Source organism: Protopterus annectens, chromosome 11.part0, assembly GCF_019279795.1.
Source record: "Protopterus annectens isolate FY-2018-M chromosome 11.part0, PAN1.0, whole genome shotgun sequence".
NCBI lineage: Eukaryota > Metazoa > Chordata > Ceratodontiformes > Protopteridae > Protopterus > Protopterus annectens.
In genome coordinates, this window is record NC_056745.1 from 889,753,545 (window position 1) to 889,825,633 (window position 72,089).

Genomic DNA, 72,089 nt, shown 5'->3' on the forward strand with positions numbered 1-72,089 from the left:
CCTCAACGGATGCTGGAAACTATCGCCCCATAAGCCTGACTAGCTTGGTCTGCAAAGCTATGGAAAGGATCATCATGGACCTCATAAATAAAGATTTTGGGGACCTACAGACACTGCATCCTACCCAGTTTGGCTTTGTTAAGGGCAGATCCTGCCTCTTAAACCTGGTCAATTTCTTTGAAACAGTCACCAAGGCCATTGATGAGGGGAAAGTGGTCCACACAGCCTACCTGGACCTCGCAAAAGCCTACAATACAATACCCCACTCGGGCATTATAGATAAGCTCACCAGCTTAAATATAAACCCCTATGTCACTAGATGGGTTGCAAACTGGCTCAAGGACAGAACCCACATGGTTAGAATTGCTGGAGCCATGTCAGACTCCAAACCAGTTACAAGTGGCATCCCACAAGGCTCAGTCCTGGGACCTCACTTGTTCAGTATAAATTTCTCTGAGGTACAGGCCAACACGGAAGGACTGTGGCTGACCAAGTTCACAGATGACTGCAAACTGGGTGCCATAATCGACTCTCCAGCTGACACAAGCATCCTCCACAAGGGCCTCATAGAAACAGACAACTGGTGCCAGAGCCATGGCCTCAAGCTAAGCATAAAAAGTGTATAGTCATCCCTTTGGCAAAAACAAAGTGCCCACAAATTACCACATAGGTGGTAATCCATTAAGTGCAGAAGAAGTAATTAGGGACCTGGGGACCCAAGTTGATAGCAATCTCTCATTTGACAACCACGTGGCCAAAGTGGTTAGAAAAACATTTTATATAGCCCACCTAATCATGAAGGGATTTACATCTAGATCAGGGAGGTCATCGTGCCTCTTTACTCATCCCTCATCAGGCCCATAATTGAGTGCAATGCCCTTTTGGGATGTACCTTACCAGACACCTGCAGCAACTGGAAAGACCCCAAAAGTACCTCACCAAGAGGATCAAAGGGCTCAAACAGATGCCATATGCTGCCCGGTTAAAGAAACTTCAGCTCTACTCAGTGGCATACCACCTGCTCAGAGGTGATCTGTGCCTGACGTATAAAGCCATGTCCAACCTGGAATTAATGGACATGCTGCACCTCAGAAAATCCAAATCCCATCGAGCTACGTGCTCGAGAGACTTGAACCTCAGCACTGAAATAAATAGGACATGCTGGAGGGACAGATTCATAACCCAGAGGCTCCCTTCACTCTGGAATAAAATCCCAGTCCAGGTTAGGCAGAGTCCCTCACTGACTCTCTTCAAGAGGAATATTGATGCATGGATGGGAGATCGTAGGTTTACCCCGGATATCACTTCTGTGTCACTGTTAGACAGAGGCACAGTATACTAACCTCGAAAAAGGGCATAGCAAAATTAATTTAAAATGGGTGGCAAAATCCAAACACACTCTGGCTAGGCTTATAAATGCCGTAGGGCAGATAGCCTAGTATGAACCTATGAACCTATGTACAAGATGAAAACGGAATACATACCAAATAGATACCATCCCAGCAAGTGCATGTATGTATATGAACACTATTGTTATATTCTTATATAAACACTATAATATTCAAATTTTTAAACATATTCACTCACTTTATTAACTTTTGTTGTATACACTTAAAAGTATCTAAATTATGTGCGCCCTTTGTCTCAAAATGGGTCATAATGAAATGAAGTCATTCAATCCAGGTGACATTGTTGCAGTCAACATAAATTTCCATTTATATTCTAATAGTTCCACCTTTAATTTTACATCACCTCCTCTTTCATTAACCAACACCCTATCTATGACAAAAAATAAAATCTCTTAAAGTTGGTACAAACTATACTATGTGAATATAGAGCATTGTGGGAATCATTATTTTTGATAGCCCTGAGGTGTTCACCTATCTGATCTTTCAATCTTTGGATAGTCTTACCAATGTAAAATGCATTACAGTTGGTACAAGTTGCTAAATAAACCACTCTTTGAGTGTTACAATTCACCTTACCTGGTAATGGGATAGTCCTACTAAAGACCTGTACACTTACATAAGGTGCATCATTTATAAATCTACAATACCTACAAATCCCACATCTATTCATTTTCAATATTGTATTTCTGGGAATATGTTGTTCTAAAAATTCTTTAATATTTCTTCCCCTGGAGTACACTATTTTGGGAACACACCCAAACATATTTTTGAGTTCCCAACTAAAGCAAACATCCTATGTTATATGTACTAGTTCCTCTATCCCTTTTATCTGATTGTTGTATTTTAAAACTAATGCCCTTGAATCATTGAAGTTTTTTCCTTTTGATGTCCTCAAAATTTCTGTATTAGTCACCCTAAGTATAGGTGGAAACAATGTGTCTGTCTTGTTTAATACCTCTTCGCGTGTTTTGGTCAACAGTTTGAGGGGATAACCTCTTTCCAAAAACATCCCAACCAATATATATATAATTATTTTACCAGAACTTTATTATCACTAATTAGTCTGGACAACCTTACCATTTGCCCCTTCACTATACCTCTACATTGGTGAATGGGGTGACAACTTTGGTAATGTAATAGGGAATTACTATATGTTTCCTTCCTGTAAATTTTACTCTCAACACGTTCACCATTTTTGGTTAAGGGTATGTCCAGAAAATCTATTGCTTTGTTTGTTGTTCCATTTACTAGTGAATTTGAAAAACTTAGTTGTGGCATTAAGGTATTCAATAAAGGACATAGCTTCTTCTTCACCTCCTTTCCACAGAATCAGGACATCGTCCAGAAATCGATTATATGATAACATTTTTTCTTTGTGTATGGAATTCAGGATGAATTCTTCTTCCCAATGGAGCAAAACTAAATTGGCAAAACTGGGGGCACACTTTGCCCCCATTGCCACACCTGAAATTTGATGGAAAATCTCCCCTTCAAAAATCAAATAGTTGTTCTTTAGTAAATCTCCATACAGGATACTAAAAAGTTCACTTTATCATTACTTAAACTTTTGCTCTTTACTAAACTTTCGGTGAAATAATTTATTCCTTCATCTTAAGGTATAACTGTAAATGAGTTGACTACATCAATAGTTAAGAAAGACCATTCAGTGTCTCCTTTTTGTAAATTACTAAGCCTTTGCAAACAATGCCAAGAATCCTTTAGAATATGTTGAGCCCCAGCCACCACCTGCTGTGTATTTTTGTCCACATATGCTGCCATAGGCTCAGTTTTAGATCCCTTAAATGACACTATGGCTCTAAAAGGTAGATCATACAAATCTTTATGGATTTTGGGAATTCCAAACACAGCAGGGATGACTGGGTAATCAATCTTAAGATAATTATAATCATCACAATTTATTGCTCCCTGATGTAATGCATCCAACAAAAACAAATCTATCCTACAGTAGGCTATATTTACCTCATTTTGAGAAACTCGAAGATAAGTGGTGGGGTCATCCAGAATGTCCTGCATTTTCACTATATAATCAAATCTGGACATTATAACAGCCCCACCCCCACCCTTATCTGGTTTCATAATTCTTAATTCACTATTGCCTGCCATTTCTGTTAAGGCTTCCCTTTCACTTGTATTTAAGTTGTCTACATAGTGAACTTTGCAATTCATTTTGATAACATTCAGTATCCCTCCAATACACATTTCCTCAAATAACGCAACTTCACTGTTGTATGGTGGAATAAATGTACTTTTTTTAGTTAAACCACCTGTTGTTATGTCATTTCTCGATACATTACTTGTTTCTATTTGATCTTTAAAAAATGCAGCCAAATTTAACTGTCTAGCATACAATATAATACTAGAATAAACATCAACTATGTTAAAATTATGTTCAGGAACAAAAGAAAAGCCTTTACTCAATAAATCGTGATGTGCTTCTTTTATATCCATGGCACTGTAGTTGTACACATTAAAACCAGATTTCTTAAAAACTTTTAAAGTGGGCAAACCATTTGCAGGTACAAACAGTGAATCATCAGAAACATACACCAAACTATTGTCAATAGTGGATATTTCCGCAATATTGTCCATGATTAATATCTCTTCTTGTTGTAATTGTTGTTGGACCATTGTCCCTTCTTTTTTGATACTTGTTCCTCCACTGTTGTGGTTGATCCTGCTGTCGCCCAGCATAATACTGGTTTCTTTCCAACCCTTTCCTCCTGTTCTGTAGGCGTTCCGACCTCCTCAACTTTGGGGGTTGATCTAAAAAATCATGCTGTTCTAAATCAACATCGTCATTCTCAAATACACTTTCATTGTGTTCATCATTCATGTAAACACTTGTACTTTCATTGTATCTGGCTTTTACTCCCCACCTTTTATTACCGGGGGGGTAGGCCGTGTTAATTTTGTATTCGTGCATATCTCTAGATAATTTTTTTATCTTAATTTTAACACTTTTGTCTACATATATATCCAAATTTGTCAATACAGTTTGGTAACTTTTCACATATTGAAAAACAGTATATCATTTACAATACTCTCATTTAAAGAGACAACTTCTTTTTCAAGTGCCAATAACTTACTTTGATTGTTTTTAATAATAATGTCCATTGTTTGAAACCCCATTTTATCGTACAAGTCCACAAGTTCTTTATATGCTTGTGTGCCTTCATCTATCCTATTTGGTATCTTCCATAATCTGAGTCCTTTAGGTACTTGCTTCAGTGCCATGGATCTAGTTAAAAAAGCATTGTCGAGTTGTAGGCCTCTATATTTCCGACACATGCCCTCGAAACTGTCCAACTATTTTTTGAGAGTTAGCGTAGTCCTTCCCTCCTCATTCAGGGCTGAGAAGTCCACTTCTGGTAGGCAAAGCCATTGTTTAATATCTCTTTTATTTTGTCGACTGCCAACATCATCATTTATTTCAACGTTACCAGCAATATTGTTGTTGACGTTGTTCACCGCTTCGAGGGCTGGCGGTGAGTGTAGTGTGAACAGTTCAACCTGTGAATCGGTTAGCGTCACTTGCGGATTACATAAAAATTCTTGTCCTTCAGCAATGCCGTCAACTGCTTAACTGAAGCAGTCAATTCTGCTACGGCAGCTTCCATTGAAAGTACAAACTTTTAAGGTTCTATAAGAAAATTCAATAAAAGAATAATAAATAAAACGTTCCAAGGGACGTTGTTTCCACCTATACTTAGGGTGAATAATACAGAAATTTTGAGGACATCAATAGGAAAAAACTTCAATGATTCAAGAGCATTAGTTTTAAAATACAACAATCAGATAAAAAGGATAGAGGAACTAGTACATATAGCATGGGATGTTTGCTTTAGTTGGGAACTCAAAAATATGTTTGGGTGTGTTCCCAAAATAGTGTACTCCAGGGGAAGAAATATTAAAGAATTTTTAGAACAACATATTCCCAGAAATACAATACTGAAAATGAATAGATGTGGGATTTGTAGGTATTGTAGATTTATAAATGATGGACCTTATGTAAGTGTGCAGGGCTTTAATAGGACTATCCCATGCCCAGGTAAGGTGAATTGTAGCACTCAAAGAGTGGTTTATTTAGCAACGTGTACCAACTGTTATGCATTTTACATGGGTAGGACTATCCGAAGATTGAAAGATCAGATAGGTGAACACCTCAGGGCTATCAAGAATCATGATTCCCACAATGCTCTATATTCACATAGTATAGTTTGTACCAACTTATTTTTTGTCATAGATAGAGTGTTAGTTAATGAAAGAAGAGGTGATGTAAAATTAAAGGTGGAACTATTAGAATATAAATGGCAAGTTATGTTGAATGCAACAATGCCACCTGGATTGAATGACTTCATTTTATTACGACCCATTTTGAGACAAAGGGCACATCATTTAGATACTTTTAAGTGTATACAACAAAAGTTAATAAAGTGAGTGAATATGTTTAAATATGTGAATATTATAGTGCTTATATAAGAATATAACAATAGTGTTCATATACATACATGCACTTGCGGGGAGGGTATCTATTTGGTATGTATTCTATTTTCATCTTGTACATGTTTTACTTATCAATGAAGGGACAGTATCTTTTTAAGATGATTGTGTCTTAAATGTGTAATTGGATGATCAATGTGTGTATAAATATGGTTTGCTGATTATCTACCACTCACTCTGATGAAGCCATGTTTTAATGGTGAAAGCACTTAGTGTGTGGAGTAATATTGAACGCTTCGGAAGTACTCTGGTGGTCGTGGTTCATTTTTTGTTTTAACAAATAAATTATCTTTAAGGCATTATGAATAGAGGGGTGTTTCAAAGTATCCCTTTTGGTAGGTAAGTCACTTTATCTTGATTATTGTTTGATAATACAGTAGAGCTGGCCTATGCTATGAGCTGCTAACATTCTACTTCCTATAATCATGGGTTTGAGTACCACAGTGTCCATTTGTATGTTATGTAACTCTAAACAAGTCATTTAACTAGACCAGCACTCCTGGATTAACTTAAAAATGGGCAGTTGTTTGCTGCCTTATCTGGCTAACGAATGAATAAACAATAAAGAAGATTTTATATGATTATAATTTAAAAATGATGCAACCAAACATCCGGATGCTTATCAAGTAGAAAAACTACTATTGGTATTAAAAAATAGCCAGAGCAGTACACAGCTTTGTCTGTGTATTATCTCATTTACAAGGCTCAGAGTGATAGGTTTCACTGGTATTACACAGTTGCTTTTTTTCAGGCTAAAAACTTTTTTGACTTAAACATTCACTGCAGTGTAAAGATTTATTAAATCTTAAGAAGTTAATAGTAAAAGGTGATTGTGCTTTAGCCTGAGAAAGATGCAAACATTTGATTCAACACCCCGTAAATTCTAAAGTACCTGATCAATTTTAACTTTTAATGTGCATTATTAAGGTGTGGTATAGAATTCTGTCTAATCAGCCAATATACTCAAAACTATTTTTCTATGTGAACTTATTAACTTCATCAAACCAACATATGTGTGCTGTCCCTCTGGCAAATGCATAAGCCATGAGACAACTCCACTCTGCCAAAAGGGAAATACATTTATCTGTGTCCACAGTCCACAACACACACATGCAAAAAGCAAATACTGTTGTTGGAACTAGGCAGCTGCCATCTATCAGCATTACTGCAAACATCTGTTCCTTCTATTTTTCAGTCTCATGCAATAACTTGAAAATGAATTGTCACAAATCCACCTATTAGTTTGATGTTAAAAGGCATATTATGACTGATCTTTAGTGCCCTGATCTCACTTTGCTGGAATTGGAAATAGCACCATGAGCAAGCAGTGCCACCTTCACTTGAATAGTTGTTATTTACACATTAGTGGATGTAGGAACAGCTACAGTGTGCCACTACTACAGGTGAACCTCAACAAGAGTTCTCTTCACATGCTTGCTTTTTGTGTTTGCTGCAGCTGCCAATTAAAAAAATCCACAACACTTTTAAAAAAATGAATAAATGAATATAACCAAACCTGCCCTAGGACAGAAACATTTACTAGGGCACAACATTTCAATAATTTCGCAGCCCAGGCATATACTCCAATGCAGTACCACCCCTATTTGTAATTTGATACCTATTTATTCCGATTTTTGTTAAGGCAGAATAGTTTTGCAGTGTGTAAGTTGCTGTCTATATATTTAGTAATTGCAAAACGATTGATTCTCATAAATGTATACTGCAGATAATCTGTTTATCACCATATTCATTAAACTCCTTTTTGTACTCACAGTCCGCTATTGACACTCATGATACAATCTTTTCAGTACTATTCCTAAACAGGTCCAAAAACATTAAAGTTCTGAAGCTGTATAACTGGTAACATGTCTTCCATGTGTTCAGTACAGTGGTAAATGAAGAGTATAGGATGCTTCCTTAATAGCATGAAACATACCCTATTAGTACTACTAGAATGACTTTAACCATTACCTCCAGGCAGGCTCCGAGTCAAGCAAATGGAGTACTGCAACAGTCATCCTTCTGCAAAAGTGTGGGGCATCTACTGACCCAAGTAACCATAGAGCTACAAGTCTGAATAGTTTTGCATGCATAGCCATGGAAAGAATTATCATGGAAATGAAAATGTTATAGGAAACCTTCAGACACATAATCCAACCCAGTTTAGTTTTGTCAAAGGAAGGCCATGCCTTTTGGAAAACAGTGCATACTGCCTGCCCTGACCTAGCCAAAGCATTCAATACAATAACACACTTGGGCATTGTAGACAAACTAAAAAAAAATAGTTATAAACCTATATATCACCCATTTGGGTAGCCAGCTGGCTCACTAATAGGACCCAAGAAGTTACTATAGAGGAATCTACCAAGAGGCAAGTCACTAGCAGAGTCCATCAAGACTTGATGCTGGGACTGCTCCTTTTTTGCATCTACTTCTCTGAAGTCAAGGCCAAAATCAAAGATGCCTGACTAACCATGTTTACAGATGATTGAAACTAGGCACAGTCAAAGAATTCCCCAAAAGACACAAATACCCTTCAAGAAGGCCTGACACAGATTAATAACTGGTTCCAGAGCCACAGTTTAAAACTTAATGCCAAGAAATGTATAATAGTATCCTTTGGGAAGATGGCCTCCTTTGGAATTACCACATTGATAGTACACCCCTAAGAGTAGACCCAGTGATCAGGGATATGGAAATGCATGTAAACTGTAACCTGACCTTTAAACAGCATGTGTCTACAATAGTAAGGCAATCATTCTATGTTCTGTAACTTATACATGATGGTATGGCATCTAGGTCCAAGGATGAATTTGCTCCTCTGTACTTGGTCCTCATCAGACCAATCCTTGAGTACAATGCACAGTTAGGTATGCATCTGACCAGGTATATGCAACAACTGGAGCTTCCACAAGGTTTCTCACCTGAAACATAACCTGAACATAAACAACAAATTCTACAGGAACCTACTCAAAGCCTATCTCTGTACTCAGTCTCCTAGAGACTGCTGAGCGGTGATCTATGCCTGTCCTAAAAAGCATCCTCTGATCCCCATCTGACCGACCTTTTTGCACATTCACAAAACAAGTAGCATCAGATTGACCAAATCTTGGGACACAAACTTCATCTGCAACATACATTGGACATGTTCAAAAGACAGGCATGTGTCACAGAGACTACATCTTTTCCAGAACAGGCTTTTCATCCAAGTGAAGCAAAGTTCTTCCCTAACCAGTTCAGGCATGACTAGGAACAGAAGCAGAATGGTTTCTATCTTACATCAACAGTATCACTAATTTTTTAAAATTGACATACAAATATTCATGTGATCTTTACTGACTTTCTAAATGTCACTCTATTTAAGGATGTCTCAAAAGGGAGGTTTGGCTTGAAGATTTATAGAAAATTTGCCTTTTCCAACTGTTCCTTAGAATATAATAGCTGCTACCCTTTTCATGCTAAGCAAAACATCAATAAGGACCAACTAGTGAGGGCATCTAGAATTTGCTCAAATTTTGATAACTTCAGGACTGAATTGGATTTTATAACTTCTATGTTTTTGGAGAGACGATACCCCACTAGCTTGTTGGTGAAAATATCTAATGAGATTTTAAATTGTTGGGACACAAAATTCAAATCACTGTTAGGGTCAGATGAGAACATGTCCCCCTTTTATTACAACTCAAACCATTATTTGGCTAGAAACCCCTACTCAAACTCCTCGGTGACCACCTTTGGCCCCTTGTCAAAGAAAGTAAAAATGATTATCAAGCAAAATTGTAATACTTTTAAAGTGGATGAGAATATTAACAAAATCTTGGGGGGAGTCCCCACACTTTGTTTATAAAACTGGTCATAATTAAAAAAAAAAACATTTTGAGCACCAGCCCTTTCCAAACAACCATAAGGTACACAAAGGTACCAGGAGATGTACTGCATGTACCCAATGCCAATATGAGTTGGAGCAAGAATATATTATAGTAGGTGATCCACCATACACCATTTATTTAGGGGATGGACAGTGTGGCTCTAAGGGGGATGTCTATACTGTTGTTTGTAAAGATTGTTTAAGTTTCTATGTTGGAAAAACTGAAAGACAGTTCCAAAAAAGGATCTACGAACATATTTACTCTATTTCCAAAGGGAATATTAGCAATTATTTATTTAAATCCACTTTAGACTGCCCACCTTTTCTAAATTTCATTTTGACATGCTGGAATCAGTTCATAACAATAACCAAGGTGGTTCTTGGGAAACTAGACTAGAACTCAAGGAACCTATATTGCAGTTAAAACTTAATGCCTCGGTGTACCAAGGATTGAACAACCACATTTCTATTGCCCCTGTACTTAAAGTTAGAGCAGCTAACTTGTGATTCTTTTTAGTATTTTCACAGCCACTATTTAGAGGTTTTATTATCTTTATTAGCATGGTAGTTTTGTTTTATTTCACACACCTGATAAGCTATTACTGGATTTTATTTTATGTTCCGTATGCATTTTGTGGAAGTGTTTTTTAAAAACGTATTTGCCAAATGATTGTAATTTGTAATTAACTTCCCTTAATTGGTTATAGCATTTAAATAGTTTGAGTACAGTTCATGATTGGTTCTCAAGCAGTCCCTATGTATTTTTTTTTTTTTGCATTTTTTGGCATTGCTTCTTAGTACTGCTGGATTGGCGGATTGGCTTTTGGTTATGGGATTTTTACCGGTTCAACAATACGAACATAATATCTATATATATATATATATATATATATATATATATATATATATATATATATATATATATACAGAAATGTGTGATTTTGAAAAACAAAAGCTTTGAGTCAAAGGACTGAAAGCCTGTAATTTTTAGTTTTTGATGAGGACTAGGGACCTGATATATCCCATCACTGTTGTACAGACTGGGTTTAATAGTGCTCTGATATCTCCCTCCAATTCATATGCACATTGGCACACACACACACACACACACACACACACACACACACACACACACACACACACACACACACACACACACACACACACTCACTCACATGCACACACACTCACTGACTGAAACTTGAATTCACATGAACTATTATATTGTCAGTTAAATGGATTTGGGTAACTGTAGCATGAATACTTATGCTCCTGTCTTTGTTATATTATCCTTCACTGTTTTACAGATGCTGGTGCTGGTGTCAGAAGATAAATTGTGTCCAATTTAACCAGTTCACCATAGGAAATGACTTCTCAAAGCACTTTCACTGCAGTGATAGTCAGTGGGTTTGTGGATCTATTTTTTAGATGGCTATGAGGTCATATCATGCATTCTGACACATTCAGCAGGAAGGTACTTCAGATATCTTTATAGATACCTTTGTTGAACACTGTATCATGTTACTGCTATAGTCCAAACATTGAATTTATAGTTTACTTTTCCAAAAAAGAATTAAATTTGGGCAAGTGGAATTGCAAAACCCATTTTAGATTGCAGACTTTTGTGAGCTCCTCCAAATGTAAGAGATTTAAAGTACTTTTCCCCAGACAAAAACTTAGCAATTACAGTAGCTGGTTTTATATGCAAAGCCCCACTGCATTTTGTTAATACAGAAGCAAAACTCAGCAAGATAGTGGATGAACTGCATGGAATACAATGTGGGTGGGCTGAAGGCCAACACTGAAATACAATAAGTATAGCAAGAACTCAGTAAGGTACAGATAGTTCCCAAAAATGTTTGTTTTCCTACTCACCAGTGATTGAGAAAATTAAAGCAGAACTGTATTCTAGAAAATATAGGCATTAAGATGCCAAAAGCAGGGTCAGAAGAGATAACATGATCTACCAGAAGGGTTAGAGGGCCAGGATGCATCTAGTTTCCAGACTGTCAGTTTATGCCTTTGCAAGATTACCATCCTGATAAATCTACAGACAGATAGGGTACATAGACCTGAAATAGTGGCCCTATTTATTTATTTAAAACTTGTTTTCCTGGTTAGAGAACTGATTGCAAGTGAGCAATTTCAGTCTCAGCTCAGAAATATAAAGAAAATCAGAAATACATTTAGTGTGAGACACTCTTTTTTTTTGGCCTAGAGCCATCAGATCTTTTACATCTACCTGAGCTGCCACCAACTACCACAGTTTAACACCTCATTCAAAGAATGGCATACTCAGGAGTGCAGCCTGCCACCAACTACCACAGTTTAACACCTCATTCAAAGAATGGCATACTCAGGAGTGCAGCACCCCCCCCCCCCCACCATGCTACACTGCTGTATTAGTATCAGTATTCTGGTATGAGAATAGAACTTGATTAAATGTACCACAAACAATTCCAATATATGCTCTGGAAACCAAAGCAAGAAAGTTCATTTGGCAAACTTTTGAAACTAACATCTCCATCCATTATCTGAAAGGGGAGAGATATATCTTCTCAGATTATGAGTCTGCACTCCGCTTTTATTGTGAAGAGATGAGGGATGTGACATTGTGGTCAACCCTTCCATGTGCTAAACCTCAAGTACTCCCACAGACAGGAGACCAGCAAACTAGACCAAAGCTTCAATCTCAAGACAGGATCTATCTAATGCAGCACTAATTCTATCAGCAGACAAACAAGTTGAGTCCAAACTAACAGAGCATAAGAGAAGGCAAATAAAACCCAGTACACAGATTAAAGAAATTAATTTTCAGAAAAGAATGATTCGAGAGGCGGTACTAGTTAACAGACTGGGCTTAGGCATGGGTTTTTCCCTCTTAATTCATTGAAGGTGAGACTTCAAGGTGGGCTGAACCTATTCTTATGGCAGTGAACCAGGACTGCAGGACAGTGACCGGGATACAAGAGAGAGAGAGAGAGATCAATGAGTAGCCTGATCAGAGAATGGAAATGAAGAAAAAAAAAGATTTGATATCACCAGATTAAAAAATATAGAGTTTTACAGAATAATATAAGCACTATACCAAAATCGAGTCAGATAATGTAAAGGCCATTCAGGCAGATTTTGCATCTGTGTACTTTACAACCAAGACGGCCATGCTTATTTAGAGTTTTTCTCTGTGTTTTTTCTGTTCTCTATCAGTCTCCTTAACACTCCTGCCTACTATTCTTGCATAATTCAATATCTCAAATATTACTAATTGATAACTCATTTCTTACTGTGCCATATGAATCCATCAGCATGGAAGTTTCCTGATGTCTGCAACTCCTGGACATAATTAGAAGGTGATATGTGACTGCAGTTGGTTATGACAGTCTCAAATGGAAGATAAGAGCTCTTTCTTATAATATGACCTGGGGAAGCTCTTCATATTCATTTGTCAAACACTAGGCTACACTGGCTAGGGTTTGTAGACCAGTGGTGCTTTGAGAATGTCACTGTCACAGGCTGCCAAACATCTGAGCACAGGATCCCATATTTAAATATAGGCATAGTACTAATGTGACAAGTAGTGTTATTCTGCTCTACAGCTTTAGTAGCACTATTCGTAGGGTATGTGCCAAACATGATGGACATCTTAATGAAGGCAGGTTAGCACAGCCAAATAAGTGCATGTCCATCTGTAGTGTAGTGCCACATAGCTGTACTATGTGCTCATATGGCACAAGAACGGCTGCATAGTAGTCACCAGATGTGGCAACATAGTAGTCACCATATATACCACTGTGAGTGTGTATAACAAAGTGCCACCATTGTTCATCAGATAAACAATTAAGAAATGGGATGCTTAGAAAAAGGGGAAAGGGGAGAACAGCAGGCAGAGGAAAACTCACATGGGTAGCCATGATGTATGATAGCTAAGGAAAGTTTTTTTTTCCACAAAAGCACTCTTTTGTAGATTTTACAAAAGAAGTGAAGCTTGACAAGGTAATTAAAGAAAGATACAGATGGATAGAAGGAGAACAGATGTAACAGGGGAACAGATAAACAAAGGACATGGACTCAGACAGACAGGAGCACAATACTTACAAAAAGTAGGGAGGAGATTAGATGGACACCGATGTACAGAGGGCAGATAAATGGTGATCAGGAGAGTTGTACAACACATGCATACACTATTTGAATGGCACATAAGGGGGGAGAGACACAAGGATGAGGATAGGGTAAGATCCTGGCTTGGCTGGATGCCAGGACAGCTCACAAAGCAGTGAATTCAAGCATCTATCACCTAAGTGGTAGATGTTATGGGCAAGTTGCTCCCTCTGTGGCCTAATGGGTGGGGACTGCCAGTCACTCAACTCCACAAGATCCACCAGAAAACACCCGGGCTTCACCCTCTAATCAGACCACTCTACCTGTGGGAAAATTCTGTGATACCCACACACAGCCATGGATTATAGCTGAAGTATACTGGTCACATGCTTTCTAGTCACCGAGGAGTGCATAGCTAGTGCCCCCAGATTTGAGTATTATATTCCTCATCAGCAGCCATTCACAGACAGTGACATAATCTGGCTTAAGTATAATACCCACAATGCAAACAGGCTCTTGCTAGTGAGATATGAAATGCCAGCACCATTTTATGCCGCACCGCTTAGCACCATTAAACTGAGAAATTAAGTAATTTCAGAAAAGAGTCTGCAGACTTGCAGCTTCACAGAGTTAAAGAAGGAACTTTGCCTGGTAAAGTACATCAGCAGGAACAAGAAGCCCTGTAATGGATGTCAGTGGCAGTGAAGCAGATGGCATGCTGTATGTATAATTGGCATCCCATGACACTGATATGGTTCTATACCATCTCACTGCGGCATTGGTGGGCAGATTGTGTAGACTGTAGTGCTCTGGAAAGACATAACACAAGGAATATGTGGTCCCTGTAGCCTGTGCTATGGCATTTATACTGTAAGAAAATAGGGGAGGGGTGGTCACCATTGATGCAAGGTACACCCCATCACTGTGTTTATGGCAGTCCCTGGTTTTCCATTTTCCATGTGCCAGTTATGTGAATAATGGTAACTATTCATATGGTATATGAACACAGTGTAAATAATTCCCTGGGCAATGCAATCCACCTACCAGTGCAGGGCATGGAATAAGCCTTTCCCTGTTGATTTACCAAAGGCTTCTGGGCCAGGCGGGGCCTTGATGGCAGTATGTGTGGAATCTATGACTCCCTGAACTACAGAAGAGTGGGAGCACCATGTGGGAATGAATTGTAAAATGTTCACATGGCGCTGGTCATCTCCTGCAGTCCTGGGGAATCAGATATGTTTCTCTATATGTTATAACATAATATCAATAAAATGGTTTAGGATTCAAAAGGCTGTGATATCCTTATAAGGTCCCTATAGCTAATGTTGTTAAAGTTATGCATACTTTATTATCCTCAGGCATGGACATACCATCCACCCTCTTCAATTTCTTTTGTGGGTGACACAGTTCAGTTAGATCCCTCACAGTTTCTCTGTAAATGAAATGGTCCACAAGCTGGTGATTTATGAACTAGTGGAATGTCAGGGAGTATTTGCACCTCCTCCACTGGCATGGATGGCTACAACACTCAGCACTGTGGTTAGTGGCGTCACCAATAACACTTGTTGTTGAACTTCTGCTACTGCTAATCATAATATCACTATCCTTATAAACACCATAAATCTTGGTATTGAATATCAACATGCAGAGTGGTACAGTGCATCCATGTTATATGTACTGTTTGTAAACCGGTCTGACATCTTGGGTGTTGTCATTTGCATATTCTGTGTGGTGTATTTCAAAGTCAAAATCAAAATCAAAGTAAACTTTATTGTCGTTCATAAATCACAAATGTGCAAAAACTAAATGAAATTCCGTGTCTCTGGACTCAATGTGCGGACAACATATAGACTATTTTCACAGACATTTTCACATATAACACCTAGCTGTTACATCATGGACATGCAGGTAGACAGATTAATATTGCACATGATAAGAAACACATTTTAACACTTTTCAAAGTGACCACTTACTTGCATGAGACTTTAGCATTGCACAGGTACTTAGTTAAGATGTTGCATTGATCCTTGCACAGAAATTGAGTATTGCACTGTGAACATTAGAGAATTGCATGGTGTTCCTCATTTCTATATATTTTTAAATTTATCAGGTTGTGATATATAACATTATATTTTGCCCATGGAGCTACCATACAATCTAAGTCTTAAAATATGTCTTAGAATCACCCAAAACTTGTTCATTACCCCCACCCACAATAATTTGGACTGCACCATGCACTAGATGTTTAGGACTCCCAGCTACAATTTAACAAATTAGAAAATGCTGGTTATTATGTGCTTGGTTCATTGCTAGAAAATATCAACTGGACTAGTCCACCTGCCCCGTTAGCAGATAAAAAGCAAACAAAAAATAAATAAACAATCCTTATTTGTTACAGTTTTAATAAAATTACTTGACTAATGCCTACTTTATGTTTGTTGTTCATGTAGGTTTTATTTATTATGCTTTAGTTTGATCAGCTAATATCATACTAAAAATGCATCTTCTTTGGGTAACACTATAGCTTATTCTATTGGCCTTCACTTTGACTAGAATATCTGCCCCCTCCACGTATTCTCTCATGAGTTCTACATGCACTTATTCATTCAGAGATTCATTTACAGCTAACCACTCAATAACACACTATCACGCTGCAGCTCACATTCATATGCAGTAATCTAGAAATAAAGAATTGCACTTTAAGATTCCATTCATAAATAAGTCCCTTTTCATTCAGAAAGTGACAGCAAAATAGTTAATGACAACAATGAATGCCTAAAAATGAATTATTTTTCCAGCAAATAAGGATAGTGCTTTTATTTTGGGATTTTTGCATAACTTTTTGCACCTTTAGTAGTAAAGATAATTAGTAGCTAAGTCACTTTTTCAGTAGATAATAGAAATATTTTTTTTTTTTTGAAAGAACTAGGTGATTAGAGGAGAAGTGGATCTATCCATCTTTCTAGCTGTGTAGCTATCTGTCTGCCTATCTATCTATCTATCTATCTATCTATCTATCTATCTATCTATCTATCTATCTATCTATCTATCTATCTATCTAATCTTTCTGAACCATGAGGTGGAAACAAACATTGTAACTGAATAATAGCTATTTAATTTCGGTAAGTATCAGTTACAAATTTAAATAATGTTTTTTTTTTTTTTTTTGGAGATGGAATCTGCTTAATGGGGGACGATGTTAGTCTCCCACCAGTAATGGGTGACCTGAGCTTCTTCATGGCATCCTTGGCTATAAGCTTAATAAGAAACTATGTAGCTTGAACCTGAGTATGTGTGTGTGTGTGTGTGTGTGGGGGGGGGGGCGGTATTATTGCATTTATGAAATGGGCACCTCAATTTCTATATACATTAAAGTTTCAGCACCATATTCATAGTACAAGATTCATAAATACAACATTGCTGAATGACTAACATTGAATACATTTTCATGGGCTATAAAATAGTATCCTGCAATGTGGATACTGACAGCTGTTCAGCATGCATTGAAATAGCAAACATACCATGAACGAGGAAACTGTGCACCATATAGCAGCAGGACATGGAAAGGGAGACCACTGGACACAGTACCATAACCAGAGTTACAAGTATAAGACAGGTAAAATGCAGTGACCCCAGCAGAACTGTCATATCTACTGCATGTAAAACTGCAACCTGTACATATGCATCAACAGCCATATAATGCCACTGTATAACCAGTCTGTAAAGATAAGACTGATGTAAGATGATGGTAATGACACGTGCAAAAAATATAGGTAAATATGTACAGAAATATAATCCTGTCCACAAGATCATTAAGCAACTGACATATGGACATCTATATAGCTTAAAAGTTAATAAACTATATACAAGTAAAAGTAAGAGTGGTTTGGCCTCCCATGTGTCTTTTGGGAAGAATGTCAGTGATTTAAGCTGCAACATTCCATCTTCTGTGTAGGCAATAGATAGTGCAACCTTGTGCAGTCATACCAGCTTTGATGTGCAGTAACACAGGTGGGCTCATTTTGGGCTGCATACCTGGAGACATAAGTCGTGATAGATGCATGGGGGCAGGATATGATTTGTTGGGACATCTGATGTATGGCATGCTGAGGCAGAGCCATTCTCTCAATGTAGTCCACTAAAAAATTCAGTAGAATATAATAGCCCCAGTGATGCAAATAAACCTGCCACTATCTAGTGCCTATATACCCCCATAACATTTAACAAGTTCTAGATGTCATACCGCATCACTGCAATGGCCATCCTAAATTCTTACATGGATGCACATCTAATTGACATGATATCATCTCAAACAAAGTATGCCAAACTTTGCAGTGAAATTTGGTGAATAGGGTGTCATAACACATAACAACTTGCATATCATACCATAGTACAGATATGCTGAACATATTGCTTAAATCAGCTGTATACAAAATATCAGCATCGATCTACATCTGTTGTGACACAAACAGTTCCATCTATGTACATATTACAGATGTTATCTGTATATATTTACACCCTTTTACGATGACCTCAAATGGTGTGCACCCATGACAGTACAGACCAATGACATCATGATATAACCTCCATAGTTCTCAATTTCTTTACGCAAGAATTCTGAACAAAGCCAAAATAATGGGGAACAAAGACCTAAAATTGTGAATAATTTTTAATTAGTACTGCAATTCGCATAAAAAGTGAATAGGACAACAAACTTTGCATGAACATCTATTTTCTGGACAATGAGAAGTATGTAACTTCAATGTCTGGCATTATTGACTATCTGTAATCATCAGTAATTTACCAGAAAATCAAAAATTACAAGAGAGAGGACAAAAATATAAGTGAAAATCAGTGACATTCTGCAAAAATGAGGGACGGTTGAGAGGTGTGATAACATCTCACATACACAGCACATCCTGTTGCACAAAGACATATAATGACAGATATCCATGGTGACAGTAATGTGAAAGCAAATTAGACATGCAACATAGCATTGAAGTAGCCACTATGATGAACACATCACTCACTCTATGGTATATGCAGTGGTTACATCAGGAGACATGGTGCTGTGCATATCATTGCGAGCGACTCTTTTGACTAGTGCTGTAAAAATTTGTTTCTCTACTTAACAAGCCTAAACTTTATGTCACGGTTTTAAAAAAACAGTTGTGCCAATGAACTTGCTGGTACCAAGATGGTGAATACAAAATGCCAAATGAAAGCTAGTTGAGTTAGAAAAGTGAGTAACCTGAGTACAAAATGATGTTCACTGTGAAAAGTCTGACTGTTTGCCAGTCTGTCTGTTACTTATATTGCTTCCTAAAAGGTAGGATTGCTGGTTGCTTTTGTGAAAAGGGAATTGCTGATACTGTCTCTGCTATTTTGCTATAGAAAATTAAATCTGCTGGAGTTTGTTGGAACTGTGTGAGGCTTTCTTGGATCCTGCTGGAATTTTCCAAAGTTATGTTAAGTTGGACTTTATCTATTTTCTGCTGCTCCTGAACTGACCAGAGTACCAAAGACACAGTAGAAACTATAGCTATTGTTTTATGTCAACTTGCTTCAGCATGAAGGTAAATAATTTGTTTATGTTACTGCTAAGACTGAAATGAGTTTTGTAGTCGGGTACTACAACAATCTGTAAAGTGTAAAATTGTTTGTTTAATACTAGAATCAAGAAATCTAAACAGCAAAACAGTAGCAGTTTCATCTAATGCCTATGCCATACCCCACTCCAATGCCCATCAATATTAGCTTGAGCAAAAAAAAAAAAAAAACAAGCTTGTTTCCAATAACCTAAACCTACCAACACCTTTCAACTACAGGTTAAGAATCAGCAAAAAATTCCTTTTTGCCAATCAGGTGATCCTTAGCTAATGACTACACTATCTCCACCCACCCTAGTTACACTTTTGCTTTGTTTGTTTGTGTCTTTCGGCTTTTCCCGGTTAGGGGTCGCCACAGCGGAACTCCGGTCTGCTAATGATTGGCAGTAGAGTTTTACGTGCTGGCTTGCCAGGCCTAACGCACAACCTTCAATGAAGGAATGCCCATTCATGCATGTCGCCACACAGAAGACGCTCTGAGAATTGAACGGGCAACGTCTAACTTTGAGGTGACAATGCTACCGCATTACCAATAACTTTTTTCTGAAAACACTGCACAAAGTCGTACTTTGCATTTATTTCATGAGTAAAGTAACTCATTTTATTTTGTGTTCTTGTTTGTTGCACAAGAGTAGAAACCTTTTTAGTTCTGAATAGAAAAGATTGCATATCTGGTACTCATCATGCAGCTGTATGATGCATACTTCTCCTCCTCCCAGAAGGCTTTCTCATTCACATGCTAGTGTGTGAGGCAGGCTCCTCCTCCTCCTCTTCTCAGAAGGCTTCCTTATTCACATGCCAATGTATGAGGCATGCTCCTCCTCCTACTCCCAGAAGGCTTCCTCATTCACATGCCAATGCGCTGCATTATAAGGCACAAAAGAAATGATGTAGAACCTGTACTGTCTTTATATGCTGATATGTAACCATGACATGTTTACCTTCCCCATGGTACTGTTGAGCATCAGCACTCCTGCTGCATCAGTTTCTACAGTATGTCTGAATATCTCTGGTGCAGATCATTCTACCTATGGTGACACCACTCAGCAGTTTGAAGTATGCCAATATCCTGGTAAAAATGCATCCCTGTGCAGATCCAATGTCACCATGGAATATCCACTGGGCAATGGCACTTTACCAAAATCACTTGTTACAAGAGCAGGACATGAGTTCTAAACAAATATGGTTTCTAGGCTTCTCACACTGAGGCATGGACATGTCTTATTTTAATCATACCTTTCTTCAGTATGGTAAATCATACACATATGTGGAACTGTGTGGACACATGGACATCAATCAGCTAACATAGTTGCAATTAGCATAGTACAGTGTACTTCATCAGGCAGTGCTTCCTTCTACAATTGTGCATGACATGGTTCCTGTTTCTCTCGATACCACTATGCAAAACACACACATTATGAGTGGCTGTATTCTGCACAACTGTATTCATGTTGTCAGCTGTCAGTGGTGTGTGTTCTGGTGTATAACTGCAGTTTATAGGTGATGTGATTCATGAGACTTTTGTTGAACTGAAACCCACTGGGTATGCATGCATACCACATAGCATTTAAACACATTTGCATAACAGTGGATGAATTCATTGAACTTCATGCAGCATAAACAACCATGACGAATGGCATAGAAATTCATATGGTTGAGACCATATGATCGAGTTTTTGAAAACCTGAAGCTTTTGAATGGAGATTGCGGTACATTGCAGATCAGGAGATTTGCCCTTTTCCTCACTGTAGGGTGATCTTGCAGTAGATATATATATATATATATATATATATATATATATATATATATATATATATATAAATTTGGATACTTGATCATATGGTCTCTACCATGTGAATTTCCAGTTTCTGAAAACTCGATCATCTGACATAGACCTATTCCTTCATATATCTTAGTATATATAGCCACAGCTGTTTTCACTAACTAAAATTTAGAATCATCCATGCTTGTATGTATTTATGCCATACTGCGTAAAAGGTTATGCATAGCACTGTGCACTCTGCCTGTCACTGCATACCTGTATGTCCGACAGTAATGGGGCCATATTGTGAAAGTTAGTTAGTGTATAATTGCCCAAAATAGCTGTATGCCATTGTATATATTTCATTGTGCTAAGTGAAACATTACTGACATACTGCACATTGCATCATGTTTATATAATGCTGTTTTATTATTAGATTTTGTTTTACTATGGAGTCATATTTGGCTTAATGGTTAAGGTCTTTGCCTCCCATTCACAAGCTACAATGTTTGAACCTGATCTCTGGCCAGTGCCTGTGTAGAGTTTGTATGTTCTCCTGTATCTGTTCCTCCCACCTCTCTCGCAAAAAAAAAAAAAAAAAAAAAAACATGATGGGTGTTTCCTACCACAAACTCAGTCAGTAAAGGAGGTGTGTGCAGCAGCACAGACTCTTGATGGTGCCTGTTGGGGGAAGAGTTGTATAGACCAACTGCCTTGGGCATCAGCTGTCGTATGCAGTATCCTGTAGATAGGAGACCAGTTATCAAGTTATCACAGACTGTGCACTGTGGCTGTGTTAGCCACTCAACGATGTAAAATTTGGCTCTAAATGATTTGTCCACGTTGATTAACATCACCAAAAAGAACATGGGTATTTGCTGGTGATAGGCAGGTTGAGGACCCGGCTTAATCCAGGAACCCATGATTATGGTTTGAGGGGTTTATATGCCCCTCTTGGCCAGTATGCTTACCATAAAGCCCAGCATTCCTGGGTCAACAAGCTACTGGCTGGTGCCCAGTTCCCCAGTTTAACTGGGATAGCTCTGCAATAGTGAAAGCTGGAAATAAAACCCATCAACCTGCCAAACATGAACTAAGAATTGCTATACTCAATATAGGTGAAAGGATGCAGCTTAGAAGTGGATAACAAGATGGTAACGAGGAGGCTGAAGTGGACATCCTCTGTATCCAGAAGGCAAGATGGAAGGACAGTGAAGCAAGCCACTTGGATAGAGAGCCAGAATCTACTACTCAGGGGAGGACTTGTGGTCAAGGTGAGGCTTCAGAAGATAGTGAGGGATGTCATCAGAAATAGTGATAGACTCATAACAATCAGTGTCCAGTGTAAGGATAGGACACTATTCATAATCTCAGCCTATGCCTCACAGTGAGGTTATGATAGTGAGGAAAACAGTGCTTTCAGGTAGCGGTTGCAGAACCTACTATATAAAGCAGGACAACAGGAGTTATTGCTGTTAGTGGTGGACCTGAATGCACATATCAGGCAGACAGAACAGGATATGAGGACTACAGAATAAGAGGACTGCCTTGGTCTGTATGGGTGGGGTATATAAAAAACAGGCTGTGAACAAATATACAGGAACAAAAAAACTTTTTGAGAAAACCACTTTATGACACAACGGCAAAGCTTTCAGGTAAAAACCCTTCTTTATGCACTGAAGAAGGGTTTTTACCTGAAAGCTTTGTCGTTGTGTCATTAAGTGTTTTTTTTTCAAAAGTTTTTTTGTTCCTGTATGGGTGGGGTAACAGGAATAAAGAAGGAGAGGCCATTCTATACTTCTCTCTCTCTCTGACAAATGGCTTGATGATGGCCAACACATGGTTAAGCAAGAGAGACACAAGATCGCATGCAATACCAGCCAAATTCAACTCAGACTTCATCCTAGCGAGGAAAGGGCATTGGGTTAGAATCTGTAATTGAAATCAACGCTACCACTGATTGCCATAATCATGTGTACACAGTGGTCAGAGAAGGCTCTAAGATCAGCAGGGATCAGGTTGAAGAGCTGGTAGTTGACTGGAATGAACACACAAGAGATCAAGAAAGTACTCAGGACTGTAGTAATTCAGGAAGAAGATGAAATAGATAAGAGTTGAAAAAGAATGGCATTACCCAAAACAGCATATGTGAGGACTATAAAACAAATACGCAGCTAAGCCAGATATGACAATAAGGAAAATAATAAAAGCTGGTGGTAGAATGCAAAAGTTCAGGAAGCCATCAAAAAAAAGAAGGAATGCTGGAGAAAAAGGACCAGGCTAAGAAGGAATACTGGTTGGCTAACAAAGCTGGTAAGAGAATCATTGCAATAGCAAAGAACAAGGCATCAGAGGCACTCTACCAAATTATGGAAACTAACTCAGCAATGGCAAAGACAGAAAGATAATGAAGATAAAGAAGGTAGTCATCAGACACCCTTCATAAGGTATGCTGGCAAAAAACATGCTCACCAGCACACAAAACATTAAAGGCAGATGGAAGGAGTACTTTCAACAGCTTCTGAATGAAGAAAACCTCACAAAAGCTGTAGTTTCCCAGACACAACCTATGATGAAAAATAAGAGGAGCCTACCCTAGAAGAAATAAGAGCAGCACTAATAAAAATGAAGTCATGAAAAGCAGCAGGCTCAGATGAGGTCCCCGTAGATACGATCAAGATGTTAGGTGAAGCAGGGGACAAATGGCTCCAGATGGTACTCATAGCAGTATGGACAGGAAGGTGTATTCCAGATGGCTAGAGAATAAACATTCAAGTGTCAGTGTACAAGAACTAAGGGGATATTCAAAACTGTGGGCAGTACAGAAGTATGAAGCTCTAGTCATATTGCATGAAAATTCTGGAGAGGGTGATTAAGAAATGAATACACAAAGAAGTGGCTAAAGTGTGATTCTCAAACATTCTGGAAATATATCACTGATTGATAAGTATATTTCTTGGCATTTTAACCTTTCAGAGTTCTGCAGTGTTTTAATTTTACCTGACTGAATTATTTTATATATTTTCTGGCATTGCTTTCTGTTTCTCATCTGTCCTGAAACTGCTGCCCCCCTATTCCTGTGGTGAAGTTTATAAAACTGGTAGCATTTGTGTTATCTGATTGCTTCAAGGCTTGCTGATTTAAAAATAGTTTCTGTTTGTAAATTCCTGCATACACTGTTGGAAACTCCTGGTGTTCTGGCTGAAGTGTGATTCTCAAACAATCTGGAAATATATCGCTGATTGATAAATATATTTCTTGGCATTTTAACCTTTCAGAGTTCTGCATTGTCTTAATTTTGCTTGACTGAATTATTTTATATATTTTCTGGCATTGCTTTCTGTTTCTCATCTGTCCTGAAACTGCTGCCCCCCTATTCCTGTGGTGAAGTTTATAAAACTGGTAGCATTTGTGTTATCTGATTGCTTCAAGGCTTGCTGATTTAAAAATAGTTTCTGTTTGTAAATTCCTGCATACACTGTTGGAAACTCCTGGTGTTCTGGCTGAAGTGTGATTCTCAAACAATCTGGAAATATATTGCTGATTGATAAATATATTTCTTGGCATTTCAACCTTTCAGAGTTCTGCATTGTCTTAATTTTGCCTGATTGAATTATTTTATATATTTTCTGGCATTGTTTTCTGTTTCTCATCTGTCCTGAAACTGTTTTCCCCTCCCCCACACTATTCTTATGGTGTTGTTATAGTTAGTGGCTTTGCAGTTGCTCGCCCCTACTGTAAATTTGATCTGGGACACCCCTCCCAGTCTGGTGCTCACTCTACTTAATACAGAGAGAACATGTGAGAAGGCCAACTCACTTAGGTTCTTAACCTTGAATTTTTCTTCTGCTCTTTTTTCCTCTCTCCTTGCACTTTACTAAATAAAAATTGCACTTTGTTTTGCTTTTGCATCTTCTTAAAAGTACTCAATTGTATTTATTCTGCTTCATTTATTATTGCTTGGTAGTAGTCTGATTAAATTGTAACTGTTATTCTAAGCATTTTGGTTGAAGCACTTGGGCTCCAGACCAGTTGTTTTACATTAAAAAGGTTTGTGGTCTGCACTGTTGTGGCAGGACAGGTAGCTTACATCCTTCTAAGTTGGGAATTGCTGATTGAAGGCTTAGTGTATGTTATTCTAAAAGTGTATTAGTTCTGGTTAAAGCACTTGGGCTTCAGGCCAGTTATTTTTCATTAAGAAGGTTTGTGGTCTGCACTCTTGTGGGAGGAGAGGCTGGATTCTGCCCTTCTGAGCTGGGAATTTCTGGTTAAAGGCTTATTGTGCCTGCTTATTTGAACTGTTTCTTTCTGAAATCGGTGCACCTTGTTTGCTGTAGCATAGACTAGATTCAGGCATCATGAATCTAGCTTTGTTTGTATAACTTGAGCACTAATGCAGGCCATCTTTTTTGGAGAAGGTTCCCCTGCACTCTAGTGGCAGGAGTGTGCAGTTAGAACGTGTTTGATTGAAAACTGCTGAAACAAGGCTCAGTTTTGAGCTTTTTTACTGGTTAATTGGGTAATTTGATTAAATCAGTTTGCTTGTTTTTTTATTGTTATATAATAAAATTGCACTTTATTCATCTGCTTTTACTGTATTTGTGTTTCTTCCTACTTTATTACTTTATTTTGCTTCTTGTTCTTAAAAGTACGTAATTGCATTTATTCTGCTGCATTTATTACTGCTTGTTAGTAGACTGGTTAAATTGTAACTGTTATTCTAAGCCTTTGGTTGAAGGACTTGGGCTTCAGACCAGTTGTTTTACATTAACAAGGGTTGTGGTCTGCACTGTTGTGCCAGACAGGTAGCTTGCATCCTTCTAAGTTGGGAGTTGCTGATTGAAGGCTTAGTGTCTGTTATTCTAAAAGTGTATTAGTTCTGGTTTAAGCACTTGGGCTTTGGGCCAGTTATTTTACATTAAGAAGGTATGGTCTGCACTCTTGGGGGAGGAGAGGGTAGATTCTGCCCTTCTGAGCTGGGAATTTCTGGTTAAAGGCTTATTGTGCCTGCTTATTTGAACCGTTTCTTTCTGAAATTGGTACGCCTTGTTTGCTGTAGCATAGACTAAATTCAGACCTGCTGAATCAAGCTTTGTTTGTATAACTGTAGCACTAATCCAGACCATCGTTTTTGGTGAAGGTTCCCCTGCACCCTAGTGGCAGGAGTGTGCAGTTAGAACTTGTCTGATCAAAGACTGCTCGAACGGGGCTCAGTTTTTAGCTTTTTATTGGTTAATTGGTTAATTTATTTAAATCATATTGCTCATTTGCTACTTTTATATTAAAAAAAATACACTTTATGCATCGCTGTTTAGCTAAGGTTTAACTATTCCTGGCAACATAAAGTCTGCTCTTCAAAATTTCCCTTAGAACTAGCCAGTTTTTTAGTTTTAGCACTTAAATCTGTTTCTTTGAGCTCAACACTTGTTCAGAACTTCTTGTAAGCACTAAATAAGCTACAAATTACTACAGCACTCAACTTTCCTCACTTGTCTAGAGGAAAACAGTTTGTAGTACTTAATAAATAAGCACCTTTCCAGGCATGTCTAAGAGTCAGCTCCCACTGTTTTCTCCTGTCTACCTGATGAACCTGGGCACTTTGGGGCAATGCAGCAATTGCCTCATGTACACAGACAACCCTCTACTCTGACCACTCAACACTACAACCTGTGAGAGATGCACTTATATAACCAAACTGGTAGCAAAGCTCTCTTCAACCAAGACTGGACTAGACAGTCACGAGGAGAAGGTAAACACTTGTACCACACCACACTCATCACATAGTCCTTCAAAACCTACTCCACCAAAACAGACACATAGAAACACAAAACACACACCTACATTTGTGAAGGCTCTCAATAAAAATCTGCTCAAGCAACAGAGACCTCCAAAGCAGAAATGCAAGCAACATTCACCCCCCAACACAACCCAAGTGACACATAGCCCACAAATTCAGTGTGCCAGTCAACCACAGCCCATAAGGCATAACAATGTACACAAAATTCTAGTCAAAGGTGACTCTATAGTCAGGCACACTGATGTTTCACTCACCAGGTTAAACAAGGAGAAAATTACTGTCAGCTGCCTGTCAGGTGCCAGGATCCACCACATAACGCACGCACTCAGGTTACTCCTCAACAAGTAAAAATATGACTCTGTCATTGTCCATGTTGGTGTGAATGACCTGAGACATACCTCCCTGGACCTCATGAAAAGAGACATGGAGGAGTCCTCCAATCTTGTGGCCCAGGCTGGTATGACCCTAGCCCTGAGTAGCATCCTGCCATCACCCAGAATGATACCACAGTACAAGGACAAAATGATTGACTTCAACAATTGTCTAAGCTTCTGGTGTCATTCTAAGGAGAAAAGGACCAAAATGCTGCAAGGAAATAGCAAAGGAAACCACGATTGTTGAGAAAAACACCTTTATAAACAGCAGCAAAGCTTTCGGGTAGATACCCTTCTTCAATACTAATACAAAAATTCAAAAAACAAATAGGTTTAAATACATGGTGATATTGGTTTTGATTTATTTCATTTTTTTACTGTTCCTTGTCCAGTAATTCCACAACTCTATGGCCTCCCAAAAATACATAAGTCAGCATGTGACCCACCTATGAGACCTATAGTGTCTGGTGGTGGTTGGTTAACTGAGCCCATTTCTATTTACTTACAGAAACAGCTACAACCATTTTTACTACAATGTAATAATGTTTTGAAAGACACTACAGATTTCATTGTTAAGTTACGATGTTGGTACAATGATTTGAACACTATTCCTTTAAACTAAGGAGATTTTTTATTTGTAACCTTGGATATTTCATCTTTGTTTATGGTCATACTAAACGAATATGGTATTGAATCTATCAGATAATTTCTGACTTCATGGGCTTCTCTAACAGCAAGATACATAGATAACATTTGTTCTCTATTGGATGTAGTTTTATCTAATAATATCTTTTTGTTTGATAAACAACTATATTTGCAGCTTACTGGTTTAGCCATGGGCACATCAGTAGCTAATACTTATGACAACTTGGTTTTACATCAGTGGGAGAAGACATACATCTGTAGTAAGATTAATTCCCTGAATGACAATGTATGCTTTTACCAGTGTTTTGTAGATGATTGTTTTTTGATTTGGAAAGGGTCTTCTTCTCAATTAATTGAGTATATAGATTATTTGAATACTACTATAGGCTTTCTGAAATTTAAAATGGATTTCTCGGATAGTATAGTGACTTTTTTTGGACGTTAAAGTACAATTATCTGAAGGGTCTTTTCATACTAGTGTCCACAAAAAGGAAGTATATGCTGGCAGATATATACACAATACTAGCATGCACGCCCCCCATGTGTTTATAGTAACAGCCCAAATCAACAGGCTCAGCAGACTAAATACCGATGAGTCATGTTTTATTTCACAACTTGATGAAATGATGAAAGATTTTTTGAATAGTGATTATGACTCAAAATTATTGTTAGATCTGAAGGTTAGTCCATAACTGATAGAACTACAAAGCTTAAACCAATCTTTTTTATCAAATGATGAGCCTATTTCTACTTTGGATAGGAAGGTACAAAAGGATTCTAGAATTAGATATATTACTACTTATAATACTAGGACATACTTGGTTAGGCAGATTATTGAGAAAAATTGGGTCATACTGATGGCATCTGCAGATGTTAGGGCTGTTTTGGATGATAGACCCTATTTTTAATATAGGAATATGAGAACATTCAAAAGTAAGTTATGTTACAAAGATTTTAATGGGGGTCCTAGTCACCCTTCCTCTAAGCATGGCACTTTTTGTTGCATGAACTGCACATGTTGTACTGATATTATGAACATCAATAGCAATATATTTAAGCATCCGTTGACTGGTAAAATTTATAAATTTAATTTGTCAGCCACTTGTGCTAGTAATAATGTGATATATTTAGCTACCTGTCTCATATGTTCCTCCTTTTATATGGGGAAAACGACAAGGAAGTTAAAAGAATGTAGCATTGAACACAAATCTGAGATTAGGAGAACAAATGATTGAAATGCCTTGTATAAGCATATAAGTATGTATGGTTCTGATCATAAATTTAAGTTCAGAGTTATAGATATTCTGTATACATCGTTGAGAGATGGGGACATCAATAATTTATTGGAGATCAAGGAATATGAATGGATACTTAGGTTAGCTGCTGACCATCCTCCAGGTTTAAACTCTGCTATTACACTGAAACCTGTTCTGGTTAAGCTGCAACGAACTAAACTATGTTGATAAATTTGTGTGTATTCGCCTATTTATTAGTTATATATGCATATATTAGTGCTCTGTATGTTAGATTTTTTTTTGTGTGTGTATATAATTTTTTATATATATTTTATATATATTTTTACATATTTTATTTTATATTTTATATGTTGTCACATGACTTTTGGGCTGCTTGTCATGTGATCATTTTTGACTCCTATTTAAACCCATTTGGTTTTTGAATTTTTGTATTAGTATTGAAGAAGGGTATCTACCCAAAAGCTTTGCTGTTGTTTATAAAGGTGTTTTTCTCAACAATCGTGGTTTCATTTGTCATTTTAAGGAGATCCAGTATCTGCTGCCTGGGATGACATGATCGACAGACCACGATGCTTTGCCAGAGATGGCCTGCACTTGTCGCCCTTGTGATTCCGGATACTGGCTAAGGCTCTTGCCACCCCTATAGTGCCTTTTTTAGGCAAGGTTCAAGTGACAAATTCACCACTGTAACAGGTACAAGCAAGCAAAATCTGAGGGTAATGCTACTCAATGCTAGAAGTCTAAACCTCAAAATGCATTCACTTAAGGCACTCCTTAAAATGGAGAACATCGACATCTGTGCAGTGACAGAGATCTGGTCCAAGGCTACAGAGAGCACCCCTGCATTACCAGGCTATAATTCATACCGCACCTTTCGGCCACCTAGCTTCGACTGAAACACTAAAGGTGGAGGCATGTCCATATTCATTAAGGATATCCACACCTCCATGCTAGTTGCTCAGCATAATGCATCTGAGATTATTCAAGTGCAACTAACTCTGAGCAAGACCACAATCCAAATTGTAACTTGCTACAGATCCCCTACCATGTCTCAGGATTCCCATTCCTCATTTCTTGATACACTGAAAAATATTAGGGTACAACCCAACATCCTAATAATGGGTGATTTCAACTACCCCACCATTAACTGGGAAAACTACTCATGTACCAACTCTTTTGCTTAACATTTTCTGGAATTCTTAAATTCCAACACCTTGGAACTTATTCACACCCCCACCAGGGGCAGCAATATCCTAGACCTGGTCATTATCAACATGGGCAACCAGTGTTTCACAGCAGAGGTAATTTCCTCATTGGTCAGATCTGTCCACAAGCTAATCACCCTAGACATCCACATCCCGCCCCCACCCTCCATTAGGGAAACCATTGTAAAAAATTTCTACAAAGCCAACTTTATGCTTCTTAAGACAAAAGTGGCAAACTTCACGACACCCATGAAGATGGACAATAGAGGTATGACTGCTGAATCCTACACAAATGCACTTTATAAGCACTCATGAGTGCATGGATTGTGCTATCCCTTACAGAACAAAGATGCTATCCTCCAAAAAAAAAAGGAAGCCAGTTTGGTGGTCCCCTGCCATAAACAAACTCTACAACAGAAGAAAGAAACTGTTGCAAAAAAGAGTAAAATCCCAAGATTGGAGGAATTCCTTGGTCAGCCTCAGTAAGAAGCTGAGATCCCTCATAAAATCCTCCAAAGCTAGTTACAAAAACCAAACCACCACTGATTTTAATGACAACCACAAAGCATTCTATAGCTATGTCAAGAATCTCAATGGCAACACTCAGATCTGCTCTGAGTTACAGCACAATGACACTAAATACACAGAACCAACTGATATTTCCAACATTCTGGCAGATAGGTTCAGTGCTAACTTTACCCCCCTCTCAACCACTAAAGGGCCCATCTCTATACCAGTAGAATGCAAAGTTCATGTAATTATGGCTGCACAGGTAAAAACCACACTCCATAGCCAAGAACACAGCATTCATGTGACCTGACAACATCTCAGGCTGCGTTCTACATGAACTACAGAATGAACTGGCACCCCACCTAAGCACCATGTTCAATCATAGCATCACCTCAGGTTTTGTGTCCACTGAATGGCACACAGGGATGGTTATCCAACTCCACAAAGGGGGAGCCATCACGGACCCTGGGAACTACCGCCCCCTTAGACTAACGAGCATGATCATCATGGAACTTATAAACAAAGACACTGGTAATCTCCAAACTCTGGACCCCACCCAGTTCGGGTTTGTAAAAGGCAGATCATGTCTCCTAAACCTGATAGACTTCTTTGAAGCAGTCACCAAAGCAGTAGACAAGGGTAAGGTGGTTCACACAGCCTATCTAGATCTTGCCAAGACTTTCGGCACCATCCCCCACTATGGAATTATCGATAAGCTCACTAAACTAGGTATAAATCCCTATATCACAAGATGGGTTGCCAACTGGCTCACTGACAGAACCCACACTGTGAAAGTAGCAGACTCCAAATCCGACTTCAGACCAGTGACAAGTGGAGTACCACAGGGTTCAGTCCTGGGTCCTCTCCTGTTTGGTATCTACTTCTCTGAAGTACAGGCTAACACAGAACGTCTTTGGCTAATGAAGTTCGCAGATGACTGCAAACTAGGAGCCATAATCGAAACTCATAATGATGTGGACATCCTACAAAAGGGCCTCACTTTGACAGATGCTTGGTGTCAAAGCCATGGCCTCAAGCTCAATGCCAAAAAGTGCATTGTCATCCCCTTTGGTAAAAACTCTTTACCCATGAACTAAAACATAGGCGGTAGTATATGTAACACTGAAAGTGTGATAAGAGACCTTGGGACACAGGTGGACAGTAGTCTCTCCTTTGATAATAACATTGCCACAGTAGTCAGGAAATCCTTCTACATAGCACACCTCATCACAAAAGGTTTCTCATCCAGAAAGAAAGAGGTCATTGTTCCCCTCTACCCATCACTCATTAGACCCATTATAGAGTACAATGCCCCTTTTGGTATGTACCTCACAAGACATCTACAACTACTGGAAAGGCCACAGAAATACCTCACAAAGAGGATTACTGGCCTCAAACAGATGCCCTACGCAGACCGTCTCAAAACACTCGAGCTTTACTCCGTCGCATATTGCCTATTCAGAGATGATCTCTGCCTAACATACAAAGCTATGTCAAACCCAGAACTGTTGGACATGCTCCACTTAAAGAAATCCGAATCCCTCTGAGCTACATGCTCTAGGGACCTAAACCTTTTCACCACAATAAACGGAACATGCCAGAGGGATAGATTCCTGTCCCGGAGCCTTCCTATGCTCTGGAATAAACTACCTATCTATATCAAACAAAGCTCCTCATTAGCACTCTTCAAGAAAAATCTTGATGATTGAATGGGAAATAGGATATTCACCCCAGGGATCACCTCTGTGGCTCTGCTCGACAGTGGCACAGGAAAATAATTTTCTTGGGTGGCAAAAGCCAGTGTACCTTTTTGGCTGGGCTTGTATAGGCCCCAGGGCTGATAGCCTAGTACCTACCTATGAACCTATGAACCTAATAGAATAAAAATCGTTCATGCGTGGAACAAAAACTGGCACTGCAGTAATGAAAAGGTACAAAAATGAGAGAATGTTTGCTTTTGAATTCTGTAGTGCTGGTAGCAGAGTGAGAGAAGAAATGGATGGTTAAATGTATCAGTTTAGGATAGGACCAGAAAATATGCCACCAAGTGTCCTGTACTAGAGGAAGAGGAATGTAGCTGCCATGTGAGGAAATGGGAGAAATGGCCGGAAGTGAATCAAAAAGACTCAAAAGACACCAGATACAGGGATTGCCAGGGCAGTAGGGAACTAGAAAGAGATGATCTAAAATATTAAAGTGATGGAAGATAGGAAAATGCTTAGGAGTAGCAGCATGACATATTCTTAAAGGATGTGCACACCTCCAGACTGGCAGCCCAACATAACGCAATAGAGATACTTTAGGTGCAGCTAACATTGGGTAAGACAGCGATTCAGGTTGTCGCCTGCTACAGGTCCCCATCTATGTCCCAAGACTCACACTCCACGTTCCTAACCACCCTCGAGAATATTAGGGTCCAACTTAACACTCTCATACTGGGCGACTTCAACTACCCCTCCATTAACTGGGAAAACTACTCATGTACCAATACACTTGCCCAAAGTTTCCTGGAATTTATTAATTCCAATGCCCTGGACCAGCTCGTTCTTACCCCCACTAGAGGAAGCAACATCCTTGACCTGTTTATTACTAACATGGGTGACCATTGCTCTACACCAATAGTTAACTCCTCCATAGTTAGATCGACCACAAACTAATCACCTTGGAAATCCACATCCCTCCCATCCCCCTCCTCCTGCAAAGGTAACACCATGAAAACCTTTTCCAAAGCTAACTTTGGGCTCCTAAAAACAGAGGTGGCTAACTTCATGGCACCCATGCAAATGGAGAATAGTTGCATGACCACCGAATCATGCACCAATGCACTGTACGAATACGTAAGCAAATGCATGGATCTCTCCATACCCAAAATAAACAAGACTCTCTCCTACAAAAAATGGAAGCCAATCTGGTGGTCCCCTGCCATAAACAAACTCTAGAACAGAAGGAAGAAACTGATGCAGAATAAGGTGAAGTCCCAAGAGTGGAAAAACTGCCTTATCAGACTCAACAAAAAGTTGAGATCCCTCATCAAATCCTCTAAAGCTAGCTATGAAAACAGAATTGCAGCAGATAGTAAAGACCACAAGGTCTTCTATAGTTATGCAAATAACCTAAATGGCAATATCCAGATTTGGTCTGAGCTACTGCACAATGGTACCTCCTATACCAAGCCAGCAGATGTTGTCAATATACTGGCCAACAGATTCAGTGCCAACTTTACCGCTCTCTCTCACCCTAAAGGACCAATCACAATACCAATAGATTGCCAGACACTCAGTATTACTGCTGCACAGGTTAAAACAGCACTGTCCAAGGTCAAGAATACAGCTTCCATGGGACCTGACAATATCCCTGGCTATGTTCTACATAAACTACAGTGTGAACTGGTACCACATCTGTGTGCCCTGTTCAATCACAGCCTCATCTCAGGCTTCGTCCAAATCCGAATGGCACACTGCTACAGTCATCCCTTTCCACAAAGGAGGAGCGACTACAGACTGTGGGAACTATTGCCACATTAGCCTGACAAGTCTGATATGCAAAGCTATGGAACACATCATCATCATGGACCAAACAAGGCTACTGGGAATCTCCAAACTCTGGATCCCACACAGTTTAGTTTTGTGAGGGGTAGATCATGTCTGCTCAACCTGGTCGACTTCTTTGAGTCAGTTACCAGAGCTGTGGATGAAGGCAAGGTGGTTCATACAGCCTACCTTAATCTGGCCAAGGCCTTTGATACCATTCCCCACTCAGGAATCATAGGAAAACTCACTAAGCTAGGCATCAACCCCTGTATCACTAGGTGGGTTGCAAACTGGCTCAGAGATAGAACCCACAGTGTGAAAGTAGCTGACTCCAAGTCAGACTGCCGACCTGTCACAAATGGAGTCCCACAGGGTTCAGTCCTGGGTCATCTCCTATTTGGTATCTACTTCTCTGAAGTCCAGGCCAACACAAATGGACTCTGTCTGACAAAGTTCGCAGACAATTGCAAGTTGGGAGCTATTATTAACTCCCCACATGATGTTGATATATTACAAAAAGGCCTCACTGCGACAAATGACTGGTGTCAGAACCATGGCTTTAAGCTCACTGCAAAAAAAATGTGTCATCATCCCCTTTGGGAAAAACCTGGTTCCCATGAATTACCACATCGATGATAGTCCACTGAACACAGAAGGATTTATAAGAGATATAGGAACACAGGTTGACAATGAACTCTCTTTTGACCACCACATTGCCACTGTGGTCATAAAGTCCTTCTTTGTGGCACATCTCATTACTAAGAGTTTGCATCCAGGAAGAAAGAGGTAATTGTCTCCCTCTACTCTTCCCTAATTAGGCCAATCATTGAGTATAATGCCCCATTTGGCATGTACCTCACTAGACACCTGCAACAACTGGAGAGGCCACAGAAGTACCTCACAAAGAGGATTCTAGGCCTTAAACATTTGTCCTATATGGACAGACTCAAAAAACTCCAACTATTCTCTGTCTCATATCACCTACTTAGAGGCGCTCTCTGCTTGACTTACAAATCCATGTCTGATCAAGCTCTGTTAGAAATGCTACATCTAAAGAAATGCCAGTCCCTCCGCACTACACCCTCCAGAGATCTCAACCTCATTACCACAATCAACAGAACATGCTGGAGGGACAGGTTCATAACCCAGAGAATGCCCATGCTATGAAATAGACTTCCCATACATGTCAAGCAGAGCACCTCACTGGCCTTTTTCAAGAGGAATCTTGATGAGTGGATGGGAAATAAAAAATTCACCCAAGGGATCACTTCAGTGGCTCTACTCGACAGAGGTGCTGGGAACTAAGGATAGGTGGCACAATGCCACAGTAATCCTATGGGCTAGGTTTGTAAAGGCTCCAGGGCCATTTACCTAGTATGCACCTAGTATGCACCTATGAACCTATAAGCTACGTTGGGTAAATGCATAATCAAGCCACACTGAGCATTACACATCCCCACTTATGACACACAAGTAGGTGAGTGGCATCAGTTGCATCCATCATCATTTGCACAAGTGTACAAGTGTCTGGGCACATGTGGACACATATCAGCCTATAATCCAGGTGAATGGGACAACAAATCACTGTAAATAGAGATGGGGATCATGGCTTGAGTGAAATCTGTGTCAAATATAATCTCCTCAATAACTTTGCTGGTGGTGGGACTACAGGACTATGCAGTGGAGTGACTGCAACAAAGACATGTGGGAGAGACACTATGGACCCTATGCCTGGGCCTAGTGTCATATAGGCCAGATACCCCTTGTATCATGACTATCCCTACCATTGCTGTGGGGATGGGGTTCCTCACCTGAGACAGAATAGGACTGCATACTTTTTGATGGTACCTCTATTCATTCACAGTGGGTTTGCACATGTCTGCAACCTGAGGCACAAGATGCTGATGACAAGATGGCTTAACATTCTCAGCAAAGTGGCCAATGTAGGTATGCGGTCAACCATGGACCATACAAATCTCACTTGAGCTTCATTCTTAGTCTCCATCTTTGAAAGGCCATGCATAACACTAGCCATCACTTATTTTACATGTGTAAAGAAGGAAGGTGCACAAATTATAGACTGCACATCTTTCAGGATCAGTCTGAGACTTTTATGCACTGCTGGGGCAGTGGACAGAAATGTGTCAATGAATAGCCTGTCTTACAGTGTCTATCTAAAAGTCAGATGCAATGTGCTCATCTGACCCTGCTGGGCCATCACTAGCAGTGGTATGACATCAGTGAAGATATAAGCACCACGCCACTAGTGGGTAGTCAGAATGCTACACTGTGCAATTTCTCAAGTGTGTGTGTGTGTGTGGAGGGATGCTACATTGTTTTCCTGGTCATGTAAGAATCAGATGGATGATGTCAGTGTGTGTCCTGGGAACTGTGACTCAATGTACATGTTGATGTCATCATTGGACCCCTACAGGGACTGGCCTCAAACTGTTGCTGTCATCTAGCCTCTACAGTTGCCACAATATTGGTAATGATCCCTGTGGATACAAACACATAATTGGCTGTGTGGTTACGGATGACCCACATAGTCCATGCAGCAAATGTATGCATGATACTTACCGCTGCAGTCACACAGCCAAATATGAAACACCAACATGTGGCATTGGTTCCTTTATCTGTAACCAGTGTAACTACAACTGATAGAGGAGGTTATTAATGCATGCTGTGTCACATAGGTACACTCACAATGGCAATAAGCCTTCTGCTCTTTAGATATACACATGGCTGTTCTCCATGTGAGAAAAATAACACCTGGTCTCCCCTGAATCATCTGTCAGTACTTCTAAGTATGATGTCTGTTTCAACACTTTGCAAGCCTGAGGTATGTTGTCTCATCAGCATCACCATGCAGGGTGATACTCCTCTTAAGAGTGAACTTGCAAGCTATTCTAAAAACTATAGACCAATAATGCCCCTTCTGACAGTGTAAAATATCTACTGGAATTGATGTCAGCAGAGTTTATAGTCATTTAGAAGAAAACTCAATCATGACAATAGAACAAAAGAGTAACAAAAGAAAGTCATATGCAACAAAGGATCATTTGTTGTTAAATACAGTCATAATGGAGAATTACAAAAAGAGGAATAATCCAAGTATGGCATGGCTAGATTATAAAAAAACATTTGACAGCATCCCCACATTCATGGATAAAGGAGTGCTTACAGATGTATTAGCTACATTGATGAATTACATTACAGTGACCATTTAGCAACTAAACCATGATAAATGATAAATTATTTTCCCAGGGATAAAAATTCAAAGAGGGATATTTCATGATGATTCTTTGTCACTGGCATGCTATGAGATAGTGCCATCTGTGCCAGGGAGAGTACAGCAGTACATGTGTGCATATGTCAGCATAGCTAGCTGGAGTTTTGTAAAGAATTTTATGTATTTGACTATCACACTGGTTTGTATGGATGTTTGAGTTAAAATATGTTTGTAAAGTTACTTGTGTCTGCTGGACAGAAAGAATGTATGCATGTACATTAGGTTGTATTGTTGTAACTGATCAAATGTGTATGTTTATCAGAGAATCCTGGAAGGGTGGAAAGTTTGAAATTGTGTTATAGCTTTCAGATGCTGCCACAGATCTTATCAAAGCTCTGCATGTGTATTGTACCGGAGTCAGGAGACCAGAGGTGATGTCATCCTCTAATCAGCATATGGTTTCATTGGAACCCTCACAGCAGAATGTTGGAACCTGACAGAAAAGATTTCTGACAGGATATATATCTCACACATCCACACAGACAGAGAAAGACATCATCTGGATTTTGCTGTGGTAAGACGCTCAGCACACATCAGCTTGCCTTGCTTAGTTAGTAGTCATGGAACAGTAATTATTTAGTTATTCAGGGACATTTAGTGAGAATAGTTTAGTATTGTTTCCTGCATCTGTGAGAAAGTATCCAACTGTATTATGTTTTATATCTCTGTGGCTGAAACTCTGTTGTTCATTGTATTCAATATTTCCCTGTTTTCTGTTTTATTATTTATTAGTAAATATTTTAATACCTTTTATTGTGGCTGGTCATTTATAGAAAACTTTTAACATCTTAAGAGTACTTATGCTTGTTTTCGTGACACTTTGGTCACTCCTGAAAGCCTTGCTGCTTTGGTCACACTCTACCATTTGTATTAATATTAATTTTACATAGTATAATTGGGTATGCTTTGTAAGAGTCTTAGGGTAGCTAACTGGTGGCAGTGTGATTACCTCAGAGTCTGGGCAGAAAGGGAACAGCTAGTAAATCTGTGCCAGCTTTTCCCAGGTGTGTATGTGTATGTGTGTGTGCGTGTGCGTGTGCGTGTGTGTGTGTGTGTGTGTGTGTGTGTGTGTGTGTGTGTGTGTGTGTGTGTGTGTGTGTGTGAACCTCAAATATCCAAGTGTGTGTGTGTGTGTGTGTGTGTGTGTGTGTGTGTGTATGTCAGCTACTGGGAATAGGGACACAGAGTTCCAAAGTGAACAGTGTGTAGTTTTGTGTGGGTCTGGAGAGAGAACTGTAGTCCAGCATCAGGTCTGGAGCATGCTCCCTGTGTGCTCTTAAGAGAAATTGTGCTTGGTGCAGGGAACTGCATCTGAATATCCTTGTGAATCCATTTTTGTTCTTAGTGACTGCCCTTCACTGGAGTCAGTGGTTAGGATTGAGTCTCCTTGATTGCTGGCCCAGAGTAGGGACCTATCACAGTCACTTCTTCTCTTTTGTCTTGCCCTTAACCCATTAAGCTGTCTATTTAACAGATTAGATCAAGGTTAAATTCTGGATCCAAGACAGCAACAGAGTGTAAATACTTCTCATCTTCTTTTTGTGGATGACTTAAAACTGTATAGCTCATCAGAGGAGCTGAACGCACAACTGGAAGTGGTCAGAACTTTCTCGGATGAATAAGAATGTCATTTGGTCTTGATAAATGTGCAAAAGCAGCATTTTAAAGCATGAAAGCTGCAGCACCAAGAAAATATTAGTCTGGGACCAGAATGTAATGTAAAGGAACTTGAGCAGGAGGGAGTGTATAAATATTTGGGAATTGATGAAGGCTCAACAATAAAACATTAACAAAATGCAAACAAAACTCAGTAAAAATATTTTAGAAGACTAAAATTAATACTGAAAACATCCCTGACATCTAGGAACAAAGTTCAAGCTATAAACCAATTTGCTCTTCCTGTTTTAACTTACACTTTAGAGGTGAATGATTGACCTCAAAAGGTATTGGATCAGTTGGATAGGAAAACAAGAAAAATGCTTCACTAATAATATGTAAAAATCAGTGTATACCATGATAATATATGCATGCTCTGAAGATGGTATGGGCCTCTTGAAATTGATTACATGTATAGGTCTGCAATCAGTGTACTACGTACATATCTGCTGACCTCACCAGATCCAAACATAATGAAAGTTTTGAAACATGAATAGAACAAATCTAAGAATACTTCCATGCTTAGTTTAGCAGAAGCACATTGGTCTCAAGCAGGAATGGAAATGAAACCAGAAGTAGACAAAAATGAGGTGGCAACTTAATGTGACAAAAAAACAAATGAAAGAATATAACAAGAATGATCAGATACAAAGGTAAGACATGTGGAAAATGCATAAATATAGTTGCAATTAAAGAAAACTGGGATAACATGTCTATCAAGATTTGACCAAGAATTAGTAAGAAGAGGTTAATGTAATCCAAAAGATAAAAGGTTTATATTAGTGGCTTAGGATAATAGACTATGTACATGTTGGTTTACAAAGCATGTGTGGGAGAAATAGACAAATGCAGGTTCTGTAAAGTGGAAATAGAAGCAGTTGCACATCTTGTTGCTGGGTATGATACACTAATGGCAGAGGACCTGTACACTCAAAGGCATAATAATTGCACATCTTGTTGCTGCTTATGATACACTAATGGCAGAGGGCCTGTATACTCAAAGGCATAATAATGTGGCAAGACTGTTGCATCAGGGATATTGAAGTAGCTGAGAAACATTGGAAACATGAGGCATGAAGCATTATAGAAAATGTTAAAGTTTATATGACATGGGAGCACTCACTACCAACAGTTCAACAAATAGATGTGAGAAAATCATATATAGTAGTCCATGAAAAGAAGGCAAAAGAAAAGTAACATTGGTCATTGAAATTGCTGCACCCTTGGGGTGGAGCTAAGAGGGCCAAAAAGCAGCACCTGTTTAGAGCTCTGCAGAATTACTCAAATAAAAGAAAACAATGTATAGAAAAAATGACATAATTTTATCAATATTTTCCTAGACTTTTATAACTTTGGAGAAGTTTTATAAAAGTTTTCCTGTCATATGTACTTGGACATTGAGCTGCTGGCTGAAAATGAGAAATTCTAAATACTCTCATGCTGACATCACTTTGAGAAAGGAGTTACAACTAATAACATCAACTCTTCAAGAACTATCTTTGAAAATGGATGGATTCTATGACAACGTAGAAACCTAAAAGAAAGTTGTCTCAAACAAACTGAGTTTTTTAAAGAAATGTTACAGCAGCAGTAAACAAAAAAGGAAGAAACACAAACTCTTTTAATTAAAAATAAATACATGGCTCTTAAATAAAATAGATGATATGGAAAGTAGAGAAAAGGGATGCAACATAAGAATTTTTGGTCTTCCTAAGAGAACTGAAGGTGAGGATTTAATTTCCTTTCTGAACTCTTGGCTTCCTGAAATATTAAACATTTGAAAAGGATGTTCATATAATATTGAAAGAGCTCATATAGATATAGGCAAACCTATTCCATCTTCCTTAACTTTTCCACTGAGGTCCATTATTATAAAGTTTCTATCTTATACAGATAAAGAATTGATACTTAAAACTGTGTAGAGGAAAGTTCCTTTGAAATATAAACAAAATCTTATCATATTTAATAATTAATAATTAATAATATATTTTTCAAAACAATAGATCAGAGAAATAACTACTGGCCTCTTGTAAAAAGCTTTAAAACAAAACTATTTCAAATCCTAAATTTTCTTTCCAGCTAAAATAAACCTACAATTGTCTAATGGAATAAGAATTATCAATAATGTAGAAGCCTCTACATTTGTAAAAAAAAAAGAAAAACCTACAACCTATAACAAAGGATGTGGATTGGTTTTCTTCTTCCATGAAAAGAATGTCAGACAAAAACTCGTGGGTTGATATGAAAAAATAAACGAAAAAATGACCCTTTTTAACTACATCTAGCAAAACGTTAAAGTCTGCAATTACAAAATAAATGTTCAACTTGATCAAACTATCATGTCATTTTTTATTTATTTTCCTCCCTGATGTCTCATGGTATATGCGACATTAACACTGAGACATTTAGTTAAGGTAATGTATTTATTTATATTGAATTTAAAGTAAAGTTTAATGGTATATAATTAATTGAATATGTGTGTTTCTATTAATAACATTTTAAATATATATTTAGATATAAACAATTTGCATGAATTCTGCTTGGACTGAAAATCAGTCTGTGTACATGCAGAGTTATCTGTGTTTTTCTTTCTCCTTGTGTTCAGACTTGCTTTTGCATCAACTTAGACAAAAATCTAGTAGTTGATAGTCTGCTAGCATTTGATATTAATCCTTATTTTATTTTATTTCTTTTTTATTACATTGAATGATAAGCTGCATGTGGTTATTATTAGTCCCAGGTATAAACAGGATAATTACAGAACTATATAAACTTTTTCCTCCTCATATCTTATCCTTCTTTCACAAAGCACTTATTGAAATTCAATCTCAAGAAAAGATTCCTCCCTCATGGTAATAGTCTCTAATTACCCCAATACTAAAAGATAATAAAGACTCCCAAATTTGTTCATCTTATAGACCAATTTCACTTTTAAATAATGATTATAAGATTTTCATGTCTATCATTACTGACAGAATAAAAGAGATAATAGCTCAAGCAATTAATCTGGATCAAACAGGTTTTATATATCAAAGGCAAACAATGTATAATATTATATGGGTCTACTTTGACCCATCGAATTTACACTTTGGCAAAACTAAGTTTCATGAGTCCAGTTTCACAAAAGTGCATTTCTCTGCAAATGCATTTTTGTGAAACTACAGTTCACCAAAGTTGTTGGAGATTGCAATACAGTGGAGATAAAAGAATTTTTCCTTTTCCCCACTGTAGTGCAATCTCGGAGTTGGTATATATTAGTAGCGGGGTTGTCCCCCCTTCATAATTTTTGTGTAGTGTATTTGTTTTTTTTTTATTCTTCAGTGAACTGTTGTTTCATGAATGTGCACTTCCAGAGAAATGCACTTTCATGAAAATGGACTAGCAAAACTTAGTTTCGCTGAAGTGTAAATTCAGTGGGTCAAAGTAGACCCTATTAAACATAGTTTAACCCTTACACATATTCTGAATATGAAGAATAAAGAAGCTCTATTAGTCTTGATACTGAAAAAGCCCTTGATTCTCTGAATTGTATTTGTTAAAATCTTAGAATTATTTAAATTACCCCAAATTTTTATTTCACATTTATAGAATATTTATAAAAATAATCTAGCCTATATAAAATAGATCCTTTCACTTCTGTATATATTTCTTTGACTAAAGGTATCAAACAAGGTTCTCTTCTTTCCCCAATCTTATTCACCTTAGCAATTGAAATTCTTGCCAATTTAATTCTAGAAAACCAAAACATTAATGGTATAGATGTATCTAATACATATTCCTATAAAAGCATGCTGTTTGCTGATGATATTCTATTAACACTTTCCAATTCAGAAACAACACTTCTTAAACTAGAATCTACTATAGAATCATTTTAATCTATTTCTGGACTTTATTTTAATCAATCTAAATCTAAATTCATAATATTAAAAAAGAAAACTTGTATATGCAGAAAACACATCATTGGTATGCAAGTTTCCTCAACTGAATATCTAGGCATTAAATTACTATCTTCTATAGATGAAATAAGTGCTAATTATGATAATTTCATAAATATAACAAAAATCTTATCTCTAAATGGAATAAACTTATCATTTTCTTTGAAGATAGACTGCAATTAATAAATATGATTATTTTCCCTAAAATATTATATATAATATAAGCCCTGTCTCTCTTTCCAAATAAAGAACACATTTGAGTAACAAATAGTCTACTTTTAAAATTCCTTTGGTTCCTCATAAGCCCAGAATGGCTTTTTCACATCATCTATGACCTTGGAATCTTGGGGAAATCAATTTTCCAGATATCAATACTTATACAAATGTTTTAATTATTAAATTGGATTGACACTAGTTATAACTAAAATTGGAAACCTTTGCATTTACCTATTTTTGATAAGAACAATATCGTAAGTAATTATGTTCCAACTAATTTAAATAACTTGTTTTGGCAGTATTTGTGTAATCTAATCCGATATACAATCCTTCTCTCTGCAGAGTCAAAATACTCAAACCTTATACTGAATTTTTAAAAAAAATATGACTGTTTCTAATACAGATGTAAAAATATGGTTTGAATCTATAATCCCTTTTAAAATCACAAATAAAATTCAATAAAAATAATAATTATACACTTGAAATTCTGGAGACAAATGGGTTTGTTTCCTGGTATCATTGTATTAAAGATTTGAAATCCAAAGATATTCAACAACTAATTTCAGAATTTAATTTAAATTCTGAAGATTGACTATTACTACAAAGTGTGAAAACGTATGCACTTTAACTTTTTCTATTTATCTCTAATTCACATTTTAAAGAATAACCCAAATTAATCTAGTTACTTTATGAAATTACATATAATAATTTAAAATTATTGATACTTTAATATCATAACTTTATATAATATGTATTGGATATAAAACAAATTTAAAACTAAAACTTTGGAAACATATTACTTTAGGTAAAGCCTCTCTACTTACTTCTCATGATACATTTCAAGTGTTATCATCTGTCAACCAAACTTCCTGGTCTCAGTTTTGGCATATATTTACTTGGAAATGTTTGCACAGAGCCTTCTTAACTCCAAATAGAATTGCCAGAAATAAATGGAAATAGTAACTCATTGTATTGGAGGTATTTACAAAAATGTAAATTACATTGGCTACATATATTTTTGAATGTTCCTTCTTGAGCTTATTCTGATCTAAGATAGAAGACTCTTTAAAAGCTTTATTTCCTGATAACTTCACTTTATCAATGTTTATAATTTTATTTAACGTAATTGATAAAGATGATTTGAAGAATGTTAACTTCTCTCTCCTTTGTACCATCCTTGCAGCACCAAGGAAATGTATAACCAAAAAATAGAAAATATCTATACCTTCAGACTTACTTTTATTTTTAAAGGAAGCAGCTTTCAGACAGACTAAAATCAAAAAACAAAGATGTTGTCCTAATTTATCAATAATCATTGGATTAAAGTGAGATCTCTTATTAATTTGTATCAAATTAATTATGATTAATTATGTTATTAATGTTTAAAAACATTTGTAATGATATTGGAAATTGGGAATATTTTGGAGCTTTATTTCTAATATTTTGCTTTCAGGCCTTTGTATATACTGTAGATAGTTCTTATTTGTTCATTGTAATTGTTCTATTTACCATTTATGGTATACTTTTCTTGCATTTAATTTTATATTACTGGTTTATTAAAAAAAGCTTAATAAAATTTCTTGAATAAAAAGGAAATTGCTCCACCCAATGATTATAGTATATAATGAACAGAGAGACACAATTTGCAGGCAGAAATGAGGGCAATGTGGAAGAAGGATACCCAGACAGTTCCAATAGTAATAAGAACAATGGATCTCATTGAAAATAATTTACAATAATATTTAAATATACTACTGATACATGTAACTCCATATGCAGTGAAAATTGTGTCACTTCTGGGTCCATTGTGGGTGCTGCTAAGAGCACATTTGGCAAACATCAAAGATTGAAGCAATACTAATTTCACAAACTTTAAACATTATTTGACTTAGGAATGAGGTCTGTTCCTGCCATGGTATTAGAAACCCAAATGGCTTGGAGAAATTAAAACAGGAGTTTTCATCTGTTATATAGACTTTGACAGAGAACAACTACCACTTGCTAAAAGTAAAATACAATGTTAACCACAACTAGTTAAATGAAAAAAAAAACAGTGTTACCAGAAAATGGGCCAGATTAAAACATTGTTAACCAATGGCTCCAAATCTGTTTCATACCAAGGCACTTCACCAAAACTGATGTTTGGTTATGGCACCCTCATGGCACTCATTTATTAGTAGATAATATTGAATGTCACTATGATGAACAGTACAATAGAAAAATAAGCTTGTGTTTATGTGTCACTGTGTCACTATGACCTAGTACATTTGATAGATACAGTTGTGACAATACAAGATACTAATAGCACTTATTTTATCTCAATATGCAAAGTTATGCATACCATAATAAAATTTGTTCTGAATTACTTCTTATAAAACTAACATATCCCACATGTTACCTTCCTAATACACTCTAAGGTAGACCAGAAGACTTCCTGGACAAGATAACCGATTTTGCTGGAAAGACATGGCTTTTAGGTGTTGCAGCGGTAGCGATGTTGCATCACAGCAAGAGGTTCTCCCGTTTAATTCTCGGCTGGAGTGTGGGGAGTGCTTTCTGTGTGGAGTCTGTATGTCCTCCCTGTGGTTGGGTGGCATTCAAAAAACATGTGCAAATGGGCGTTCCTTCGTTGAAGGATGGACTTCGAGCTGGCACCTCAGCGTTCGTGAAAACCTACTGCCAATCATTAGCGGACCAGAGTTCCGCTGTGGTGACCCCTAACCGGGAAAAGCCAAAAGACAAACAACAACATCAGAAATGATGAAAAATAATGCAGAAAACACGAGTGAAAAAGTTAACTTCAAACATTTTTCCCTCCCCAAACATATATACCAACTGTTCAGCTGCACCTGCTTAGGAGGGGAGAAATCTCCCACCAGAAATGAAATTACTGCTGGTGCATACTTAGAAATCCAGCAATGATTTAATGTGGAAAAAAACAACCAGAATTATGTTCCTTGGTGGTTTTGCTTCAATCACCTGAATCTCAGTTCTTCTGCATAATCACACTATTATAATGCAAACAGTATATATAAATATATATATATATATATATATATATATATATATATATATATATATATATATATATATTAGACATATCTATATAAATGCATATATGTATATATATATATATATATATATATATATATATATATATATATATATATATACAGAGAGGGGAGAGAGTTTTTTTTATTTTTTAATTAAAGGAGATGACAAAAATACCCCAAAGGTAAACATCATGTCTTAACACTGCCAAGAAGATAGAGTAGGCTTATTAGGCTTTTTACATCTTTTATCTGTTGATACATGTAAGCAATTAAGTTAAATGACAGCTAATGGTCACATGTATCTCAAATTATGGGTTTACTATTAACAGAAAAAACAAACAAACTGGTATTGCAACTTAAAAATATGGGTAAGTTGTATAATAAGAACAAATTTGCCTCCAAACTTGCAGGAACTCAGAATGATGGAAGATACCACAGCTGGTAATTATTTACATAATACAAAAAAAATGCAGGACCTGTAGAAGACTAGGGTGCAGGAAGTGCTGCTTCATATGCGGCGGTACTTGTTCAATGTACTGACGTCCATTATTATAACCTTTTGTTGTAGTGAATTTTCAGTTCTGTGGTCTCAGCGATGTAAGTTTCAGTTATGTGTCTTTTTGGTTAACACAGGTAGACCCACACAAACACATGCATATACACTCACGCACACACACACACACACACACACACACACACACACACACACACACACACACACACACACACACACACACACATATATATATATATATATATATATATATATATATATAGAGAGAGAGAGAGAGAGAGAGACATCAACACCATGGCTGCACAAACACAAAAGAAGAAGAAATCTCAGATTCACTGTGTGTGTGTGTGTGTGTGTGTGTGTGTGTGTGTGTGTGTGTGTGTGTGTGTGTGTGTGTGTGTGTGTGTGCGCGTGTGTGTATGTCTGTGTATGTGTGTGTCTGTGTCTGTGTGTGTATATGTGTCTGTCTGTCAGTGCTAAGCACCACTAGCCAATTAAAAAGCAACATTTTATCCGATCTATTAAGCTGCTTTCAAACAGTACAGTATGCCACTTTAACAACAGGCTAATAATTTATATTCTACACAAGGTTCTCAGTTCTTGTGACTTTGATACAACTTTCATTCCTTTTATAAATAATATATTTTCTAATAAAACAAAGGCAGCAGTCTATCTTTTGTTGTACATTTTAAATCTTACTTGAGAAGCAAATGCTTCAGCATGATTTTTGGATCTAATTTTTTTGAACAGGACTTGTTATATTATCAAGTTTCTCAAGTGTAAGATTATGAGACATGAATGTTTAGAACCATTTTCATTTCTGTTTTAAGTTCTTTCCCACTGTCAATCACTTGCTTTATCCCTGCATGTTAGTGACCCACCTCAAACTCCTCAAAAAAGCATAAAATAAATACATGTATCCTAGTGAAGTTTACCTGGACTGTAGGGAATGCTTTACCTCTTTGTCCTACCCTAAATCCCTCCCCCTGCACATAACATGGAATGACATTACCAGTTTCTGTGTGCATGTGCTGTCATGTGTACATGCTCAATTGCAAATGACCTATCTGCACATACCCATACTTTTCTATGCCTGAGAAAGAACCTTTGGAAACTTGTAGTTAGGAAATGCAACTTCTCCCCAGAATAAATGAGTCAGTCTTTACACTACCCACCTCCAAGGGCATAGTTCTTTAGTGTCCAGGAGTTCTGCTCAAACCCAAGACTCCTAGTAATTCCCAGAACTTAATTTAAAAATTTTATGTATTGGCCAAGTAAGTTTATTTTAAATTATGTTACTAAAGGAATTGGAGCAAACCAGAATACAAGCTTTGTAGGTATGAGTGCATGTGTAGTATACAACCTGCATTAAATAATTATTGAAAATTATTCAGACATTTCTCATAGTGAACCCTAAAGTGTGTGTGGGTGTAGGCCTCCAGGTCGTCTGATTTATGGGTGTTTAACTGATGATCTCATCAGTGAACTTCTTTCCTGAAGCACATCATCATTGTTTTAATTACATTTTCACCCAATGACCATTTTGGTATTTTTCCAGCTTACTTTCCAGCATATTGGAATATTTTTGGCTCACATCTTAAATAGAAAAGAAACTGATCTATATTAAAAAGTGCTGGGCTGATGTGAATAACTAGATTTTCACAGTATGACATAGTCTCTCAACACAAGTGAACACAAAGGAACACACATGAGCATTGCAACAGAACATATGAGCAAGTACACATGTATAAAGCACACATAGAAACACGCTGCAGCAGTCTGCAATAGGATTCATTTTTTTTTTTAATTTTTCTTTTACATCTGCAGTATTTTAGTGTTTGTAGTCAGTATTGAACAGCAGCTGCAAACCCTTTCTAAGTAGATGCAAAAGAAAAATACAGTATTTTAGTGTTTGTATTCAGTATTGAACAGCAGCTGCAAACCCTTTCTAAGTAGTAGTCTACCAGGCGAGATTATTTAATGTTTCTGGCATTTAATTACATCAAATTCATGTTTGTTATTTTTCAGCGCTATGTTTGTGGGGTTAAAATCTAGTAACCATGTTGGTTTCTAAACTGTTAATGATATAAATATACCTTCTAAGGCCTTTATATGCTAGGCAGACGACAGAGTGACATTAATAGCCAGAGAACTCTTATCTCCTGTCTGTTGTTGGCAAGCTGATGACAGCACATTAACAGAACACTAAACATCAGGTCAGTCCATTTGGATTGTTCACCTTCTGCTTTATGAACTCATCCACATTACCTTATGAAACAACAATTCTTTGATTTTGTTCTAATGTATTTTTGCTTTTGAAACAAAATATGATAGCACCATGTGCTGCTCAGTGAAGAATCTAAAACAAAGCAGCAGATGTCTCAGAGACTATAAGTAAATACAGTTTTCCAGTGAAATAAACAAACCATAGAACAATCCATAGTCAGCACTTCTCTAATATTTTAAGCTGTGACTTGCGTATTAAGCACAATGATGTGATATAGGCAGAATGAGGACATAATATTTAGTTTGCTAGTAAAGGATCATAAGATGCATAAATACAGGTAAATATGTGATTATTAAGACATAAGTGACTATATATAGTACAGCCTGTATTGCACACTCATGTATTTTGTCAGGAATTAATCAAAATGTGAAAATGTCTTTCAGACTATGGGTATATGGTGATATCTTTACACTAACACTCCCCTGAGGTTCTTATGGCTATTAGTAAGAGACTTCTATCCATATGTTCTCAAATAAAAATATACTGCAAGTATTTTGGGAAGAATATGCTAATTATTGTATTCTTCTACTGCAAAAATCTGTTCTTATTTATTTATTTAACATTTGTTGACTGGGAAAGCCCAACTAGGGTGCGGCCTATTTTCACTGGAGGCCCAGGGAGAAATGCTCCAGATGCATGTCTTTTGAATGTGGGGGGGGGAACCAGAGCACCCAGAGGAAACCCATGCAAATGCAGGGATGGCATACAGACTCTACACAGAAGGCAACCCAGATGACATTCAAATCAGAGAACTTCTTACTGTGAGGCAACAATGTTAACTGCTGCGACACTGTGCCACAGTTTTCTTGTTAGGAAAATTGAACAGGGTGATATATATGTAAAATAAAATAGGTCATTATTACAACTTGGTTTGATTTCTTGTAGAAAATAACTTTATCATATTTATGAAATTCTGGACAGCATGTAAAATTGGATGCCTGTAGTCAGATAATCTTTGAGAACAAACCTGGTCTAGTTTTGCAAACTGATTATCAAGTAACCAGAAAATAGCAGCCCTGCTGTTGTGATCTACCATCACATCAGCAAAACATTTAGAGTAATGCAATAAAAAAAAAAAAAAAAAAAAAAGAAATGAAAAAGTAGGGGGGGTGAGAGAAAAAAAATTAAAAACTGCAAAATGAAGGTTGAAAGAACAGACAAAGGATGAAAGTAAGGACATGTTCTCTGAAGGGCAGAGTTAACCAACAGTTGGTGATATAAATCATTCCCAGGCTCATTTTTTTTCAAATAAAAAAAAAACATAAATAAGCATCAAAAGCAGGATCAGACACATTAAGATCAGGATGGTGGTGTGACAGAGCAACTTAGAAGGGCTATATTCATATCTAAAAAATGACAAAATGGGCAGAAGGAAGGCAGTTAGTGTTCAATAAAAGAAAAAAATGTTGCACCTGTGACACAGTAATTCGGGCAGGAATACAAATAAAAACCTGATGAAAAAAATGAAGTGGAAGTGTTTATAACAATTCAGATCAACCACCAAGTACACAGCAAGTAAATTATTGTCAAGACCAATACAATACTGTGAAACATCCTAAGAGCAATTAACTCAATGTGCAAAGTGTCTGGGTGAACTGTATAACATAGTGACGGACAGATTTAAGATATCTCACCCGACCCAAAAAGCAATAAACTACCTTTTTCCATTTGGAGCTGACCAGTTCTGAACTGTCTAAAGATTCTCATCTTGAGGTTTTTATATCCCTTTGCCTGTCATATAGTCCAAAATAGCTGTCCTTTGCCACAACTAAGTTTCAATTAGTTGACACTCCAACTTAGTGCAAGGAATTTAATATTCTTAAATATTGGAAAATTATAAGCCTAACAGGCTTGGGGAACAAAACAATGGGACAAATTAATTCCACTCATTTTGGAATTTTATTATGATGCTAAATCTAAGCATTTTCTGTGCTCTTCCCTTACTGCTTGGCTTTGCTGTCCAGTGGGGTTTCAACTGTACTTTTCCATCTTAGACAGTTTATGTGTTGTGTGGAACTAAAAGGTTCTAATAGGCAAATATGAGTGCAAATTCTTTTTTTTTTTTTTTGTTTTTGAGACTTGAATAATGTCTCATCTTTGTTTGTTTAACTACAGGACATAATATGATGGTCTTAACTTTTCCTGCAACATTCTTATTATAGAAATGTAATTTTCATTCCAAGGTTTCAGAACATTTGCATGACATAACTATTATAGTTTCCTTTTTCCCCATGTACTCAGCTTATAATTCACTTCCCTTTCTTTCTCACCAATTTCATTGAATAGTAATACAAGTACTTTATCTCCTCATTTGAATTCTCTGAGAATAGTATTCCAGTTATGTACTCTCTGGTGTGTATCCTGTGCTCTTGTGCTCTCGCTATATTCTCCAGTTCTTCTTTTATTCTCTCTATATGCTCTCTAAGTGAAGTCATTTTAGTTCTTAAGCTGTCCTATCAGTCTGAACAATGTTCCAACACATTTTAAAGGAGAGTGTTTTCTTCCTCTAAGGCTTCTTTTTCTATATCTGGCAAGTCTTGAGAATGTCTGCCATGCAGTAGTTCAAATTGTCTGAATCCAGTTGAGGCTTGTTATTCTTTCTTTACAGCAAAGAGAAGTGGAAACATCTGGGTTAATCTTATCTACTTTTATAGCCTTCTGTAGTATAGATTTTAAAGTTTACTAAAGTGCTCAATTATCTCATCAATCTGAAGGTGGTATACAGCTGTCCTTAGCTGTTACACTTTAACAAATTTGCCCAGCTGTTTTTAAAAACATATTTGATTTCAAACCAGACTAAATCTCAAGCTATTTTTCTGTAAGTCACCAATCTGTAAGTACCTCTATGAAAAGCCATTCCTGCTGGTTGTTAGTATGTATCAGCATTTGCCTCTGAATGCAGTCTGCATTCTTGTTTTCAGTTACCAGAAGACATTCTTGTGATTGTGATTACTCAGAATTTGTTGTATTGACATTTATTTCTCCATTAGTTTGAGACTTTTACATGAGTTTGGCTTTAAAGTTATTTACCAATGTTGTATTCCTTATGCATAAATAAATGCTTCAGAAAATTGTTGATACGACTGATAAACAGTAGTTTGGACATTTCCTGGCTAACTTCTCCAAATTACCTCTGGACATACACAAGGACTGCTGTCAAATATTATATTCGCTATACTATAAATTGTTTTATAATGAGTTATTGTTATTAATTCATAGATGTTTTATAATGAGTTATTGTATTAATTCACAGGCAACTTTTGTTTTTCATTCAAATGCCACACATAAGATAGTTTTCCTCTTTTTTTTAAATTTTACTATTTCAGTTTTAAACTTGAAAACATAGCGTACCATTTTAAACAGTCTTATAGCTCACTATTAATTTAGGTTAGTGGGTATATAACTATTACAGGGTTATTTTCATTTGTTATTAATCAAATATGATGGACTATTATGTTTACAACTATATTAGTTCAAAATGCTTTTCGTGACTAATATTAATTACTTAACTACAATAGTTAGCTCTTCTTCTTTCTTTCTTTCCCCACTTTCTCTTACAATTTATTTTAGCATAAACACATTCTTGCATTTTCATGGTTAAATAAGTATTCTCAGTTATATTATCCCACAATCTTCCTTTTATTAGTAGGATGACACCAGTGTTACATTAGTAGTTGATACGTAGTAATGCAACATTTTGTAGTTAGCGATAGTCTTTTATGGTATATATTAGACATGTTTGTTTTTCTTGTTAGGGAATGTGATTAAATGTTTTCGTTTTTGTAGTATATTATGTGCCTAGAAGCCATGGGTGGTAAAGCGGTAGCACTGTTGCCTCATAGCAACAGGTTCTCCTGTTTGATTCTCGGCTGGAGCGCCTTCTGTGTGGAGTCTGCATGTCCTCTCCACGGTCGAGTGGCCTCCGAAAGACATGCGTGAATGGGCATGTCTTCGCTGAAGGTTAGGCGTCGGGCTGGCAACTCGACACCATAAAAAATCTACTGCCAATCATTGGCGGACCGGAGTTCCGCTGTGGTGACCCATAACCAGGAAAAGCTGAAAAGACAAACAAGTATATCATGTGCCTAGTTATTTGCAATACTTATACAATAGCACTTCTAAAGTGATGTGTGCTATTTGCTATCATATTTTAAGCTCTGATTAACCACACACATTCAGTTAATCTCTGCAACTCATGCAGATGTTTGAGTTTTGGATTCTTAGTTTCATTCAGCAGAATAATAAAATGAAACTATCTTTCTATCTAGTCTGTAAATCCAAAGCACAGATCTGTTTTATCCAAGAAACCCATATGCATACCCAATAAAAGAGACATAATTATAAATAAAAAAATGATCCAGCATATAGTAGCCTTCAGAGACAGTCAAAAAAAGTAAATGAATAGCTATATTAATTAAAAACTCATTCACCAGGATTATAACTAGCAGTATGATACGAATGATAGGTGGTATTATTTTATCTGCTCAAACCCTAACTTGAAAGACCCAGTTTTATTTTTTAAATGTGTATGTAACTTGCAGTACCCAGCATGAATTTATAATGGAAACTCACAATATGCTTTATAAATTTGATAACCATTTATTCATTATTGGTGGTGACTGGGACTTGGCCATAAATTCTATGACTGACAGAACCTGTATGTAACTCTAGTTCTTCCAATCTTAATGCCTCTTTGGCCCTATTAGAATGAATTTCTGATTTTGATTTGTTAGATACTTATGTCACAATAAAAATAAATTTACATATTATTTTACATATATTTTACATATAGTTACATATTATTCTAGATGTTATAATTCATTTTTGAGAATCAATTTCCTTTTAATATCTAACCAATTTGCAAATAAATAACTTAATTTTAACACTGAACCAAGATATTTTTCTGAACACTTCAAAATCACTCTATTCACCTTTAATGACAAAATAATTTTCATGTTACAAGATCATGAAATTCTTAATCCAAATGTTGATATTCCAAAAGATATTCAGTGGGCCACCCTAAAACACAATTCAGAGGTATTTTTTAAAAATGCTTTATATTATAAGAAACAAAACAAATCAAAATAAACTTATTAAATTATAGCTGAAACAATTACTTAAATACAAAAGCAACACAATTCAGAGGTATTTTTTAAAAATGCTTTATATTATAAGAAACAAAACAAATCAAAATAAACTTATTAAATTATAGCTGAAACAATAACTTAAATACAGAAGCAATCCTCAAAATTAAAAAATAATTAAATTGCCTTTATACCATTTAAATTTCATGGTATGAATCTAAATGTCTAGTTGAATATTCCAAATGGGCCCAATCTCCCTCTAAAACACTGGGTAGACTACTAAAAATTCACCAACAACCTCTTTTTGTTCAGTCTTCTAAATACAAAGATCAAGTTTTCAATAATACCCCAAATATTTTACAAGCATTCTCTGAAATATATTTTCAGCTTTATGGCCATCACAATATTGTTTCCAAAAAAAAAATCTTAACGCAAAGCAGATAGAATACTTGAACACTCCATTCACCCTTAAAAAGTAAAAGATACTTTAAGTAATCTCAACCAGGGTAAAACCCCCTAGCACAGATGGATTTAGTGCTATATTTTATAATACTATAGGTGTATATATCTCTCTTATTCAGTTAAAACTATTCAATTACATTAAAAATCAAGGAATTCAAGACATATACCTAAATAGTGCTAAAGCTATATTTTTACTAAAACCTAATTAAGATTCTAATGATCCAATTATAGACCTGTTTCACTAATTAATGTAAACTTAAAAATGTATGCCTCCAGTTTAGCCAATAGGTTGAAATCAATTCTTACCTCAATTAACTCTTTTACCAATCAACCTTTATAAAAAAACAGACACATGTCTGATCACACTCTGACACTTGAAATAGCACAATTATTTATGAATGCATGTAACTATAAACTATGCCTTTGCTATTGATGCTGCCAAGGCAGTTGACCAGGTTAACTTAAAGTTTTTTTCTGTTTGTTTTAGTCATGGAATATTATGGATATCCAAATACTTTTATCAATTTAATTAAAAATATATATGGTAAATCATCTACCCAATTAGACATTAATAAACATATACCTAACCCAATCCCTATTATGAATGGGGTTAGACAAGGTTGTCTTTTGTCCCCTATTAGTTTAATATTTACATTGAGCCTTTATTTTTAATATTAACATAAAATATTTTCTATCACCCACTAAAGGTTTTTAATATCATAATTCATTATACTGCATTTGCAGATAACATTACAATCTATTTTTTCACTGATATTTTTTGATATTCTTAAAATTATTCAAACAATGAATTCCTTTTCCAGAGTTTCTAATCATAGTTTAAACTTCCGTAAGTCCATTATTTTCCCCTTAATCTAAATCACTCATATCTTTATGAAGCCTTATCCATATTCAATGATATTAAATTATCTTCTTTTCTAACATAATTAGGGATCTATTTCGATCAAGAACAATTGAAATACTTTGCAAATAATGCCAAGAAATGATGGATAACAATTATACAGGATTTAGAGAAATGGAATAAATTAATTTTTTTCTCTGTTATCAAAAGTTGCTAAAGTGAAAGTGAACATTCATCATTCCAATCCCTATCCTTTAAATTATTTCAAAACAGCACATCAGAAATTTCTGTGGTTGCCCATGATGATATGCATAACATACAACAAACTAACACTTCCTAAAGAAAGAGGAAGTCTTGGGTTGCTAGACTTTTATATTTATTATATGATTATGATTGCCATTAGACTAAATAAAGTAATTATTTTTCCACATAATTAGTCCACATGTTATCCACTTTTGTTAATAATTTGGTACGCACATTTGCTTACTTTTCAATGTAATATCATGTCCTTTTCCATCTCAACTGTCAAAATCTTAAAAAAGTTAAATGCTCCTCCATTTACCTTCCATAAAATTATTTGCTTTCAAATATTCATCAAATCCTTGAATTTACATGACGCACTTAGAGTTATTCAACCATTTCATAAAAACCTAATCTAAAACTGAATAATCAGTAACTAGACTTAACTCTTTTATCTCATATAATTAGTATGTGAGTTCTTGATTTTTAAATTGCAATCTTTCCTCCCCAGAATATGTTAGAAATAAACTAAACCTCCCAAAAGTGACAACTCCCAATACTAAATCAAATAAGCAATTTGATAAAAAGTAAAATTGATTGTTAACTTTGATCAAAATAAATATAATGCACTTAATACATTGTTTATTTCATTACAATCAGTTAAACCTCTATTAAGTACTTATAAACTTCTTCTCAATATTAAATACAGTGACACAAACTTAGTTTATCCCTATTGGTTTTAAGATTTTTTCTTAATTTTTCAATGGATTCCATACATAAATCAAGTTTTCTAAATAAGAAATGTATACCCCTATAAAAGTTATATTTTACTCCATTTATGATATTAAATAATACATGATTCCTACAAAGATAGTGTTAATATTTTCTAACATTATTCCACTATGTATGGCATGTGGTCACCCTAATGCAGACTTAGTTCATATTTTCGCAGTATAAATATTAGCAGCAGATTTGGGCTGCATTATGTCTAAACTACTCTCTTTATCTTTCCATGCATATATAATAGTAATTTTATGATTTTTGCACATCCCCCTCCTAATGTCACTGATGAAGAGTATGCTTTGTTGACTGCTATTTTATGTTAATTACATTTTACATAAGAAATTAAAATGAATGCCAGAATATGACCTGGGCTAATGTTAAATGAATGACATTGGTACTTATTCCATAGCCATGTGTCATAATAAGTATTTTCAAGAGGTATCCGATTAACATGGTTATTTTAAAAATATATATTAATTTAACATATTTACAATATACTCACAGAAAAGAAGACATTTGACATCACATACTATGGGGAATGTTAGGAATACATTAAATCACCAAGATGATCTTATACAATTAACAAACTATGAGTCTTGGAATTTCATTTTAAGGTTGTCCTAACTACTAAAAGTGTGATTTATAGAGTTCATTCTGATCTCTTTCTTTTCAGTTTTACATAGTATTGCTGTTAAATTTTAATTTTTTTTGAATGTAGGAACTGAATTATATTTCCATTTGTTTGTAATAACTTTTCAAGCTACTGTCTAGAGACTCCAGAACATTTTTTTGTTGTATGGCTTTTACAGATAAAGGAAGTAGAACTTTCATTAATAGTATTGATCTAATTAAAGGACAATCATCAGACCATAGCCCCTTAAAAACATGCCTATATCTTCCCAATATGCATTTCATTTTTCACAATCCATAAATGTGTGCCCAGTCAGCTTTTACATCTTTAGTACATCCCCAACAGACTGAAGAAATCATTTTACTAAACACAGAGATTTTATAGGGAGTAACAAACACTCTCTTTCTCTCTCTGTATTTTATATATATATATATATATATATATATATATATATATATATATATATATATATATATATATATACATATACACATGGGTCCACTATGTAATCCCGACATACTGAAATCCCGAATCTCAGTATTTCAAAATTACACGTCTGAAAACACTAAATGCTAAAACCCACAGAAGTGCAAAATTCAAAATCTCGAAGTTCGGAGATGTTGAATTAGCACTTCTGGTGGTGCGGTGTGTGAAAGGATTAGTGGCAGTTTAGGTAAGTGTATATGTGTAAGTGTGCTGGTTAGGGGCTTTAGTGTGTGTAAGTGTGTGTTCTGACTGTGAAGTGTGTGTTTGAGGGACTGTAAAATGTATGGGTGTGAGTTTCCTTTGTGTGTCTGTTTTTGCAATCTCAGAGTTAGAATATTTAAGTAGGGTGGTGGGGGCACAACCCCCACTTAGGGGGTGCAGGGTGGCTTGCCCTCCTGCTTATCTGTAGTGTAGGATTATATATTTGATTGAGGGGGGGAGTTGTGTGTATGTTTATGTGTGTGCTGTATGTGTAGAGTACGTTCGGGATTTTAAATTTCGTGGTTATGGGGTTTCTGGATTTTGATTTTCGTAATATTTTTAGCTATGTAATTTTGAAATACTGAAATTTGAGATTTTATTATTTTGGGATTACATAGCGGACCTACACACACATATATATATATATATATATATATATATATATATATATATATATATATATATATATATATAAATCACATAAAAACTTTCAAGTATAAACTTGAAGAAGTTTGACTATCTGATTTAAGCAACAAAGTTTTATTCTTACCATCTAGTGAATCACTCAATCCACAACTATCTAAAAATTTCCAGAATTTTTCATCCAGTTATTATTATTTTAATTAGCTTATATAACTTGGACAAGTATCCTTTGTTTGTCAATTTATGTTCCATAATATCATGTATATATTCATATAATGGAGGGATAGTGTTCTGCTCCTCTCACTCATATTAAATACAAATTCATTTAATTTTTTTACAGAGAATAATATTAACTGGTAAAAAGATTTAATATTCTGGCAACTTAGTGTTTTCAATTTTCAAAGCATTCAAACCGTAACACTAGTCCAATTTTAACATTGTTGTGTTTTCTTAAATCTAGAAATGTATGCAATGAGAAAAAATCCAGTTTGATATTAATGGAGATTTAAAAGCATAGTTATTAACTGTTTTAAGAAATTATTTCATATATGCAGAGTATAAAGATTAAGATGAGTTTCTTTCTAAGGCAAATGTTATTAACCAGATGAAAGGATTGTTACATATTTCTTATTTATCATGTTTGTTAAACTTATAAGAATTTAGTCAAATCTGCTCCTGAATGGTTTCCCATTAGCTAGTGTAAGCTGAATCTATCCAGAATATATTAGTGTTAAAATTTGCAGCAATAGAATAAGATTTTACATCTGTGAAGCTAATAACACCATAATTACATAGGGGGGAATTTAATAAAGCCTACATGGACTTATTTTCCATGTAGGCATAGTGGCACTGTGCTTACATAAAGGATGTGCCATCCAGTAAAGGGAGCTGAGGGGCATGCATGAGTGTGCAAACACAGAGGTGTCTATGGCATACAAATCACCTCAGAAGCAGGTAAAATGCAACAAATGAGGCAGATAGAGTAATTTAGCAAACAGATAGACAGTCGTGCAGATCCTGTGTTGGTGTCCGTAATATACATGGAAAATGTCCATGTACAGGAAGGTAAAATGACATTAGGGACTGTAAAAGTTGTGTTTCAGTGGCAGAAAAAGTATAGAGGACACAGATATGTGCAAAAGTAAGCACTGTGTGTCCAAAACCATACAGAAAATAATATAAAATAATTGTTTAATACCATGGGTATGCCATTATGGAAAAAAAATAAAAAATATTGTAAAAAGCAGAATATGTGAGTGTGTAACACTAATGCATTACAGGACCCTGTGTGGGATATGTACAATGTAAAACTGCTGTGGTTGCTAACAAGGCAGGGTCTGGAACCGTGTAGTTCCCAAGTACTGTGCACAGGTCTGTATGCAAATGACCTGGGGTTACTGAATAGCAGAAATGGGTACCTGTGTCCCCAAATCCCATCTGTGTAGGACAGAACCATGTTGGTGTCCACAGAAGAGGAATCTGATATCAAAAGGGGGGGTGTCTGCAAACTTTTAAGCTCATTGAAGCTCAATGGCACTTGTTTGTGTGGTGCGCTGCTCTGCTCAACAGGGGTGTGCCTGGTGAATGCTAAGCTTTGTTTACCTTAGGGGTGTGCATTTCAGTGGTTTTGAGCATGTTTGTGTGGTGCATAGCCATACTGAGTGTGCCTTCCATGGGGGTGTGTTTGCCCACTGCTAAGCCTTCTTTACCTCTGTGGTGTAGGTTTGCACAACATGCTGGAGTGCTCAGCAAGGAAGGCTGTCAAAAAAAAATTGCCTGAGAAACCCAATGATATATTAACTGCTGATGAGCCCTGTTATACATAAACCTGGGTCATTAAACCCCTGAATGATTTACTTGGCAGGCGGACTGCATCATAGCTAGCCAATCACAGAGTACACCTACAGCAGAACACTATAACGTATGACTACACCCTACAATCTGCATTTTCCCCATGCTCTGCACCACTGGAGTACAGACTTGGGACTTTTAACCTACAGAATGCTAGAGGCTGCTGCAGGTCTGTTACATATGTATGTGATAGATGCTGATGTCAATGTGGCTGCTGCTGATGCTGACCATAGGCCTAGACTTAGAAGGAGAAGAATGTTCAGGCACAGGATAACCTACCAGGAGCTACATGAGCTGGAGATTGTAGAGCGCTACAGGGTGGACAGGGACATACTACCACCCAGTTCCTGAATGGCATGCTACCACATGCCAGTGAACACATTTATCTTCCCACACCCCCAAGGAGAGGGCCAGGAGTATGTGACTCAACCACAAGGGATATCACTCCATCATCTGCCAGGTTGTATGCAAAACCCAGAGCATTATCATGAATGTGTGTGCTGGCAGCCCTAGCAGTTATCACGATTTCCATATCTGGCATGCATCACAGCTGTACCAGATGTTTGCTAGGGGTAACATCCCACATGGCCATTTACTTGGGTATGCTGGCTATGCCCTGGAACCGTGGATGATGACACCCATCAGAAATGCACAGACACCCACTGAAGAATGACATAATGAGTTACACGCACAAACTAGGAACATCATAGATCGTGTGTTTGGGCTGTTGAAGTCACAGTTCCAGTGCCACAATATATCTGGTGGAGTCTTACAGTACTCTCCAGCCACATGTGCACAGATGTTCACAATATGTGCCATGCTACACAATATGATTCTGCAGAAACAGCTGCAGCAGGATTAGAAAATGGAAGGTATACACAGCCCCCACCAGTGCCTAGGTCACCACAGCTGCACCCACAGGGAGACTCAGAGGAGGAACCCCCTGAGGCTGTCCCTATAGGCAGATGTAGGCATGCCAAATATGTCCTGGCCTTGGCCAAGAGACAACACATAGCACATGCACTGACAATCTAGGGCCCTAGATACTGACACCATACTCCAACTCACAAACATATCAGTAAAAATGATGCCAGCTAAGCCACACAACCTGTACCTCACCATGTATTGGCTGTGGACAGCCTGCATCAGACAGATACAGCCCTAAAGCACAGGTCTGTCAACTGCTGCATTCACAAGGTAAGCCACTCTCCTGTACACTACTTGTAAGGGGTACTATAATATGGTAGCATATGCATAGACATGCCACTTGTATGCAAGGGAATATAGTGGGCTATATATAGTGTGCTACTGGGCTACTTGCAGATTTCTATAATGGAATACTGGGCTACTTGTACAGATCTAACAGACACCTGGGACAACAGGTACTCTGTTCACTAGTATGTGCCCCATATTAGCCACTAGGCCACATGGCTTGAAACTCCACTACAGTAGTCCAGGGAGATGCCAAACAGTGGGGTCACAGGGCATTTACATGACTGTCTATGCCAGCAGAGCATAGGCTGCTCATCCTCCACCCAAACACATTAATGTTGCCATACAACTACTGTAACAGTAAGTCTACAATGATATGGCAGCAAAACAGAAACTTCCCCTATCTTGTTTATATTGTGAGGGTGGAAACCTCTCTGTCTTGCAGCTGGTGTAGCCTAGTGGGCCAGGGACAGTGGCATGAGTGTTGGGTTTGACGGTTTGAATCTGGAAGCATCCAATATCTTTTGCATGTGGGGTACGCATATGTTGATAGTCCCACAGACTGTCAGAGCCCCTCAATCTCTTACTGCAAGAAAGTTGGACAAAGACAGAGGGACTGGGAGGACAAAGGGCCATACCTACAGGCAGACATTATACACGGTCTGAGTAACCTAGCAGGTGGCTAGTTAACAGCAGGCTGGAACAGGTCAGATTAGCTGCAGGATGTAAACTCCATCAGCTAAATGTGTCAGCAGGTACAACAAGTGAGTCAATTTTGCAAAAACATGTACAGGAAGAGGTATATAGACTGTCACCCTGTGTGCGGTATTTTACTATGCACCCCAGTCACATCATATCTCTCAACCTCTAACAGCAGGAAATCTGTTGAAATACACTGGATAAAAGTGGACCAAGGACCACATCTTGGGTCATGTTTTAAATACTTGCTCCTACAAGCATAGAATGTGGATAGAAGAAAAGGCCCTGCATTCATTTGAGTCACCTGCTGTGCATGGAATCTGAAACTCAAATATCTGTCAGTAGTACTTTAATGCAATCTGGACTGATTTACCAATAATTTGCCAGAAAACAATGTTATGTAAAATGGACGAAAAATATGAGGGAAGGGTCTGGACAATTTGTGACACTATCTGCAGTTCGGAAGTGTGACTCACATGTTAAGGTCAGCAAACAGCGAGGGAATGGCTTGGACAATATCAGCCAGCTGCAGTACTGTGGTAACAGGTGCAGCAGCCAGTGGCTTGCAGCACACACTAATCCTGGACTGGAGTATAAGTAGCTCTGGCCTGGAGTCACCATGTAAGTACTGACAATCACACTGAGTATGCTCCTACACTTAGCTAACTTGAGTCCAAGTCTGTTGCCTGTATTGCCCAAAGACCTGCTATGTGGAAATATGTCTGTACATACATACAGCTACATATACATATCTCTCTCCCTATCCCCTCACACTTGATTAGTGTATCTGTCAGTATATGGCACACACACACACACACACACACACACACATATATATATATATATATATATATATATATATATATATATATATATATATATATATATATATATATATATATATATATATGCAAATATATACATACACACACACACACACACACACACACACACACACACACACACACACACACACACACACACACACATATATATATATATATATATATAAAACAAGATGTATATATAGCTATATAAAGTACAATGATAGTAAGACTCCCCACATATTTCTACAGAACACATTTACATTACTGCCACAGACAGCTACATTTAAAGAGACAACCCTGTTATACACCATTGATATAGAAATTGGCAGGGATGTACATATGTTCCCACATACCCCTGAATGCTGGGGTTATCTGCATGTACACATCACAACAGCTGTCCGATGGCACCAGACTAAGGCTGCAACAGTACATAATTCACTCACCCACCCACAAACCCATGAGCCTGCAGGCTGTCACCCTGCAGACAGACATATGTGCACAGGTAGTATAATGTACAATGGGAGTGACATATGCCTTGGACCGGCCATATTGTCCCTGGCCACATGTCTGCCTATCAAACTGCAAACAGACACATATGGACAGACTGGTAAGTATACGTACATCTAAACAACTATGGTTTCACTGCTTAATGAATCAATAGCAACACTAATAACACACCGAATATTTTATTAAAGCTTTCAGGTCTACACCCTTCATCAGTACAAATCAACTAATCACATTCAATATTTAAATAGGAGATAAAAGTATATCACATGTTTCAGCCAACCTATCAAACATTTAGCAATCAAATCTTAAAGAAACATATAAATAACTTTTAAAAAACTTTTAAAATATATATATATATATATATATATATATATATATATATATATATATACTATTAAAATACATAATAAAACATCCATTTATAAACTCTTACTAAAAACATATTATTTAAAAAAATACATTCATAACATATATATATATATATATATATATATATATATATATATATATATATACATAAAAAACATAATACATACATAAAACTTTATATTCTTTCTCTCCGTTTTTTCATCAAAACTGGTTTCAAACTAACAGCATTATTAAGCCAGGAGCATGATCTGCCTGTAATTTAATGATCCATTCGAATTCTTTAAGCTCCAGTAAATTATTCATGTCACCTTTCCTCAAACCCATTTGTACTATATCTAAAACCCTAAACTTAAAACTATGCTGCTCACCCTTATCTAAAATATGCTTACTTAATGCATTTGTTACTACCTTCCTTCTCATATCTGATTTATGCTCTATAATCCTTTCCTTAAGCTTCCTAGTTGTTTTGCCTACATAGAATGATGAAGTATACGTACATAGCAGGGATATTACCAGGTATCTCATCCCTAGGACACTAGATTCAATAACAGTACCAAGCAGTATCACCCTGCCTGCCACACATGCTGTCTAACACAAGGCCACTTTGCGTACTCCACAAGTACTGTGCCTGCAGCAACATATACAACAGACATATCCTGTGGCATGTGCAATAGGTACTGTAAGCTGTAGTGTGTAATACTAAATAGATACGAGTTCCAATCTGACATCCTCCAACTCTGTGTGTGTATCAAAATATCCCTTCACAGCACAATGAACATGCCTATATGGCCTCTCTCCATGCAATGACATACATTTTATGGCTCTGTGACTGGCTGCTACCCTCTAAATCACCTCCTCTACATGGCCTGCTGATCTCATCTACTCTAAGAGCACTGGCCAAGAGTGTGTTATCAGATAAATAGCAATGGGTGTGTGATAAGTACTGCAGGTTATAGTATCTAATATAAGATAGGTGGGGGGGTCTACTGTCACAGCATCCAACTAGTGTGTGTGTATAAATATATCCCCATGCAGCACATCAGACTAGTCCCTATGGGCTATCACTGTAAAACAGTTATGCATTTTATGCCCACTGACTAGCTGCTGGCCTCAACATTAACCTCCGTTATAAGGCCTGCTGATGTCATCCACCTTAAGAGCACTGGCTGACAGTGTATTATAAGGTAGAGCATGGTCCATGTGATAAATACTGCAAGCTATAGTATATAATACTAGATAGGTAGGTAGGGGTTCTACTCTCACAGCATCCAACTTCTGCGTGTATAAATATATCCCCATGCAGCACGCCAGACAAATTCCTATGGCTATCTCTGTATGATGGTTATGCATTTTATTCCCACTGACTAGCTGCTGGCCTCAACATTAGCCTCTATTACAAGGTCTGCTGATGTAATCCACCTTAATAGCACTGGCTAAGAGTGTATTATCAAATACCCACTGCGGCGCATGTGATAAGTACTGTGAGCTATAGTGTATAATGCTAGATAGGTAGGCGTTTACTCTCACAGCATCCAACTTGTGTGTGTGTGTGTGTGTGTGTGTGTGTGTGTGTGTGTGTGTGTGTGTGTCTAAATGTATCTCCATGTAACGCATCAGACAAGTCCCTATGGACTATCTCTGTACAATGGTTATGCATTTTATGCCCACTGCCTAGCTGCTGGCCTCAACATTAGCCTCTGTTACAAGGCCTGCTGATGTCATCCACCTTACGAACACTGGCTGACAGTGTATTGTCAGATAAACAGCATGGTATATGCAATAAGTACTACGAACTATGGTGTGTAATACTAGAGAGGTAGGGGTTCTACTCTCACAGCATTGAACTTGTGTGTGGTTGTGTGCATGTGTAAATATGTCCCCTGATAGCACTAGATACATGCCCATGGGGCCTGCCCATGAGGCCTACCCATGTGCATTGGTTAAGCAATCTATGGCCTTGTGAATAGATGCTGGCCCCTAAATTGCCCTTCTCTACATAAGCATATTTGATGTATGTCACCATCTACAGTAGTATGTGCAGACTACCCAAGTGACATGTATCAAGGGTAGTAGACTGTCTCACAAGGTATGAAAGCATGATGAAGCTTACCGTCGCCATTATCCCTGACACAATGTTCTACACATATGCACCTAGGGAGCCATGCACATATACTGGCATACCTTGTTGACGTCATATCTCTGCTGTTCTGCCTTACCATCCTGTGCCACTGTATTTCAGCTATCTGTTCATAGTTTCACAGCTCAGACTCCTGGGACAAAATCATACACAGTTCCATTACACACTTTTCATTCTGTAACACTACCCCCAGTGTGGCATTAGGCAACAAAGATACATGTCTGATGTGTAGTCCTGACACATGCCAGCATACAGTACCCATCACAGCCCACAACAACTGCCATGGCATAACACTACTGCATTACACAAACACATGTAGAGTAATATAGTCACCCTGTGCATCAGACACATATATGCAGGTCCCAGCATCGATATCATGGATGGCAGGGATGTGACACAAGTATCATTGCATGCACAGGGTGTGTTGTTGGGGTTCTGGAGACCTAGGCTGTGCCAAACAGTTGACAGAATGTGTGTGAGTCAGGAAAGGGTGCTGATGACATGGACCCTGGAGAGGTGCTGTGTGTGTCTGTAGGTGACCTGCATGTGACAGTGGTATTAGAGTGTGCATGTGTACACAGTCAGACTCAGTGTTAGCCCTACACATGCATATAGTTGATAACTGTGGACCATACATGGTAGAGTGGACAGTTCCGCATCTCTGATCATGAACACAGGAAGTGGCTTCTCCATGAGTAGCACAGGCAACACAATGCCCAAGGTCCAATGTGGTGCTAGTACCTGATGATGACTGCTATCTGCTGGGCCTGTGTCCCCCACGGGACCTTCCATGGCCAACGTCAACAAGGTATGCCAGTATATGTGCATGGCTCCCTCTGTAGCACTGGAGGTGCTGCCACTACAGGAACATGAGCGTGCATGGCCACGTGGACTACCAAACAGATGGTGTTGCTGGCCTACGTCCACATGTCTGATGCCCAACCCCAACCACATGTTTCAGCACAGACAACGTGCCATCAAAGACAGACACTGTCTGAGCCTACTGTCTGTCCACTACATCAGTGAAACATTCCATGGCATGACCAATGTGGTGGAGGCAGTCATGGATATCAGACTGTGCTGCATCCATAACCCTAAGCATCCATCTGGTGTTGCATTCAGCTCATGCATGTGCCTCCATGACAGCTCAAACTGTGCAGTGAGTGAACCGCAATGTGAGACCTGCAACAGGAAATGGATGGGCAACAGTCCTCCTTCAAGCACCCCTCTCAATCTGCTTGTGTGGGGCATTGCCAGGTCTCTGGCTATGGCAAGGGTCAACACTCAGTGGTGCCATAGTTTTCACACTGTCTTGTAATATATCGCCACCTTCTGACTGTCCAATATCTGTGGCCTCTGATGACTGGGTATGTGTGGGCATACTGACTGTGTGTGGGGACAATGGGGCAGAAGAGGGATGGCAATCTCTGGGACAGATTCAGCCACTAACAACCCCACCTGTGCCTCACTGTGGCCACCATCATCATCAGAGTCTGATGGGACACTGACATCAGGTTGTGAGGGGGACAGACTCCAACCTTCCTGGTCACCTGTGAAAAGCAAGACAAAAGCAGTGCATTACCACCTGCAGTATTATGTAGGTTAATCCACACAGACTCATACAGATGAGGGTCCACAACTGCATTACATGTCCCACATCTTCTCATCTTTGATCCCATGCACAACACACAAACCCACAACAACATACACAGACAACCCAGGCCCTGGATAACATGAACTTCACCTACAGCCATGCCATGTTGTCAGTTCAATACACCTGTGAGGTATGCAGTATGACAGTGTATGTGACAGGACTACACATAAAACCCAGTACACATATCTTGACAGTGATATGACAGTTATAGTGCCACTGCCTCAGGTATGTAGCTTCTCCCTATTGTGTTTGAATGGGCATCTTGGAGTAATTGCCTCATGTATAGCAGGCTGTGTAGTTGTTCATAACTGTAAGTGCAAACATGTTAATGTGTGCACAAATACAGACCTGCCATTCTCTAGGTTATGCACTGTAGTTAACTGCTACAAAATGGAACATACAATTACTCTACTTTAGCTAAGCAGAACACTTGTGCAAAAGACAAAATGGCAGCCCTTAACATTCATACGGTATCTGATCTGACAAAACAACAGTATCACATAAACTAGGTACAGGACCATGAACTTCGGCCACACCTGACATACCTGTGGAATGGTGAGTGAAAGGTATTGTCAGCAGCACCACCAAATGTTGCAGTGTTACAAGGTAACATGTGCCTGTATCCACTTGTACAGTAGCTAACATGATATTGGCTATATTGCTGACATTCAGGGTATGTGTTCACAACTGTGTTGAAAAGCCAACCCCCTCAATGCAGATAGACCTAATACCCATGTACTGGTCTGTAAAGCCTGTCACAATGACTGCAAATGTATTATACTGGTTAACACAGTCAGTTTACTTGGATGCTCCTCTGATGTGGACAATGTGGGACCCACCTCCAGGATGTATGGCATGATGGTTGGCTGGGAGCTGTGGGTTGATCCTAGGTGTACCAGAATTTCTTCTATGGCTAAGAGTGGTTGTTCTGTTGTAGGCCCTCCACCAGTGGCAGCATGATCCCTGGCAACAGCAGCTGCCCTTTGACATGCGGCATTGACCATGTCCATGGTCCGGTGTCGAATTTGTTTGTAGGTCCTGTATTGTTGGCCAATATCATTTACAGCCCTCACAAGGGTGGCCTACAATGCTGCTCACTGTTCATGATTGTGGTGACCCCTTGACAGCAGGATGTGATGGTTGAGTATGAGGGCATCCAGTAAATCATCATTTTCTGCAGATGAAAAATGAGGATATCTCCATGGGTGCATTGCTTCTGCAAGACAACAAGAGGGGAACACATTGCAGGACCTGATATGTAGATGTCCACTGTGTACACACCCTGCACACCCATAATGTCCTGCACTATCCACTGCTCCCTCACACGCTATACCCCAAAGTTTGGTGACACACTACATGTGTGGCTATCCCCAAGATAGTAGCAATATGGGGCAATCTCCCTGTCTGCAGGGACAGATTCTGCTGTATGTCTCTACAGGCATCACTGCAGTGTAATGTGCTGTGTTCCCTATGGGAAATTCCCCACTAATATGTGACACTGCCACTGTTGGACAAATAGCAGTGTGCTATTCCAACAACTCTATGGGGACAGTACAGCCACACCAGTATGCCACAATGACAGACAGCACTGAAAACCTGCTGTTGTGTATGTTCCCTGTTGACATCATACATCTCAACTATGCAGATGTTTGCAGAATGTCACCTTGTTTGGATCATAGCTGTGGTCCATCTTGCACAAACCTGTGCATGTCTGACAAATAGTTGGCCACTGATTGATGGTTGCTGTCAGAAAACTGACACAGAATGTAACTGTCATGCATCAGATCCCTCAGATAACACTTAGGCTACAGTAATATCTGTTACTCTAATCACATTCCTACTTTGTATGGCCAATATGTATAGTCTGTCACTGGGTTTGGGTCCTAGAACCCCCCCCATACAATATGTCTTTGTCCAGTTTCTTACTTTAGGAGGTTGAGAGGTGTATTAGGTATAGCTCTCAACCAGGGAGGGATGAGTGTCCATGAAACAGGGACTTAGCCAGAATACACCAGGGACCTTCTGGGACACTTTTACAATGTTAGTACTATTTATGTGTGACATCGACAGACAGAGAGGAGGTGTATTGCAGTCCGTAGGTTGATGTGACAGGAGTGTACACCCTTACTTAATGTCACTATGTCTTAGGTGTAACCCACTATCTTTACTATAACAGCCAACTGCTGTAGGAGGAATGTGCAGGGACAGAGCAGAGAAGTGAGTCAAAGCAGGGAGAACGGAGAGGGATGCCTGTAGGTGTTGGATGGCAGAGTATCACTGACATGTCAGTATCACAGATCAAATACAAGCCTACTGTTTTAATCCCTATTCCCCATTCCTCCACCCTCCCATCTGTATCCCTTTTTATGGGAAAAAGTAGTACATACCTGGTAGAGTGGTGTCTTCCTTTTATTGAAGAGTTCCTCTGCAAATGCTATGCACATGCATTGTCTGTGTGAGTAAAACCACATGCAGACCTGTTCTCCATAAGCAGTTCATAGGTTCATAGGTTCATAGGTTCATACTAGGCTATCTGCCCTAGGGCATTTATAAGCCTAGCCAGAATGTATTTGGCTTTCGCTACCCATTTTAAATTTATTTTGCTATGCCCTTTTTCGAGGTTAGTATACTGTGCCTCTGTCTAACAGTGACACAGAAGTGATACCCGGGGTAAACCTACGATCTCCCATCCACTCATCAAGAATCCTCTTGAAGAGAGTCAATGAGGGACTCTGCCTAACCTGGACTGGGATTTTATTCCAGAGTGCAGGGAGCCTCTGGGTTATGAATCTGTCCCTCCAGCACGTCCTATTTATTTCAGTGCTGAGGTTCAAGTCTCTCGAGCGCGTAGCTCGATGGGATTTGGATTTTCTGAGGTGCAGCATGTCCATTAATTCCGTATTGGACATGGCTTTATACATCAGGCACAGATCGCCTCTGAACAGGCGGTATGCCACTGAGTAGAGCTGGAGTTTCTTTAACCGGGCAGCATATGGCATCTGTTTGAGCCCTTTGATCCTCTTGGTGAAGTACTTTTGGGGTCTTTCCAGTTGCTGCAGGTGTCTGGTAAGGTACATCCCAAAAGGGGCATTGTACTCAATTATGGGCCTGATGAGGGATGAGTAAAGAGGCATGATGACGTCCCCTGATCTAGATGTGACTCCCTTCATGATTAGGTGGGCTATATAAAATGTTTTTCTAACCACTTTGGCCACGTGGTTGTCAAATGAGATATTGCTATCAACTTGGGTCCCCAGGTCCCTAATTACTTCTTCTGTACTTAATGGATTACCACCTATGTGGTAATTTGTGGGCACTTTGTTTTTGCCAAAGGGGGTGGCTATACACTTTTTGGCATTTAGCTTGAGGGCATGGCTCTGGCACCAGTTGTCTGTTTCTATGAGGCCCTTTTGGAGGATGCTTGTGTCGGCTGGAGAGTCGATTATGGCGCCCAGTTTGCAGTCATCTGCGAACTTGGTCAGCCACAGTCCTTCCGTGTTGGCCTGTACCTCCGAGAAATATATACCGAACAAGAGAGGTCCCAGGACTGAGCCTTGTGGGACACCACTTGTAACTGGTTTGGAGTCTGACATGGCTCCAGCAATTCTAACCATGTGGGTTCTGTCCTTGAGCCAGTTTGCAATCCATCTAGTGACATAGGGGTTTATATTTAAGCTGGTGAGCTTATCTATAATGCCAGTGGGGTATTGTATCGAAGGCTTTGCGAGGTCCAGGAAGGCTGTGTGGACCACCTTCCCACGTCAATGGCCTTGGTGACTGTTTCAAAGAAATCAACCAGGTTTAAGAGGCAGGATCTGCCCTTAACAAAGCTGAACTGAGTAGGATCCAGTGTCTGTAGGTCCCCAATATCTTTATTTATGAGGTCCATGATGATCCTTTCCATAGCTTTGCAGACCAAGCTAGTCAGGCTTATGGGGCGATAGTTTCCAGGATCCGTTGAGGCACCACCTTTATGGAGAGGGACCACTGTTGCTGTACGCCACTCTTTGGGCACATATCCTGTAGTAAGGCTGAGATTGAACAGTAATTTTATGTTTGGGTTTAGCTCTTCTTGGAGTTCATGTAGGACGCAGCCTGGGACACCGTCTGGTCCTATTGATGCTGTG